This window comes from Cyprinus carpio, chromosome B7, assembly GCF_018340385.1.
Source record: "Cyprinus carpio isolate SPL01 chromosome B7, ASM1834038v1, whole genome shotgun sequence".
NCBI lineage: Eukaryota > Metazoa > Chordata > Actinopteri > Cypriniformes > Cyprinidae > Cyprinus > Cyprinus carpio.
The window spans coordinates 15,086,225-15,142,530 of NC_056603.1; the positions used below are offsets into that span (position 1 = coordinate 15,086,225).

The 56,306-nt window shown below is 37.8% G+C and overlaps 2 protein-coding genes across 2 annotated transcripts; both read left to right on the forward strand.

Annotated features, from left to right (window-relative positions):
• Positions 1–12,662: 12,662 nt before the first annotated feature.
• On the forward strand, positions 12,663–16,762 carry LOC109049218 (high mobility group protein B3-like). Its single transcript, XM_042727468.1, has 5 exons — positions 12,663–12,803; positions 14,609–14,808; positions 14,921–15,060; positions 15,353–15,527; positions 15,620–16,762. The coding sequence occupies exons 2-5, from the start codon at positions 14,659–14,661 to the stop codon at positions 15,794–15,796; spliced, it is 642 nt and encodes a 213-aa protein (XP_042583402.1). The 5' UTR covers positions 12,663–12,803; positions 14,609–14,658; the 3' UTR covers positions 15,797–16,762.
• Positions 16,763–17,940: 1,178 nt separating this feature from the next.
• On the forward strand, positions 17,941–54,755 carry arrb2b (arrestin, beta 2b). Its single transcript, XM_042727466.1, has 15 exons — positions 17,941–18,169; positions 43,213–43,243; positions 43,844–43,904; positions 45,469–45,513; positions 45,649–45,845; positions 46,044–46,103; positions 46,282–46,349; positions 46,844–46,979; positions 47,194–47,278; positions 48,355–48,427; positions 51,369–51,506; positions 51,725–51,808; positions 51,905–51,981; positions 53,175–53,229; positions 53,319–54,755. Exons 1-15 carry the CDS (start codon positions 18,147–18,149, stop codon positions 53,410–53,412), a joined length of 1,227 nt encoding a protein of 408 aa, XP_042583400.1. The 5' UTR covers positions 17,941–18,146; the 3' UTR covers positions 53,413–54,755.
• Positions 54,756–56,306: the final 1,551 nt, after the last annotated feature.

Here is a 56,306-nt window from a genome sequence, read left to right on the forward strand (position 1 = left end):
ATATTTTGATACTGCAGTATGGACACTTGCTTTACAGTATATCTGTGCTTTACTGTAAGTCGATGAAACATACAGACCAAGCAATCAGACCAAAAAGAGAACAACAACAACAGTATACAAGTGCCATGATAAGTCTCAGTTAGTCTAGTACAGATCATGTAGCCAGAGTTTTTTTTTTTTTTTTTTTTTTTTTTAAGAATATGCTAGACAAGAAAAGAAAAGGTAAGTGCTGATTTGAGATTGGTTTTTCTGTCACGGTATGGTGTGCTAGAAGTCAGGCAGGACGACGAAGAATACAATAACACTTTAATTAATCCACAAAAGGTAACATCTAAACAGGGTAGGAACACACGCACAGGGTAACATTCACAACAACCGATAAACTAGAACACAAGAGACCGGAACTTATATATAACCTATAACGAGGGGCAGACAGGTGAGCACAATAAAGGTGATTTACTAATAATGAGAACAGGAACGTAACCAAATATTGACACAGATGAACTAAACAGACCAGGGGTGTATTCCAGAAAGCAGGGTTAACTTACCGTGAACTAAACCCTGAACTCTCGGTTGATTAACCCCAAACCTTGCTTACTCGAGGTATGTGGTTCCAAAAATGCGTCCGGGAGTAAGTTCATTCAACTCAGAGTATGTTCCTGGTTAAGACTCAAAACATTCTCAACAGAGCGACGAATCGACGAGTCACTATGGAAACGGACGCTAAGAAAAAGCGCGCCAAGCTGTTTCTTTCTTCTTCTTTTGTTCATTAGTTGTTTACATGGTTAGTGCATATCGCCACCTAATTGATGACCGTGATTTTTTTTTCCATGTAATCTTTAATCCTTGAGAATGTGAATTATATTTTTTGTTTTATGCTAATTATATATTAAGTCATATCAGATATGTATTTTGATTTAGAATTTAGACATTATAGAAAATCCATGTGTGAGATAATATAACATGTAATAAATAAAATAAATAAATATTTATAAGTTAAACATTACCTTGTCATAATGTTTTATAATTTATACAGATAACTCTTATATATGGCAATAAAAGAAATAATCATATTAGAATAATGTTACATTATTTATTACTTATATTAGTGCTTCATCATTAACATATCAAAAAAATATATATATATATATAATAAGCTATATTACATATTGTAATATTATATAATGCTGTGCGCTATCTGTCACGCCCACTGAAGGCTCGCTGAAGTGAACTAAACCCTGGAACATAACCTGCTCCGGAGCAGGTTAAGTTCAGAGAGTGAGTTGCTATGACTACTAACATACCCTGAAAGTTACCTCCATTTTTGGAACCGAAAGTTGAGGTTATCCACTTACTTACTCTTAAACATACCCGGGTATGTCACTTAACCTGCTTTCTGGAATACCCCCCTGATGACTAGAACAGTGAAAAACAACAAAAAGAGTTCAAAACCATTGCACATACATCCATGGAAAGCTTATTTATGTATAGTTTAAGGTTATTTATGGAAAGCCCATTTATTATGTTTAAATCTTAATAAAAAAAAAAAAAGACCCATATGACTGGTTTTGTGGTCCAGGATCACATATGAGACAATATACAGTAAGTACCCTTTTTCAATGTGTTCTTGTTTTATTCAAGTTAGCTTTTTAGCACTTCCAGTTACAGTTTGCCTTGATGTCAGTGTTTTTTTTAAACAGGCTTTTGATTAAATGTCTAAAATTAGGTTTGTGGTTAACAGAATCTCAATATATTTTCATGTTTCACGAATTCACCTTTACATCTAACCTGATAGCAAATAGTAAGCATATTTTGGCATGCTGTCCTGGGGGAGGGCTCCAAGCCCAGAATATAGCCTGAACCCAGAGAACTCCCCCATCCCTAATATGGGATGAAAATAGATTAGGAGTGAGGAGTTGGGGTGGAGGAGGGATGCCGGAAAACTGTTGTAGGACAGAGGCAGGTAGGCTTCATATGTATATATATATTGTGCTAGTTAGGATGGTTAGTTAAACGAGTTACACCTGTGCCAAATTGATTGATTATCTGATCGTGCTCCTCCCGAACCTTGTTAGCAAAACATCATTTCATGAGTTTACCCTTACATCTAATCTGATAGCAGAGAACTCCCCAAAAGAAGCTCAAAGGTATGGGACAGCAGCCAGGAGAGCAAAAATTTTTTAGTTACCCCCCAAAATATGCGTGCTGTGAAGAGATATGGGTTAAAATTTGTGAAGAAAAGGGGGCAAGGCGACCTGGAGAGCCCATGCAATGCTCGACGGTAGCTGCGACTTGCAGTGTCGGACTGGCAAGCCCTACATGCCGCTAGAGGAGGAGCATGATGGCGGATATCAAATGAGGGACTCTTGCTGCGTCTGAAGGGAGCTATGACCCTGCTGCCACGGAAAGGAGAGTCCCTCTTGCAGCTGAATACGAGGCCCAGTTTGACGCATCAGATGGAAGGCACTCACTGTGACTAATGGGAGCCTGCAGCTCTGCTGCACTGGGAGGGAGAGCCCCGTCTGCCGTCGGGTACGCAGCATAACTCAAATTATAGACAGAGGGCTCACACTGAGACCGGAGGGAGCTGAGGCTCTGCCGCACCGGAAGGGAGAACCCCGTCCAATGCTTAATAGGCAAGGAGATTCGTGGCACTGTTTGAAATGGGAGGGAGTATGCAGCGTAACTCAATCGACAGATGGGGGGTTCACCCTGCGACTGAAGGGAGCCCCGGATCTGCTGCACCGGAAGGGAAAGCCCCATCAGACGCTGGATAAGCAAGGATATGCGACTGATGGAGGGATTCTTGCTGCATCTGAAGGGAGCTGCGGCTCTGCTGCACCAGAAGGAAGAGTCCCCCTTGCGGCTGAATATGAGGCCAAGTATGATGCCTCGGATGGAGGGCTCCCACAGTGTCTGAAGGGGGCCCCGACTCTGCTGCACCGGGAGTGGGAGTCCCGTTTGATGCTGAATAAACAAGGAGACACGACTGATGGAGGGACTCTCATTGCGTCTGAAGGAAGCTGCGGCTCTGCTGCACCGGAAGGGAGAGTCCCCCTTGCGGATGAATATGAGGTGCAGTTTGATGCCTCGGATGGAGGGCTCCGACGCAACAGAAGGGAGCCAGCAGCTCTGCTGTACCGAGAGGGGGATCCCCGTCTACTGCTGAGTGCACAGCGTAACTCAAATGACAGACGAAGGGTTAACCCTGTGACCAAAGGGAGCCGTGGATCTGCTGCACCAGAAGGGGAGCCCCATCCAATGCTGAATAAGCAAGGAGATACGGCTGATGGAGGGACTCTCACTGCGTCTGAAGGAAGCTGGTGCAGAGTCCCCCTTGCGGATGAATATGAGGTGAGGTTTGATGCCTCGGATGGATGGCTCCCACAGCATCCACGACTCTGCTGCACCTGGAGTGAGAGCCCTGTCCGCCACTGAGTACGCAGCGCAACTCGAAATGACAAACAAAGGGCTCACACTGCGACCAAATGGAGACTCGACCTTGCTCCACCGGAGGGGAGAGCCCTGTCCGATACTGAATAAGCCATGAGATTCCCCCTCCCTCCACATCCCAGGCAGCCGGCAGCGAGCTCGTCTGGCCTCGAGTGTCCACAGTGGCAGACTGCTCCACCATGCTCGATGGCACCGCGGATTCACCACAGCGGTGAGGGATCTTCGGCAGCATGTCCCTCCTTCCTCCCAGGTTTCAGCACCAATATAACAATCGTTTGTAAATCAGGAAGAAGGAGGCGAGAACTGGCAAACATTTAAATAAAAACTTTAATAATAAAATAAACACAAAATAGCATGACTGCCCCTCACGGATGACTGCCACGCACAAACAGAACCAAAACACAAAATAAAATCCAGGCCTGGTCCTCTCTCGTCCTTCACTGTCGTAACTCCTCTTTTTATCCTTCTGGAGCTCCTCTGTGGGACTCGAGACCTGTGAGTGGTGCAGGTGTCTCTCATTTCCAATTACTCCACCGGCATCGACCCGTTCCCATGGCTCTCGGCCCTACCCCACTTGTCACAATTAGTTTTAAGTGTTTTGGAACCAAAAACGTGTAACAGGGTGGTTAAATTCATCGACGAAAAGAAGGTCTAGTGTGAATTTAGCTTGAACGTTTTTGAGTTGGAAATAAGAAAAGAGAGTCTGATAAGGTTGAATTGGAGATGGGAGGTTAAAAATGTATATGTTGTGGCCTTTTCTTTCTTGGTATGATTTGCTTTGTTTAATAAAATAAGTGATAGTTTCGCTATCGAGTATGGATAAATCGGAGATGGTCGGATGGAGTTTGGGGTTGAATTTAGAGGTTATTGCAATTCTTGAGCATCTCAGAAAACTGAAGAGATCCAATAAAAACATGGCGTTAAGGGTGCGAGCGGTATTGATGGTATGGGTATGGATGGTACCCTGTGCTGAGATTTTGGACACATTTTGTAAGGATGTCCAGAGTTATAAGTTGTCTGGAATCCAGGCTTGATGGTTGAGAGCAATGAATTCCTCGGATAAGAAGAGAAGTCTGGGAATTATTTATTTCAGGGGAGGGGAAGCCATAGATTAGTTTGTGAAAAAATTTAATGCCACTTAAGTAACCTTTAATAGGTCGGCTTGGAGGTCCATAACGGAATCGAGGTAGGAAATAAATTACATAAAATCGGGGAATGGCAGGTTATAGGTGAAATGCTTTAAAACATCTCCACGCTGTTAGATATGAATGGATAGTTCTGGGTGAGACTGCTTGGAGGATAGAATCAAGTGACGTGTCAAGAAGAGGTTTTAAGGTATGAGTTTGGGAATATGAGTTGCAAATGGTGAGGTACTTGGGTTAGCGCTGTGTCTGCCTCCGGAGTGCTTTGAATTTCTGAAACATAAAACGAGAGAGAGAATCAGCAATTAGATTTTTGGATCCAGTGATGTGATTAGCAATAATAATAAATTGATCACATGCTGAAATCTAGATTAGACGTCTAGCTGAAGGTGCCGCAGTGATTGGTTGAGAAGAGGAGGGAGGCAGTGCAGTGTGAGGAGCAGCCGAGTCTGGGGCGTGGCCTAGGCTTGCTGACGGCCTGCTGCGTCTTGACGCTCCAGGGAGCCGGAAATTGATCTGGAAAAAGACAACATTATTTTGAATGAAGTAGAGAGCTGTGAGGGAGAGGAGCATTGGCCGCAATTGTCAGCCTCACGCTTAAATCGGCCTCTGGGCTAGTGTCTGCTTTGGGAGCTGGAGGCCACTGAAAAGAAAAAGGGGGTTATTAGTAACAGGAGGAAAAGCCTGAGATGTGTGGGCCTGAGTTGCAAGCGGAGATAGCCTCATGCTTCCTTCAGCTGCTGTAGGCCAAGGGAAGGGAGTGGGGTTTGTGACATCTTGAAGAGCCTGTGTAGCCTGCACAGCTAGCGGAGGCAGCCACACGCTAGCATCTGCTACAGGAGCTGGAGACCACTGAATAGGAAGAGGGGTTAGAAGTAGCAGGAGGAAAGTCTGACATGTGAGGGCCTGTGATGCAAGCGGAAGCAGCTTTGCGCTTGTTTCAGCTGCTGTAGCTGTAGGCCATGGGGGCTTGTGACATTCGGTGGGGCGGTAAATGCTGAAAAACCTGAGTAGTCTGCAGTGTTGCTAACCTAGCAATTTTGTTGCTAGATTTAACAACTTGTCAGACTACCCTAGCAACTTTTTTAAAGCACTAGCAACTTTTAAAAAGTGGTAAAATGATGAAGAGACATGCTTTCCTCTTTACCACACAAAAGAAGGTATTGAAACAACTAGCCAACCAAGCGGCACATCAGCTGGTAGAGACTGAGAGGTGCCTAGCAGTAAGCGCATCACATGCGAATTAGGTTGTTGGATGCACTTGTTAAAATAATAATATTGTCCACTTTCTGATCGGAGGATATCAAGCGTGTGGCTGGTAGAGCAGAACGGCGGCTGCAATGAAGCCTGGTGCTCGGCGGCAGTGACTGGCAGAGAAGGAGTTCTGACAAATAATGCTCTATTTCTATGTTGGGGTAAGTGTACACGTTAATAAAGCTTCACACCTTATTAATATCACGCTGGAAGCAAAATCTGATAGGTAGCACTTTTCACTATCGAATTATGCTACCATCTGTTTTAATGGGAGGTATGTAAATTATTCATTTCATTTTAGATCGTCTGAACACAGGAATATTGTGACGGAGGATCCGAAAAATTCCCAGTAGGTCTCGTCGTTTTACAGAAAAAGTTGCATCTGTGATATAATGGCCAAAGGAGCAAATCCAAATGCTGGAAAACTGTTGTAGGACAGAGGCAGGTAGGCTTTTTTAAAAAAAAAAAAAAAAAACTTAAAAATAAAAAAAAAAGAGCTTTTTGCTAACAAGTGGTCAATGAGACTACTTCTCACTGTGTGGGTTAGAGTCTCGTACCGGCAGGGATTGTCGTGGTGGGGGGAGTGAATGTACAGTGCTCTCTCCCACCTTCAATACTACGACTGAGGTGCCCTTGAGCAAGGCACTGAACCCCCGACTGCTACCCGGGCGCCGCAGCAAAAAAAAAAAAAAAGGCTGTGTGTGTGCACTTTGGATGGGATAAATGCAGAGCACTAATTCACCTTGGTTACATGTCACTTTACAGAGGTTGTCGGGGACATTGAATGTCATCACCTTGACCGTAATAATTCAGTCCTTAAGGGCAATTTTTTTAAAGGGGTAATATGATGCTATTTCAAGTTTTCGATCCATAGATATGATCCCTAAAGTTGCAAAGACTAAAGTCTCAAACCCAAAGGATATTCTTAATACAAGTTTAGACTCATCCACGAACACCTAAACGCCTCGTTTAAACACGCCCCCATGTCTACATCACTGTGTGGGAAGATTTTCATAACGCTGCCCAAATGTTCACGCAAAGAAAGAAGGTGTAACTTTGATTCAAGCTGTCGCTGCCGGCGCTATGTTGTAGAGACGCTGTTTCGTTGTGAAAGCGAAAATACTTTGTTTGGCCTTCCAAAAGAAGACACAACTAGAAATCAGTGGTTAAGTTGTATTTACAACACTGTTCCAGAACAGTTCAAACCAAACATTCAGATGTGTGCAGCACATTTTATGGAGGACTGTTTCCTGTTCTGGGAGAGTAGACTACAATGCCGGCTGTTCTGACTCACAGTCTGTAAGTATGTTTACATATGTAAAGGATTTGCCACTGATGATTCAAATGCGAGTTTTGAGCAGTGTACAGTAACCCTTGTTGTTTGTCATTTCTCCGATCACAAATGCAGACATGGTTTTATGCAATGTGTAAAAAGACAGTATAAGTCATTATAATCCGTAATTATGTCCCCACTGGATGCAACAAATGGCTCGTTTGTAATGGGTTTTATTGTTTTCTGACCAGGACACGCATCACAGTATGGCAAGGGGCGTAACATTTCCGTCACATGCTTGAGGCATTCGGCCAATCACAATGAACTGGATATCTGGACAATCAGAGCACACCTTGCTTTTCAGACCGATAAACTTTGTAAAAAACGACGCGTTTCAGAAAGGCAGGGCATAGAGGAGAAAAAAATAGAACTGTCAGAAGCTTAGTAATGGTGACACCGAAGTCACGCAACTTTCACTTTGATGTGGCACCTTCAGCATATAGTGGCACACCAATTCTTACAAAACAGGAAGCATATTTGCTGTTATTCATCTGCAAGTTTTGCTTTGTTTGTAATGCCAAGTATACATTGCATATGATTTTGACCTGTCCCAGATGAAAGATGACCATAGTGAAACAATTTTGGTAATGTCTTTTCTCATGGCTCCTAAACGGTGGTCCTATATGTCATACTGTGAGAGACACTGTAATGGTCCTGCAACCAAAGATAGTATATGATCATTTTCTAACAGTGTCAGAAATATAGAATGACCATCACCCAAAATACATGTGAAATTGGCCATCCAGTGCAGGTAACCGTATAAGCTGAAATCTGTCTGGACCTATTCTGAATACAAAAAAAAAACAAAAAAACAAAAAATATTTCAACCGCTTAGAAACTTTTGTTTTCATTTTACATACCACTTCCCTTCCCCTCCCCTGTAGGAAATACAAAAACTACTTTTTATATTTATTTTTTATATTTATGTTTTTTCATAAGTTTTTGTTGTATATAATTTTTTTTTTATAAAAAATAGAATTAATTTCTATAGCATTCAACAATATTTGCTCAAATGTTTTAGTTTTGTTTTTTAAGATTTTTTGTAGTGTACCATTCATCAGTGTCTTGACAAATGCACACAACCGCTACATTAAACTGATGGCGACAGACAGTGATTAACCTAATTCTTTTGTAAACAAACATTTGCATAGATGGGTGAACACAATCACCTTATTTTGTAAATGTAACAAATTTGTCATAAACAGTTTGCACTTGTCTAAACTTTAAAATGCTTATTTACAAAATGAGCCTTCAAGTAATGAATAAAAATGTCCATGTTTAATACAAACATTAAAAAAGAAAATGTTTAATGAATTTAAAAAAAACATATATAAGAGAGTATTGTTCCGTTTACTGTTATATGTGTGTTATCATATTCATGTTTTGTTCTAATGTCACAAGGCATATTCTCAAGTTTACTGGGTTTTACATGATTCTTTGATTCATTTGTGTAGGTTTAAGAAGTTCTCAAAAACATTTTCACATCTAAAATGACCCACAACCTAATTAGTATATATGGGAAGAAATCCGTTTATTCACAAACTTCTCACAAAACGATTGTTTGACAAACTACTCTGCAATCTATTCTTCTCACCACTGCTTTCTGATGGTTTGAAGAATATGCAGACTGCATATGGTGTGTCTTACCAAATAATTTTAATATCAACATTTGAAGTGGATCAAAACCTTTCATCAAAGTTGTCCTAAAACCTAAAACCAAAATGCGTTCTTGTCTTAGGACAACTTTGCTGAACTTTTTTTGATCCACTTTAAATGTTGACTACTGTATATTACCTTAATTATGAACACCCTGGTTTGTAGTTCAAACAGTTTTAACATCTATTGCATGTTGTTATTGTTCTTGTTATTTTCCTACAATGGCTAATGAACCAGAAGTCTTAGTCTACAATGGCACATTAACAAATGTCAGCGTTCCACTCCGTCTTGGAGCACACACACAAAAAACTGCCTGCCAACATGCAAGTGTGTATTTGAATTTCTTTTCGCGGAATACTGCACTTATAAGAAGTGCAATTGCAACAAGCACATCACATTCTATTTGTCCATGCTTCTTTTTCCACTCCAACATTCCAATAATTCCAATAAAAACAACTGATTTACTATCAAAACTGATTGACTAACGCCTTTTTTCCCCTTGTCGTTGCTCTTTTATTCTTTCATGTTAAATGAAGGCAAATCTGAATGATGCACTATTATTTTAACTTTAATCAACAAGTACACACGTTGTCAGAATTGTTGGTACCCTTGGTAAATATGAACAAAGAAGGTTGTGAAAATAAACCTGCATTATTAATCCTTTAAATTGTTTTTTAAAAAAATCACAAATATCTAATCTTTCATTGAAATAAACAATTGAAAATGGTGGGAAATCTCATTATGAAATAAATGTTTTTTCTCAAATACACGCTGGACACAATTATTGGAACCCCTAGAAATTCACAGATAAGAGTAAAATATCTGTGAAGCTAGAAATGATTAATATTTATATTTTTTGTATTAACATTTTTATTTTGAATTTTTAATTATCCAGCCATGGCTTCCTGTTTCACAGGAATATAAATAGGAGGGAAAACAACGGCCAAATTCCCTTGATCATCCATCACAATGAGAAAAACCCAAAGAATATATTTCTGATGTGCAGCAAAAGATAATTGAGCTTCACAAATTAGAGAGTGACTTTAAGAAAAGAGCTAGAGCAGTGAAGATTCCCATTTCCACCATCAGAGCAATAATTAAGAATTTATTTATTGATTTATTCCAATCAACAGAAAATGTTACAAATCTGCCTGGAAGAGGACATGTGTCCATATCGTCCAAATGCATGGTGAGGAGGAGAGTTTGAGTGACCAAAGACTCTACAAGGACCACAGCTGGAGAACTGCAGAAAATAGCCACTTTGGCAAGTTACTTGAGTTTATTGAACACAATTTATCTTTGGCGGTATGGTTCCTTATGGGGGTTCTTGCTCCCAAATTAATTGAACATACAAGAGCTTAAGCATTAACCCCCCGGAACCATCAGCTTGGAAATACATGACAATTAAGACACTTAATAATGCCTTTAAAAGCGAACAGTGGTAATTGTGTAGATGTGGCAGTGGGACGTCTATTCTGTAGCTTGGTTTTGAGGATGAGTGTCTCTCAGCAGTGAGGTCAATGCCAACCGGGACTTGAAAGCCCTAGTGATCTGAAACAAAGAAGCCGACAACCAGAAGGTGCACTGTAATATGCTCATGCTTATAATGGGTAGGGAGGGGAGGGTTGCTCGATTTCAGTCTCAGAAAACCTAAAAAAATCAAACAGCACCTACACCACATGTTGTTTGGGAGGGTTTCAAGAAAAAAAATCAAGAAAAGAAATTGCTCTCATCCAAAACAAACTTCAGCATATTCTGTTGTCAGACATGACTGGAACTTCAAATGGGACTGGCTTCTATGGTCAGATGTAGCTAAAAAATTAGCTTTTTAGCAGCAAACACTCAAGATGGATTTGGTGCACGCAGGGATAAAAAGTACCCCATGTGTACAATGAAATATACTGCTGTATTTTTAATGTTGTGGGCCTATATTTCTGCTGGAGGTCCTGGACATCTTTTTTAGATACATGGCATCATGGATTCTATCAAATACCATCAGTTAAAAAATCAGAAAGTGACTGACTCTGTTAGAAATCTTATAATGGGCCATGTTTGGATCTTAGAACCGGACAATAATCCAAAAACAAACCTTAAAAACAACACAAAAATGGGCCACTGAGCTCAAAACCAAGCTTCTGCTATGGCCATTCCAGTTCCCTGACCTGAACCCTGTAGAAAACGAGTGTGGTGAACTGAAGAGAAGCACCATCATGGAGCTGGGAATCTAAAGGGTCTAGAGAGATTCTGGATGAAGGAATGGTCTCTGATCTCTTGTCAGGTGTTCTCTAACCTCATCAGGCATTATAGGAGAAAACTCTGAGCTGTTATAATGCCAAATGGAGGTTTCAAAAAGCATTGAATAAAAGGGTACCATTAATTGTGTCCAATGTGTATTAGAGAAAAACATTTGTCATAATGATATTTCCCCACATTTTAAATTCTTATTCTCCAATGAAAGGTTAGATTTATGTGAATTTTTTTAAGTAAAAGATCTAAATGATTAACAATGCAGATTTATTTTTACAACCTTCTTTGATCATATTTACCATGGGTACCAACATTTCTGACCTTGTGTATACATCTGATCATGACATCCGCACTTTATCTTATTCCAGAAAAACTGTTCACCCAATGCACCCAAAGCTGCAGCTCACATTATGAATGTACAAATTAGTAAAATACAAAAATAGTATTTTGTATTTTAAATACATGCATCTGAAATACTACCCATCCCTGCATATGACAGTGTAAAACATTAAGAAAATTACATTACAAAGGCATATGAAACAAGTCAAAAGATTTTTTTTGTGTGTGTGTGTGTGTGTGTGTGTGTCACGATTTGAATGGAACACCACATTTTGCTGGTCAACACTGAAGACATCTATCATAATAATAGTATAATTTAAAACAAAATTGGACTTTTACTATCTGCTACATCCTATAAAATATCAAAGCAAAGAAAGTACATATGGACCTTGCATGGTATATCATACCAGCACAAGCTTCTCCCTTGCAGTAAGCTTTGCCGTTGCAGTCTGTTTTATGTGGTGGTAAATATGATTTCAAGCACCTCACTGGAAACGTCTCACAGCATACAGTTTAATGCATACAAAACATTAAACCATTGTTATCTATACCATCTGTCAGGGGCCTTCAGCTAAGTGTCCCGACATCTGTAAAACGGAACAATGCGTGAATGTGTGAAATAAACAGAGACACAAGAAATATGTGTTAGACCTTCATAGCACCTAATAGTGTTGTACACGATTATATCAGCCTCGATACTGTGTACCAGTTGCAGTGCATTTATGTGTTTTTGCATTTTTTGTCTTTTTTTTCTCTCAATTATGATTAATGATATAATTATGAAGTACTTTACTGTGTGTGTGTTTTTTGTTGTTGTTTTTTTTTTTTTTTTTTTTACATTATTGTGACAAAGTCTTTGCCAGTCTTTTGATCTTGCAGTAGGCCTCCTATAATCCATCTTTGTATTTTGGTGGATATCATTACTATGATAGATGTTAAAGCAAAGAAGAACTAAAAAATACAACATCTAAAGAATGTACAAGAATGGCAACTTGGTGTTTATCCCTTTGCAGGTTTGCCAAGCATCCTCTAAAAATCCATGCTGACAAAGTGTGGTACATTTTGGCGCTAAACTTAACATGAAAAGGTCCAAAACTGAAGCCCTGAAGAATTTTTCTGTGAAAGTTCTCTAAGCATCCTCAAAAGTAAAGAGGCTGGGCATACGAAAACTCACGCCAGGACCAATCTGGAAGAAGCGTCGCTAGATGTGCATGTAGCGCTGCCCAATGGCGAGGAATGGAGGTTGTTTTGAATCGGCGAGACTGCCTAGCCAATCAGGCCGGTCTCGTGTTGAGCTAGCGCGAGGCTGAGCGCGTGGGGTTTAAAGCGGAGAGAGAAGGGAAGACAGTGGCGAGATTTCAATCAACTCAACAACACAGGTATGGAAAACCGTCTTATATTTAACACAACACATTCCATTCATTTTTAGCTAAAATATTTCATTTTACACACATTTACATGTTTTTTTTTATTAAATGTGAAACTAACATTTATTCCCCAAAAACAGAATAAATGTGTTTCTTTTTTAATTCGTTCATGTGTGAAGGTCAAGGAGTTGTGTATATTCTTTGCGTTTTGTCTTTCTTGAGATATATTGCCTATTTCTAATAAATCACAGAAATGTGAACAAAATCAAACTATTTTTATAGAGGTCAAACGCAATTTTCTGATTTGCTGTTATCAGCACCTACCATGTTTCCCTTTCCTTTAACTGCAAGATTAAAAGTTATTAAACTGATTATTTTCCCTGACTGTATTCTTCACGCGCATCGCTGCTGAATATGGCTCGCTATGTCCTGTCTATGAACCACCCAGTCTTCTTCTATACAGACCGATTTCTATTACATCTTCACGAAAATGATTTTTTTGTCTCCAAGATCATTCGCTTATACAATTATTGTTTGCTCTCTATCTTATTATGTGAAATATGGATGTGTAAACGCTTTCGAAACATGTTATCGCATTTTTCCTATTCCAACTTAAACAAGCGCGCTTGCAGTGTATTAAAATGGCTGGCGATTGAGACCATTGACGAGCAGCTATTCCTTCACGTAGCAAGGACGGGATAATTTCAGACAGAAAACATACATTTTACATGCAAAACTGCCCGTTGCTTTCGTTTTCGCTCTGGATTGTCTATCTCTAAGTCTTTAGATTAAAATAAAGAAAGTGCACAATGATTTTTCATCTTTTCCAGCTTGACAGTTGCGCTGGATATACTCGCATAGGCAATGGCTGGCTGTAGTCTTTGTTAAGGCAGCACTGCGCCAAGCGACAGCTAGGGCTCAACTTAGAAAAACAGTTAAACACGCCAAAATATGATCTGAAAGCATTTTACAGTCATTTTAAACTAAAAGTACAACATGTATTTTAGTTGATAAATATGTTTTTCTTTTAATTAGAGCCCTTGGGTCGCTAGAATCGTCTTTTAAACCCGAGGGGGTGTGTATTGCTTTGTTGCACGGTCAACCCATCTGTTTGCTCGCTCTGCAAAGAAGCCATTTTAATGAATGAAGAACAGCAGCGCGAGGCAGAGCTTATACCAGTTACTATATATAACAGCCCCTATATGCTTGCAAACCGGCAGAATGCGTAGTTTTAAACCAAGAACAGTGGTTGAGCTCAAGATTAAATATTAATAAGGTGAAAAAGATTCGCAAAAATAAAGAAGAGTTTCTGTCATGAGGATGCATTCGTGTGAAGGATGTTGAATAATTCCAGCTGATGGCCTTTCTGTTTTTAGTAGGCACTTATATAGGCTACCACCACCGTCTTCACATGTGTGCTGCTGCTTAACCTATAAGACTGTGTATGAAGGTGATTTGTGTCTGTGCAATAGAGTAGTACAAACTTTTGCTAATAATAACAAACAATAAAAGCTGTATTGTTAATTGCAATAGCACATTGTATTTTCCAAAAAAGGCTGTGAACACCAAATCAGTCTCATTAATAATCAGTTCACATCCCCCATGCAAGAAGGACGGGTCTGGAATTCCCTTTGTGTATCATCTTAGTCTAATAAGCCCTGCACCCCACTGATGTAAGAAATGCTGTACTATTTAAAAAAACAAAAATTCAATGGGTCACTTTGTGTTTTAATCTGTTTTTGATACCCACACCTTACCAAAAATGTATTATTAGTTTTTTTCTGTTGTTTTATGCTCTTTATTTCCTATCATTTTAGATAGAAATACAGCACAAGAGAAGACTTTATTGGCCTCTCATCTCACAAAAATGGCAAAAGGAGACCCAAGGAAGCCCAAGGGCAAGATGTCTTCTTATGCCTACTTTGTTCAGACATGCAGAGAGGAGCACAAGAAGAAAAGCCCAGAGATTCCAGTCAGCTTTTCAGAATTCTCCAAAAGATGCTCTGCAAGATGGAAGGTTAGATTTGAAATGAAATATTCTAATATAATTTGACTCAAATGATTGAAATAAAGCAATGCAGAATTACTTTCATATTCTCAGTGGAAAACCCTCTTGATTTGTTGCGTAGGCGATGTCCATTAAAGAGAAATCCAGGTTTGATGACATGGCCAAACAGGATAAGGTGCGTTATGATCAAGAGATGATGCACTACATGCCTGAAGGCAAGAAAGGCAAAAAGAAGGATCCCAACGCACCCAAGAGACCACCGTGAGTAGACCTGACACACATTACCTCAATTACTAAAACTGTCTATATGCAGTTATTATGAAGGATATTTTGTTCATTTGATGCTGGCAGAAAAGGTTTTTATCGCTATCTTGCCTTATATTGTAATAATCTGGCATTTTAATGATTTGTGCACTGTAGAGGTTCTGAATGACAGTTATAATTTTTTTTAAATAGTTTAAAATATTCACAACAGATCACATTATTGCTTCTAAAGCATTATCCAACAAATGTTGATGAATAAATTCATTTGGTCACCTTTTATGATCAACAGCTCTGGATTTTTCCTGTTCTGCTCGGAACATCGTCCACAAATCAAGGCTCAGTATCCAAGCTTGGGTATCGGAGATGTGGCTAAAAAACTCGGCGAGATGTGGAACAGCCTCACAGATGGAACCAAACAGCCCTATCTGATCAAGGCCAACAAGCTGAAGGACAAGTATCAAAAGGCATGTCTTGATCTAGATGCATCAGTAGTCCACCTTGGAACATATCACAATTCCAGTGTTTTACAATATAACGATGTTTGCTCTTTGCGCAGGATGTTGCGGACTACAAGACGAAGGGCAAGGTTGGGGCGGTGTCCATGGGTATGGGAATGATGGGGAATTGTATGGCTCCAAAACCCATGATGAAGAGCAATATGGATGATGAAGAGGATGATGAGGAGGAGGAAGACGAAGAAGAAGATGATGATGAATATGATGACGATGAATAGACTGTCGTTTTTGTGTACTTGATCAGTTATGATTACAATAACTATTTCTCCCCCATTGAAGTCCAGTAGATATGGAATACACTGGTGGTCTCTCATAGCTCCATTGTTGTTTTAATAGAGGTGGAGTGTTTTGTGAGCTGTTGGTAAGAGACTTAGTATCACAGTTTCTTACTTCCAGCTTTGTGTGCGTGTGAGCGCATGTGCACATGTCAAGATCTCACTTCCACCATGGTAGCCCAGTGTCTTCCTAGCCCATCTTTGTATCCTTTTACCAGTTGTATAACAAAAGGCCTTTAAACTTGTAATACCCTTCCTGTATATGTAAATTCCTGACCTATATATATTTTTTGTTGGTTTGTTTAAGAGGCTCCTGAGTGTGTAGCTCTGTATTTGGTTGACATTGAGTAGATATTGTTTATGATTGTAGTATGTTGCATGTGGAAAGGTGTTATAGTTTGGAACTGTGCACCGATATCGGACATTTCATGCTGAATCATTAGCTTCCTCTTCCTTGTCCAGTTTAGGAAAAAAATCAGTGCAGAAGAGCAGTTGCCACCAGCACGTCAGTTAGTCCTGTTGCAGGGGTGTGTGCTATATGTTTACTATACTACATGATATATTGGCACATCCATGATCAATGTAGGAAGGATATTTGTATTATCTTTCCTTTATATTAACTGTTGTGTGATCTAGGAATGCACTATAGAAATGCTGATTTGTGTTGGCATAAATCTGGCATAAAAAGTATAAAGTTAGCTTTGGAAAAAAAAATAGGCCTAAACATAAAATGTCAATACTGGCCAATATCGATATGGTCACTGATATATTGTGCATCCCTAGTTTAATACTTATTTTTTTGTTGAATATAAAGTAAGGAAACAATGCTGATGATAAATCTGTACTTATCTGTATCTATGATTTTCATTTTATATGTTCGAGGTTTGCAATTAAATTGAAACATTTTTATTTGTGGTGAGTGTGTGTATGTGTACCTTGACCATGGACCTTGATGACAATATCTAGCATATTGTATGCACAATATTTATTGAAAAACTTACCTTAGCTGAAGTGTTTAAAAGTTTGAAAGTTATAATGATAGCAGAGGCTCTTGCACCTAGTGATATTGAAATCACAAAAGCATTTGAAGCTTATATAAACTTCTTTCTTCAACATCGGCAATAGTTTCAAATCACATAAATATTCATTACTTAAAAAACATTAACCTCAGCTGTATCATGGTTCACAAATGTACTGTACTACGCTTAGCATAGCACTCAAAAGTCCAGTTTGGGGTAACCAGACCCTGTGTAATGTAGTCCTTGTGGTCCACTATGGTCTTCAAATCATCAATGGTTAGTCTATGGATCCCTGATTTTCAGTTTGATCTCAAACTAAAAGTTCTTCATTGTAGGAACTCTTAAAGGAATCTTCTGGGTAAATTTTCTAAATATATCTATGTAAGCGCTTTATTATACAACAACTCGTAATCAACAACAGTTGTGTTAAGATATATATTTGACAGGAATATTCCTCTGGTGACATTTATATACATGTTGTTTAAATTTGCGTCGCTAGATGGCGCAAGGCTCTATTTTATTATATAAGCTTGCATGAGTTCATGGTTGGGTTACATAATGCCATCATGGGAATTCTTTCGATAATGACATTAGTGACATGCTAAAATTAAATGGGAGTCATATGCAGTCATAAATGAACTCTATATTAGTTTGTCGTGGAGAAAATTAACTGTAGTTTCACAAATGCAGTTTATCAATCCTTCGCAGTCTGTTGCTTTCCTGTTTAATATCATGCGCCTCATCATTTTGACATTTTAAATGATCCACTTACAGAGATAACATTTCAACGTTTTAGGCGAAAATGCAAAAGTCCTCCAAACCCTGTCAATTATATCACAAACACGTTTTCACAGTTTCTCCGTAAAACGCTGAACACGTTCTCGGATACGCCGAAAGATTGTGCGTAAATATGTAAATGTTTTCGTTTTTCCTCATACTGTACTAAGCAGCACATTTCTGATTGGTAAGTCCCTAGGGCAAAGTTGGCGGATTTGGTGATCCACGGGATGACGTCAGAGATTTCTCCACATTTGATTGGCTACTCACGATGCCCATCAAACTCTGAGGCCAAAGCCCAGTTGCTTGCTGTCTGAAGCGGCAGCGAGCGGAGTGGGGAGAGACTCTTCCGTCTCTGGGCTGCGGAAACTACCAAGCGACAGCCAGCGAGAGTGGCAGTGATTGAGGAAAGGAGGACCGCTTTACTCGAAGTCCCGGCTCGGTTAGATATCCAATACACAGCATCTTCCCCTTACTGAAGGAAAAGGCCTGCGGAGATGGGCGACAAGGCGGGGACCAGGTAAGAGGCAATTTTCAGCGCAGGTCCAATACAGGCTCAGACTTCTTATTTTGAAGTCACGATACCATAATCTCACAGCCAACCCTACGATGAGCAATTCCGCCGAACCTCCAAGGCTTGAGCGACGGCGTGGGGAACCTACTAGTTTATCTGAGAGAGGCACACGTTTAATCTGTAGCCTACTAACTGTACAGGATATGCATCGGCACTCGAAGCAAACGATCATCTTAAAAACATGATCACACTGGACATCTTATGTACTTCACCCAGGGTGGGGTGACTGACCAGCACGATACAGCCCTGCTCTGTTCTTATACAGCCTTGCAATTGAAATATCTTCGGAGTGTGCGTAGGAGTGCAGCATTCAGTTGCTTTAACGGCTAGTCTTATCAACTGCGATCTGATGTTATCTTGCAGTTTGCGGACCCAAGTTGTGACTGGTATTTTTTGCATCGCTCGCTGCGGCTAGTCATATTTATTCGCTACAGTAACAAGCTCTTACTACGACAGGTTATTTAAATGCTGCATGATTGAAATGAGCAGACAGTTTATTGTTTTTCCGCCCAGCTGCCAGTAACAGAGAAGTCTGTCTGTCGCACCCAGTGCGAGAAATTCCTGCTCATCACTGCACGCTCACTTCCTCAACTTTCAGAAAAGGCCTCGACGTTTCCTTTTGCAGAAAAGCGGTGGGGTTTGATGTGCCTAAAACCTCATTTTAACACCTCTCTGTGCAGATTAGGCCCTATAGGCGCAGTGTAGATAGATAGTCGAGTCGTGGGCGACCATGTACGTGCGCTGAGTTTGATGAGTAACCCAGCAATTCTCTCAGTTGTGCTTTTAGTTCTGCTTACATGTCACGGCGCACACCATCATGAGAGGAAACCCACGGGTTTTTGCCTCCTGTCTATTTGGAGGCTACGTTTTGGGTTGTAATAGAGGGTTGCAGGTTTGATTTGACGTATGACACAGTACTTGCACAATACATGCAAGAGGCCCTTTTCATATTCACGTCATGTTAGTTTTCTTAACCCCACAAGCCTGACGATTTTTTTTCTGAAATTGAATGTTTTTTAACCTACACACACACACACACACACACACACACACACACACACACACACACACACATATATATAAACCTTTTATATATGAAAAAATGTAAAAAGTTTGCATGATACAAACCATAAAAAACATTCAGTGCATCACGCTTTTATGGCCCATATGAGCTCATGGTAAAGGAGGAGACAAACCTCCGTTTTTAGAGGCCCAAAGAAAGACATTAGAAGACATAGAGGTCATTTTATATCTTATAATAATATGTCTTATTAAGATGATATTTAAATGTTTTATGGTCAAAGCTCTGTAGTTTTAATTGTGGGTGGCAAAGCACATAATGAAATACAATACAATGACGATTGAGAGAACCCTGTTCATCCTGAAATATCACTAACAACTATTTGCATTGTTTTATAAAAATCATTAAAAATTCACAGCAAAAAGCATGTGTACCACGAACTGCAGGTGGACATTTTTAGAAATATACTGAAAGGTGCAACAGGTTTTTCAGCAAAGTCTTGATGTTTACAAATTATGGCATTAAAATATTATACAGAATGCTTTATAGGGTTAAAGGGACAGTTGATGTTCAACCCTTATGTTCTACCAAACCTGTATGACTGACTTTGTTCAGTGAAACAAAAAAGGTGTTGTGCTGAATTAAAATGCCTTAGTCACTATTTACTTTCATTGTATGGAGAAAAGATGCACTTGAACGGATACTGAGGCTGACAGTTCCTAGCATTTTGCCAAACGTCTTCTTTCTGTGTTCCACGGATGAAAGTAGGTCACGGGGAACGACATGAGGGTGAGGAAATGAAAAAAATATCAATTTTTGGGAGAAATATACCTTTTAACCTTCATATTTCTCTAGTCAAGGCTTTGTTATTCCACTGAAATGCAAACTTTTGATTTAAAAAAAAGCGTGAAGGAGAGCAGTGATTGTTGCATGGTTATTGTGTTGTAATAAGATTAAATAGCATGGTTTTTGTGTGTGGGGAACAGTTGTTCATCGGCCCACTAGAGCAAGCCATGCACACCAAACTTAGCTCGTATTGATTGACACACATTCATAGCGCTGCAAAGCTGTGAAAGAGGTGTTTTATGTAGGTGTCATCAGCCCTTCTGTGCATTCAAATTAGCCTTGAGTAAATTACAGATTGCTATCACTCCATACATTTTTTTTATTTATTTATCATACTTGCTATTTATAAACATTTTGCCACCAAAGACCTCAACAATATACCCTCGCCTGTTGCAGTTTTTGCTAGGCAAATTCTGATTCATCCCCTCTTGTGGTTCACTCACTGGAGTGGTTGTGGGGGTGTTGGTGGATCTTGCAGGCATAGGCTACGTTTACACGACAACGATGTGTTCAAAACGGAAAAGTTTTTCTCTTGTGTTTTTAAAAAGTTTCACATATACACGACATTGTATTTAAAACGATTCACGTTTACACATATCCGCGAAAGGCCAAAATGGCCAAAAACGCTGTATTACGTGTGCCAAGCCAGTAGTAGGTGCTGTCCCCTTTGTTAGTAAACAGTACCTGTAGGGAAGGGACGATTATATGTTGTGTATGATGCGTCTCCGCTGTTGGTTATAATATTGGTGAAGTAAAACAACATTTTGCTGAAGAAGTGTTAGCAGCACTCTTTAGCAGCAACAACAGTACCATGTACTCTGCCATTGTTGTGTATGTTTGTTCGCGCTTGCCTTTAAAATCAACACGTACTGTGCATGTCTATATACCTAACACGTACTACGCACGCACATGACGTCACCCTTTTCAAAGATTCCCGTATTGGGTGTTTACACGGAAACAATAATGGTGGCGGTTTTAAAAACTTTGAATCTTGTTTTCAAAAATATGCGTTTTCAGTCCCCAAAATGCCGTTGTGTAAACGAACAGACATAACGCATAAAAAGTTTACTGTTTTTAGCTGAAAACGTTGTCGTGTAAACGGCTCCTTAGTGGTTGTCTTATGAAATGAAAAGGCAAAATCCCCTCTGTGGGTGGGTTGATGCTTTTTTTAATCCAGTATAAATTCATGTTCTAGTTCGGTCTGATGTTTACACATTATCCCAGTTAATTGTTTTATATGCTTGTATTATTAGCATCAAGCTAAAATCAAGTCACATCAAAGTTTATTTTTAAGCATTTTGCATTGCTTCAAAAACTGTTACAGTGTTGTGACAATGTTTTGCATAACTTTAATTTATTACCATGAACTGATGTTAGACCATTAAAATTGTTAATAGTTACCTTCCTTTCGACTCATTAGTCATCAAATCCTCTGTACACACAATAAATATATCAATGTGACAGGCGCGGCGGTACAGCTTTAATGTACTCACTAAAGACAGCTTACGCACGGATCATTTCATGTTTCAAGTCAGTTTATTTTGATTCATGAACAGAAGTGATGTCCAAGTTGTTTACTTTGTAATTAGTTAGTCATTTTCACCAGTTTGATCTTTACAAATGATTTGCGGACTGTTTGCGAACATGAGAGATGTGCATCAGCGCATTGACAAGATAATGAAAAAGTCACTGTAAAGTAGGCATTGCCATCTCTCACATGACTTTTCATTAAGAACACAGTGAGTTTAAGGGAGGCAGACAAGAGTAAATAATAGAACTGTATTAAAAGGAGCAACGTTTAGGAAGATAGAACGTGTAGATGGACAACATGGAAAGAATAATGGAATGGCCAAATAGGAAAATATAAAAAGCTTTAGAGACAGTAAGGTGGAGGGATTTAAGAGTGAAAGCTGGAGGACTGTGCTTACCTAATTTCCAACTTGTGCAGCTGTTTTATACGTAAGTGTATGTTTATGATTGCTCTTCGGTCCAGTACCAATTCACAAGAGATGTGAGTGCAAAGAGTCATGAGTTTTTCAAGGGAACTTGGGAGTGACTCATCAGGTCCCTCCGAGTTTGGTAATCACAGGGAATCACTGTGGTAAGACCAAAACAGGAAAAGTGGTTGGAAACGTTGTTTAAATACTGAGCAAAATGTCATGTAGCTCCATACCAGTGTTTTTGTATTTGCACCATGCTTGCGCAATATCCTGCAGCTTAGTTCAACATTGATTGGGGATTTACTAGAGGGTGGTTAGTATATATTCCCCATACTCCAGCTTGTGACATCTGCATGCTCGAACACGTACTGCCCTCATGCTGTCCTCATTTTGTAGTGGGATTGATTGGTGTGGTCCATTAAATCACATCTGCATCAGTACATGAGCGTGATGAATTGTTTCAAGCGTGTTTTCACCTGTTCTTATGTTGTATTTTTCCCCTTATGCCATCATTTTATGCTTTGCCCTGTTAATCTCACCTTTTTGCTCTCTTTCATCAGTGACTGAAAATGTTACGGGTCCTCTAGTTTCACAAGAAGTCAGTTTTAATGCATAGAAACTGAATATTTTATTTGTGCAATTACAACAATATATAGTTCACAAAAAAAAAGTCAGTAGTTCCAAACCTGTAGGACTTTTTGTCCATCTGTGAAATTAAAAAGAAGATATTTTGAATGCTTTTGCCCATACAATAATCCAAAACGACATTATAGGCCCCACTGACTTTCATTGTTTGGACAAACAACAGTTTTCAGATTTAGATTAATTTTGTGTTCCGCAGAAGAAAGGAGGTCATACAGGTTTGGATCGACATGAGGGCAAGTAAATAATGTTAGATAATTCATTTTTAGGTGAACTATCCCTCGAGCTTCATTGACCTAGATGGAAAGGGTGTTATCAATAATGGCACACAACACAGTGTTGCTGTTGTGTGTGTGTGTGTGTGTGTTGTTTATCTCTCTCACACACATACACACACCTCTAATTCATCAGCTGATGGTTCCATTATCTAATTTTAAGCTGAAAGGGCAATTCACTGGAGACTATTTGGACACCTGTCTGCACTGATGGATTAAGTCTCTGCATTTAACAGGCACCCAGTCCTTCTAACATAGTCTAGTTTGTAGACTGAGTTAACCTCTATCATGGGATTGTGTCCCAGATGAATGATGTTCCGCTCCACTGGTTTCGTTTTCGTAGATGTTGTGGGTTTGTGTGTGCTGAATAAGGCCCCACTTGCAAAAACTAAAGCTTACGCTACATTTTAACATTTTATGATGAAAATAAGTGGGACTTGCATGCCTAAAACTTGCCACCTTGATGCTAGGTTGTTTTGGGTGTTTTCCATGAAGCTTTTAGTCAAAAAGCTGTGAATATTTTGTTATCTAGATACAGTGCACATCCCTCGTTCAATGTAAATAGTATACGCTTATCAAAAGTGTGGAACGCAAAGCCTTTCAAACTCTGTTAGAATGCTAAAACTTAGGTGGTTCACACATGCGCGCTAAAAAGTTTCCAATGTCTATGTTATATCTTTCCAGGCGTTATGAGCGATTAAAAATGTCTTTGTACTTGGCATACGTGTAAAAACCAAAGTACTTAAATCTATAGAATTTTTTTTTATCTTGCCAGTTCTGAACTTACAAAACTTACTTATATATTATACTTTTACTTAAGAAGCTGCATGGTTTATTATGCTGTTTTCCAGGTGGTTTCCAAAGATTAGGGGTTTTAACCATAAACTGTATAAAAACATGGACATAGTGTCCGTGACGTCACCTGTAGGTTTCCAAAAAGTGAAGCCTTAAGTAGGCGGAGCTGGCCATTGCCATCTTGGCATCGCATCACCCTCCGCGTCACTCCCAGATAATCAAAAATGGGCAAAGAGGCGGGAGCTGGATGCTAAAACCACGCCCACCTAGATTGATGGCAGTGGCCATCCATCTGTCACTCAAGTGGCCACGCCCTTAATTAGCAGGAACTTTAAGGCTTAATATAATTTAAATGGATGAGTTATAAAAAAATTCACCCCCCTCACAGTTATCATGTAGGGCAAAATTAGCTATATATACCAAAACCACTTTTTGTACCAGGCTGTACAAGATATTGTGAATCACTTCACACTGTCCTCTATAAGCACCTATTATGGTAAGCTGGAATTCAGAAGAAATTGACCAGTTTGAGTTCCCAATGGGAAGTGGTCTAGAAAAATAACATTTACACACGCAGCACCTCAGCAATGGAAAAATAATAAAATGGAGAAGCATTCTCAGCTGGATTCCTTTTTTCCATTATATTGCTGTTTTAATTAGCAAATTGCTTGTACTTGACCTATATCTTTTTTCCAAATAACTTTTACTTTGCTCTAGATGTGGGCTGTTGAAAGTAAGAGGGAAGAGCTCTTTAAAATAGGCTGTAATTACAGGCACTAGTGCACACTCGCTCTCTGACAACAGCTCTGTGACGTCACGCGGTGTCTGAGCCGTTAGCCTAGTGTCCTGTAAATTGTCCGCGTGTGTAAATGGCTGAAAGGTGATTATAACCAGACATCCTTGCCGCTTCCCTTGGCTCCATCCTAAGACAACAGTGAGATTGATTAAGTCTCTTTCTCTCACAAGTTTACTATCTCCATCCATTACTGTGTCTATTTTTCTCACTGCTGTCTCTTCCTGCTGGATCTTTTCCCATGGTTTGATCTTTTTGCATTTCAGACATTTGCATGATTTCTTACTTTGTTTAAATTTCATGTTTTTACTGCGCACATGCCACCAAATGTGAGTGTCTACTTGTTTGTTATGTGGGAGGATTTGTTTGCTGTATGATTGAGTTTATTGAAATTTGAACCATTTCCTGGTTCTCGTCTTTAGGACAAGTAAATTATTATTATTTTTTTAAATGATAATAATATGATTGCTAATTATTGCTGATGATAATAATGAAATAATAATATGCATTATTGTTAATAATAAAAATAACAACAAAATTGTCACTGTTAATAATAATAATAATAATAATAATAATAATAATAATAATAATAATAATAACATATATTCAATCTGGATTTCTGTCCTAATTCCATTACTTTCATGCAGCATTGAAAGGTTATTGAGCCCTCAAACCATTTTCATTTAATTTTATTTGCCTGAAGGAAGACTTTGGAGAAATGCTGTCATCCTGTTACATTAACTTTGTATTTACAGCTTTACTAATTTGAATATAATGAACTTGGAGAACGGTGTATAAGCAGAAAGAACTAGAATGCAGACTACAAGCAAATGGGATTTGAGATGCTCTTAAAAGGATAGTTTACCCAAAAATAAATATTCTGTCATAATTTACAAACCTTAATTTCACTCTAAACCTGCAGGACTTTCTTCAGCAGGACATGTTTAGTGTTTAGTAGGATATTTCTAAACATATGGTTTTGGTTAAAATTGACTTTCACTATATGGACAAAAAACAATTTAAATACATTTAAAAAAAATATATTTTTATGTTCTGCGGAAGAAAGTCATACAAGTTTGCAATGACATAAGTGTGAGAAAATGGTCACAGTATTTAAATATGATATGTTTATATGTAAATGTTTATGCCGCCTCTGTGCCTTTTTAAAAAACCAGACAACCTCATCCAGTTTAACTCTTATTTATTTATTTTTCATGATTGTCCTGAACAAGTTGAGTCCTGAGTTCATATTTGTGTTTATGTAAATCCTCTGTACAGCCCAACCCAATGCTGTGATGAGCCGTGTCCGCTCTTCTAACAATCAAAAAACCCTTGTTTGTCTAGATCCAGAAACTTCATCCATGCTCCATATTAATTGCTGGCCATGTTTTGACTTAGACTCAAGATCTGTTTGAAACACTCTTTGTGGGGATCTACAAACCACATCTAGTATAACACTTTCCTGTTACAACACATTGTGCAATATTTCACCACTGATTAATTGGCTTCTCAATACTTCATTGCATCATATTTGAGTAAACTTAAAACATAATATAATATAATATAATATAATATAATATAATATAATATTGGTGCATAACTCTTTTCTGAAATGCTGGAAAGTATTTAAATGAACAATACTTCATAACTGCTCCACCACAGCGACTGGAAGAAGAAAGAGAAGAAAAGCACGTAAACATTCGAAATGGGTCTTTATTATGGCGGCAGCAGGTATGCAATACAATTTTAAAATGTGTTGCTGATTTTGTTTCTTGATTTTGTTTGTATGTGTGATATGACTGAGTTGAACAGTAGTAGTAGAAGTACTCCTCACACAGGCAGGGCAGTTGCTTTAATTCATGGGCCTGGGATGAAATTGTGGGGTCAGAAGGCTTGGGACAACATTTCCTGCCAACAGCGTGGCTTGCACTGGCTACTGGAATATATTTCCATAAACAAGGGCGTGAAATGTTTTTCATACCATATTTGTCTGCAAGTTTTGCTGTTTTTCTTGTCCTCTCTTGAGCTAGAAAAACATGCAAGCACGCACACAGAGTCAGCAGGCAACAGGAACACATGCAGAGCCCCGTTGTTCAGGAAGGCAGCGAATGCATGACTTGCCTTTCTCATCTATGCACTCACATTGCTTGCATGTGTCTTTATGTGCATGCATCTTTCTAAACACTTTTGCAGTCTCATGATGAACTCTTGATCATTTTGATTTTCTTCTCCTGGCGTATTCATGTCTGTACACGATGACAAGACTTGTGCCAGGGCGCTCACATTAAGGTTGTTATTGGTTATAAGTAGTGGTCGACAAATATATCTCCAAGGCCGATTTATGGTATGTTGTTTGGGGTTTTTCAAATGGCCGAATCAGCCGATAAGTTTTTCTGTTTGGCCGATGTGTCCGTGGCGGGACTTTTATTTTGACGATGTGCCAGACTTTTATTTTGTGCTCACATTTTTCCTCTTGTTCGCCATCGTTGTTAGCAGTTCTGTCCACAAACAGAAGGTCTGTCTAATAATCAGATAGAACTGTTAAACAAAGGAATTAAAATGTATACAAAAAGTGTTATAACGATTGCTTTTATACTGTTAGTTATAGAAAGGAAACATTATAATACTTTCCTGTTGCCGTCAGCATTCAGCAAATATGCATTTATATAATTTAAACAAATCTTTGAATGACTAATGAACATCTAATTTCAAAAACCTTGCAAACATTGTCAGATCCAGCTGTGAGATCTTATGAAGTGTGCATTTGTATCCTGCGAGATCACGTGTTCTCTGTGTGACGGTCAGTCCGTGTGAATTGAATACGGACAGGAGGAGAGTCCAGCTTCACTGAGACACGCAATCGACAAACTTTAAACTCATGATTTCAAATTATGCTGCGCTTCATGATTTTGCCCAATGTCATATTCATGTCATTTTCTCTGTGTGCTGTATGTAAAATGAGTTTTATGTTTTTTCCCAATTTATTATTCATGTCATTTTTACTGTGTCAATGCACACAAACTTCCCAGAATACTGAGTGCTCTTGGTTACAGGGCTTACTTCCTTTTTAATTATATTTTTATGAAATATTTGTATATTTGTGAACAATACATTGTCATTTAAAGTATGTTTATTTGACACATTTATTTTAATCCATTTTCAAATTATTTCAAATTTCTTAAATATTAAATAAAATTATGTCAGCTTTATATCGGCCACCGGCCACCGGCCACCCCGGTTTCCAAAATATCAGCATCGGCTGTCAAAAAACCAATATCGGTCGACCACTAGTGTTTCTGAGACGGAGACTTCAGGATGATACTGAAAGAACTTTATTATGTGGAGTATGCTTTATTGTATTCTCATAACTCGTGACATTTTTGTTTTCCACTGACGTTTATAAATCATTGGACTGGCCAGACAGAACTGAGGAAGCTGAGACCCGCCGGACATCAGCTTGCTGATTCAGTGTCACCTGTTCACAGTGAAGTGCACTAACTAATGCTATCTACTTCCTGTTTTCTAATGTTAGAGGCTGTTTTCAGACTAAAATGTCCAGTATATTTGTGGAAACTGTTAACAGATATGCAGGTTGCAAGTGACACGAGCAAATAAAATCAGGCACATTCAAGTGGTCTAAAAAGTAATTGAAAAGCATTATTGATTTTGTGTTTCATATCATTATGTAGTAACAAATATATATTACTTGCATTACCCCTTAAATGACCTGTGCTGTTTGGCACAAATATGAAAAGGAAAATAATTCCTTTTCATAGTTCTGTAATTCTGTAGCCATTGATACTTTGTAGATTATTTTTTTTTATTGATAGAGGAACTTTTTTTTATATATATACTTTTCATATATTTGGAAAAGTCACTGTATCACATCAAGAAATATGTCTGGATATTTTTCTGAGTTCATCCACACTTGGCATGTGTGACAAGCTCATTTTGGACCTTGCAGAAAGGTTTTCTGGCTAATAGCTGGATTGTAATTTTATGCAAAGCCAAAGAAATGTCACAAAGTCCCTGAGTCATATAGAAGTAGTCCAGGAATATATATATAAAAAAAATAACTTTGAAGATCATGATCCATTTATAATGTTATCCTTGCATTGTCCTCTCCCAGCCCTAGGTGGATATTATACGAGCAAAAAAAAAAAACCAACGATTTGATGCTAGTGATGTGAGGAAGATTTTATCAGCAGAATGTGCAAGATAAAGGAATTTCCTGTTTCTCGTTCTTTTTTTTTCTTACACCGAGTTGCTGCTTGAAAATTTGACACTCTCCGCAAATGTCTTTCTTTCAGCGAGGCCTCAGTCTGTCTATATGCTGTATGTCTCTATTCTGATGCTTTTGCAGGACTTGCTGCGTGTATATATATGTCTACGTGCAGCCCATAGCTCAAAACCTTTCTCACACCTTCACAATAAGAACAGGAAACGCACAGGCCGAATAAAGGAAGTGTGACCACCACATGATTAGGCAAGGGTTCTGACTCCACTCTTCTCCTCCTTCCTCTCTCACTCATGCGCTGTGTCTATCTTCCTTTTGCCTTCAACTCTATTTCAGACTTCATTTCTGTCAACACGTTTCTTTCCTTATGGTGTTTTTGCAATTCTCTTCCCTTCATATTTCAGATTACTTCTCACTTTTTTGCTGTGCTGTTAGATATTCAGTTCTGCCATTCATTGCTATCATATACTTTATGTAAATGTAAAAAGTCCCAAACTTTGACTTTTTTTTTTTATTAAACCTATTGTAGAAAGTTTAAAAAGTTTGACCTCAAATTATTTCCACTTTTATTTATCCCCATTATTTTATTTATTTACTTGCTTATTTTTTTCTGATGTGACTAGATGTCATATATTATTTAATTTGATACACAGGTTTATTTTCTCTCATTTCCTAGCTAATTAAACTGTTTATGATGATTGTAGTCATATAGAGTTAGTGTGGAAGAGGGTCGGGTTTCCTCGAGAGGAAAACGGGATCAGGATGTATATAATGATTCTGCTGAAGCTCAGCAACCTTTCTTCCTCAAAGTGATATGGGAATAGAATGGAGGGTGTTTATTAGCTGACATGTTACATTATCAGCTTTTTTACTCCTATATACTTCCCATGCCTCTCTGTAAGAGAGAGGCCCTCCGTTCAGGGATCCCCAATGTTGATCTTTCCAGGTTCACCCAATCTTGTTAAGCTAATTTTGACCTCGCAGATATGAAACATATTCATTTAGTGTTAAAGGGATACTCCACCCCAAAATGAAAATTTTGTCATTAATCACTTACCTCCATGTCATTCCAAACCCGTAAAAACACAATTTAAGATATTTTGAATGAAAACCGGGAGGCCTGTAACTGTCCCATAGACTGCCAAGTAAGTTACACTGTCAAGGTTCAGAAAAGTATGAAAAACATCGTCAGAATGGTCCATCTGCGATCAGTGGTTCAACCGTAACGTTATGAAACGATGACAATACTTTTTGTAAGTCGAGTATGCTGCGTATGCTCTTCTGTATCAGCCGCGCCACAAGGATGCACTGTTTTCTTTCAAATCAAAGCTAAATACACATAGAAACAGTGCATCCTTGTGGTGCGGATGATACAGAAGAGCATACGCAGCATATGGTGATATGGAGAGACACAGAGGAGACTGTTGACAAAGGAATTGTTGAATAAAGTGGTTAGTTTTCTTCGCTTACAAAAAGTATTGTCGTCGCTTCATTACGTTACGGTTGAATCAATGATGGCAGATGGAGTATTCTGACGATGTCATTCATACTTTTCTGGACCTTGACACGTTTATTTATTTGGCAGTCTATGAGACAGTCACATGCCTCCCGGTTTTCATCCAAAATATCTTAGATTGTGTTCCGAAGACGAACGAACTTTTACGGGTTTGGAACGACATGGGGGTTAGTGATTAATGACAAAATTTACATTTTAGGGTGGAGTATCCCTTTTAGGATAGTTGACCAGATGAAAATTTCCAGAATTGTGTTTGTTGGGTACGACTGTAAACCACATTGTGTGAAAGTGTGCTGACAGGGTGTGTTATCTTTCACAAAGGTCGTGGTGTGAGGCGTGAGAGAGAGCCATCTTAGCATTGTGTGCCACATTGTTGCTTGCTAATTGCTGAAGCACCACCATTTTGTTCTTGTCTGAAGAGTCGACTCGGAAAAATCAGAGAGGATAAAAGCTAGTGTCAAGTTAAATCTTGTCAGTCTGTTTCTATTGTTTGTTCTCAGTTTTTTCAACTGTGCTCTGCATTTTTGTGGTGCCTATAAAAATATCCTGAGAGAAAACGATCCTTTTTTAATTTTTTTGTTTTTTTTGATGCACCAGTATGATTTCCCCACTCACTCATTTTCAATCACTTCCTGGGCTTCTTTAATCTTTTGAGAAGCCACAGTTCATCAAACTTGAAACGGATGGTGTGACTTAGGCAATAGAAACAAAGGAAATAGAGTTGCTCAATTGCTGAAGTGTGGTGAATAAGTTATAAAATTGGTCTTGGGTTTTATTCAGTATCACTCTTTGCATTTTAACTCAAGTAAGAAACTGGACTCCACTAAATTAAATTAAATGAAATGAAGTGAGGTCATGGCATGACAACAACAATGTAACATAATCCTGAATTCTTTAAATAAAAATGTTCAAAAGGACAGCGTTTATTTGCCATGTTATAAATGTCTTTGCTGTCGCTTCTGATCATGCATACTTGCAGAATAAAAGCAAAAACCATACTAACCTCAAACTTAAATAGTAAAGCAAATCAAATAGTAGGCAGCCAGTGGCCAGTTTTCGGTGTATGCTATGCAGTCTGAAGTATGTACTCCAGTAGTGTTACTCAGACTTTCAGACGCAGCGGTCAAATTTGAAAAGACCTTCACTTAGTGTCAGTACATTTGAGGACAGTAAAAAAAAAAAAAAAAAAAAAAAAAACACTAGATCTGAAACAAATTATAATCAAGTACAGTACAATTATGCACATTAATGTCATTAATTATGAAATTAATGTCAAGCATTTGGCTTTTTATAGTCTTTCCTAAACACTGTATTTTCACTTCTCACAGTAATTCTGACAAATGCAGTTTTTTCGCCACCTCCTTTTATTTTGGGGGTAAATGGATCCTCGACTACATATCCTCTTTACCTCACTACATTCAGATTCCTAGTATTTCAGAGGAAACATGCAGGCACTTTTGCAGTATTATTTTATATTACATGGAATTAAGAGGTTACTTGCTACATGGCTTTAAAGGCAATGTTTGCATATTTTTAGTGTTTTATCAGTAGTTACACACTGACTCTTGCTGCGCTAACAAATTATTTTTAGTCCGTTAACCAAACAGATCTTCTGGCACAATCCAGTGATGTATTTACTCGAGTTTATGTTCACTGATGTATTTCTTTAAATCTAGGTGCCTGGGAATGATAATCATTAGAAAGATTAAAGAAACATATTTTGCCCATCAATTTTCTAGTGTTATCATTTACATAGTTTCCTGCGGCTTCATTTTTTGAGGGGTTCCTGGTTGATAAGAATTATGTTTCAACTGGATGCTTGCTGATTTGCATTTATAATAAGAAGATAAATTATGCCATTTAGACTGTTTGGAAAAGAAGGTAGTTCGTTTATACTTGTACTCGTTTATATTCTGTGAATTGCATGATTGAAAGATGCAGCATACAACCAAGAGATGTAGTTCTGTAGGCTGTTATATGTGTGTTTGCACATAGCAGTCTGTTTCACAGTTGAAAGGCAGTATATAATGAGCCATTTATAGTTTAATGGCAGCCTGTAACCAATCATTTATTTATTAATAAGCTAAGGCTATTCTCTATCACTGGCCTTGTATTTGCACCAATGCCGATCGTTGATTCCATCAGTAAGCACTAAAGCTGCCGTCTCTTTCTTTCTCACCCTGTGTCTTCATTCCATTCTTCTTCTTTTTTTTTTTTTTTTTTTCACCTCCAGATGCTCCACGCGAGCACAAATACTACCGCACACGCAGTCGGTGACGCATGAGCCTTTTCTGATCCTGAAAGCTGAAGTAGAGCTTCTTCAGTCAGCATTTGGCAGTGTGCTGTGCTGTCAGCTTCTCTGGCACACTGATTTCTCACTTTAGCGCTTGTATGGCTTGATGGAGCTTCCATAATAACTTTGAGTAGCACCCGGGAGACTAAATGTTCAGAGAGCGTGTTTAAAAACACCCATAAGCTGATTTAGTCTAGCCATAAAGTTGATTATGAAAGCACATAAATAGACCAAAAACAGGAACAGAGAAAACGATATAGCACTTGCTACTTTTGTCTCATTGCATTTGCAATGTGTAGATTTGAACCATTATGCCTTATAAATAAGCTGAGCACAATTTATACCGTGTTCATGACCCCATACTTTGAAAGTGTTGTTTTTGAGATCCGGACATTCCTGTCAAATTAGACTATGTGGTCATGATCCCATATTAAAATACCAGTCTGATCTAAATGTCCTGGCGTACCTCATATGGGTTAGTCGCATATGTTTGTGTTAGTGTTTATTGGTGAGTGCGTCTCTAGCCGGTCGCTGCTCATTGGAAAAACGCACAATCCTTGACAATGACGCAAACTGTAATCTGCTGAAACAATAGGCAGAATTCAGCGGGTGATTTGGTATTAGGTCTTGGGTTTAGCCTCTGGCCGTGCAGAAAATTGACAGCCAGAAATGTGGGGAAACGCACACGTATCTCAGATCTTGCCTTTGCGTAACAAAATGCTGTAAACTTATCCATAATCTTGTTCTTAAACTGCAACCAGCCCTGCAGTGTTTATAGCCTGTGTTATCCTGATTACACTGGACACTTCATTATTTACTAGTTTACAATTACAGTATTAGTCACCAAAGCAGACGCTGTTATGTAAGGTGAAGTGTCATAATTTTTTATTACATTTTTAGTTGAAATATTTTTCCTATTACATTTTTAGTTCATCATTACATTTTTAGTTAGGTATTGGATTTTAGTTTTGAGGTGTAGTTTATTATAGAGGTGTTGGTTTGATGTTTATCTGCTTTCCCCCAGGCCATCCAAGATGTAGGTGACTTTTTTTCTTCAGTAGAACACAAATGGAGATTTTTAACTGAAACTGTTGCAGTCTTGTCAGTCCTATAATGGAAGTGGATGGGAATCACGGCTTTGAGAGTCATAAAACATACACAAACTAAACCCTGTGGCTTGTGATGATACATTGTTGTGTAAAGGCACAAAACGATCGGTCTGTGCAAGAAACTGAACAATATTTATGTAGGTTTTTTTTTTACCTCTGATTTACACCTCAATGTCTGGACTGTCCTGTGCGCGTTTGCTTCTACTTCTTCAGCCTGCGCGTGAGGCGTCTTCTTCTTCTTCTTGCTTTATGGCAGATCGCAGACTCATAAAATCATTACCGCCACCTATCTCTCAAATTAACCATTGACACTCTATCTACAATCTCAATTGGGAGTGTCATTTTTTACAAAGCTCATCGGTCTGAAAAGCGAGGTGTGCTCTGATTGGCCAGCTATCCAGTGCATTGTGATTGGTTGAATGCCAAAAGCGTGTGACGGAAATGTTACGCCCCTTGCCATACTGTGATGCTTGTCCTGGTCAGAACACTAGCGTGACAAAACAAAAACAATAAAACCCATTACCGATGAGCAATTTGGTGCATCCAGTGGGGACATACTGTAATTACGGCTTATAATGACTTATACTTTGTTTTTACGCGTTGTGTTGTATTGCGCTACGTAAACAAAACAATGTCTGCATTTGTGATCGGAGAAACGACAAACAACAAGCTCTACACTACACCAGCGGTTTTCAATTCCAGTCCTCGCGTCTGCCAGCTCTGCATATTTTGCATGTCTCTCTTTGTTAACACACCTGATTCAGATAATCAGCTCGTTAGAAGTGAGCTCCATGCATGAACTGTGTTCCATTGACATGGTCCCTACACAGTGTTCATTGCTCCTTACTCCCCGAGCAGGAGAAATCTGTTGAAGTTTACCTCACTTGGGAACATTCATTCACAGATTTAGGATCAGGAAACAGTCCTCCATAAAATGTGCTGCACACACTCGAATATTTGGGTTGAACTGTTCTGGAACAGTGTTGTAAATACAACTTAACCACTGATTTCTAGTTGTGTGTTCTTTTGGAAGGCCAAACAAAGTATTTTCACTTTCACAACGAAACCGCGTCTCCACGGCATGGCGGTGGAAGCAACTGCGAGAATCAAAGGTTACGCCTTCTTTCTTTGCATGAACATTTGGGCGGCATTATGCAAATCTTCCCACATTGTGATGTAGACATGTGGGGGCGTGTTTAAATGAGGTGTTTTAGGAGGGCATGGTCGACTCTTAACTTTTAGAAAGAATATCTGTTTGGGTTTGAGACTTTAGTCTTTGCAACTTTACAGATATTCTTTAAGCACCAAGCGCTTGTGACACTCCAAAGAAAAAGGAAAACTTGAAATAACATCATATGACCCCTTTAATAATAGTCATGCTAATAAGCAACTAGTTAATAGTGAGAATTGGTCCCTAATATACTAAAGTGTTACGTTAAATACTTTGGTACGGAGCCCTGTACATGACATGCAAGAAAAAATAAATAAATTGTGCACACGATTTATTAATTCGTGCCCTCAATGTACTTAAACGATTTACCAAATCAAAGGAACGAATTAGTAAATTGTGCGCACAATTTATAAATCAAGGGAACGCAATAGTAATCATGTGCATATTTTAGTACATTGAGGGAACGAATTAGTAAATCGTGCGCACGATTTAGCCTACTTTTTTTTCCTACATGCCATGTGCGGGGCTCTGTACTTTGGAACTAATACTAAATAAATAAATAAACTGAATCGCACCATGCAGGTAGCATATTGCTACAGGTTAATATACATGGCCACTTGTTTGTGTGTGTGTGTGTGTGTGTGTGTGTGTTTGTGTGTTTTAAGCTTTTAAAAATAATGTCTGCCGTTTACAGTGCTCTCTCCCTCTCGGCATGTCTCTCTCCCTCTTTCTGCCTTGATAAATGTGCCTTTATTTAGCCCCTCTTTACCCTTCCCAAATTAAATTGAGACCCTGATTGATTTTCCCATCTCTCTTTCTGCTCACAGTCCTTGGCACTAATGAAGGTGCCTGGTCGAGTTTGTCTCCTCTGTGTGTGTGTGTGTGTGTGTGTGTGTGTCCTTATGCTGTAACAGGCTCCATTGTAAGTTCTGTACGGACTTGGGTCCATTTTTGGAATGATGTCATCAGTATGATACCATCAGCATCAGTCTTGGCTGAGGGTGAATTGGAAAGATTTGAGGTGAGAAATGAAAAAGTAACAAAACCGAGTAAGCAAATATCTTCACTTGTTTTTCAATGGATTTTTTTGTTGTTTGTGTATTATGGATTTTATGAAAGCTTTTTTTTTTTCATCCAAAAATGGTTTTGTAAATATAAATAATCAAGAATCTTCAAACAACTCCCTTTATTGTAGCATTAGGTCAGTTCCAAGGGTACGTCTTTAGCATTTTACATTTGAATTAGGGTACTGAATCTATTCACTGGCTCTGTGTGAGAGTATAAGTATATCTGTGTACAATCACTAATATTTGCATTCCTGCAGAGCAGAGATACGTAGTCTTGTGTATATTTGTGTATGTTTCCTTGCTGTGTTTGTAAATGGCTGCCAGTAACTAGGATACGACAGGCAGAATCATCCTTCAGGATTTCAGAAAAATAAAGTTTAAACTTGTTTGCGATGTGATGCGTGTGTGTTTTGACACCATATATCTGCTTGAAGGTAAATATTCAGTCTGACACTTGGCATATGGCAACCATGAAGCGTTGAGATAAATGTTTTCCTTTCAGAAATGTATTACGGCAATTGAACTTGCTGCCAAAATGCATACAAGCAGTTGTTACTACTGTAAAACCACATTACGTTTTCTGAAATAGATTTCACTTTTTTTTATCAGTATTTATGTCCGGGTTTTTTTGGGAGGGGGGGCTTTTTGACAGTCTTTTGAAATAAGTCTCTTATGCTCACTAAAGCTGTATTTATTTGATCAAAATACTGTAACAATAAAACATTAATATGGCAAAAAATATCATTGGTAATTTTTTTTTCTATTTTATTATGTTTTTATAAGCAAAAAAACTTTATTCCTGTGATGGCAAAGCAAAATTTTCAGCATGGTCCTTCAGAAATAATTCTAATATGCTGATTTGGTGGTTCAGAAACATTTCTACTTTATTATTGATCTTGCTGAAAAGAGTTGAATCTTTTAATTTTTTTGTGGATATTTTTTGGGCTTCTTCTGATATTTTGATGAATAGAAAAAGATTATTTATGTGTGTGTGCGTTTGTGTGCGTGTGATTGTCTGTTTTATATAATCTTTTTTTATAAACAAAATTGTTAAACTTTTTTTTGTGTATGTGTGCAAGCACATAATAAGCCACTATTCACTACAGATTCACACTGCCTGATGTTCTTTCTCTTCAATTTGCGGTCACCGTCTTTTTTTTTCTTTCTTTCTTCAACAAATGCATGCTCTGTACTTTGTGTGTGGCGTCTTGAACTTTATGCCTCATTCTGTTGTCATGGCAACACAAGGAAGCTCATCGGGCTGCTATGGTAATGGAATACAGCATATTTAGGTAAGTGTGCAGCTTAACTGGGATAAAGTGGATAAAAAGCCAGATCGTGGTGTCCGTATGTGCTCCTTTTATTTAACCCTTTGTGCTGCAGGCCTCGTTTTCCTGTCATATTAGTGCGATTGCTTGTGTGTGTGTGTGTCTGCTTCTGATGTGGTTTGTGAGCGTATCTGATCGTCTATATAAAGTCTGTGGTTTTTAGCAGGTGCATGCATATGCAAGCTCGCAAACAGGCACACAGACAGAGGTGTGAATGTGTGTGATGCATGTGGCTTTGGCAGCTGCCCCAGACCTGTTTATAGGTTATGAAGTATTAATAAGATCTATTCATTAGAGAGCACTGGGCAGGCTGCGTCTGTAGTGCTGCTTTAAACTTTATCATCTAAGAGAAAGTAAAGGAGACTCCTCATACACTTGATGAGGCTGATAGAGAAAAAAAATTAAATTAGTCATACTGAGGAATGTGAGAAAGGAGAGGAGATGAAGAATGAAGGAGCTGAAGACTGAGCAAGAACATTATGGAAATTGAAAGGGTTGGGTAAGAATATAATAAGTAGAGAGTAGGAGTGGATGATATACAGGTAGACACGATTTTGGACTGTCGTCTTTATTCACGTCCGTTGCTGTGCACTGTGGTCTTGAAAATGTATTGTTTGCACAAATTTTTTAAGCATTACGCTTTAAAAACAAGTGGTTTTAAGCCGTTTAAATGCAAACAATAATGCTATATCCACGCGCTGTCAGGCTGTGCACATGAATTCACTGCTTATAGAGTGTGCGAGTACTTTTGTTTCTTTATTAGCCTTGAACAGTTAAATACACATACTTGTGTGTCAAAATACCCTTCTTCGCAAGTATCCCTATAAAAACAGTTATTTAGATCTTGAGTAAAATCAAATAGCTGAGTAAGAAACAGTAGCCTATATTTGATACGGGCAGCTCTTAAAGTGACAGCAGTCTAAAATTCCTGCTGTCTGTCATTCACGTTAATAAACAACAAAAGACAGATCTCTCACTGCTCGTCGTCTTGAGGCTTTTTTAGACTTGTAATAGTTTTTTTTTTTTTTTTTTTTTTTTTTTGTGATATTGACACTGGTGACAAGAATTATGACAATTTTACAGTATAAAATATTTTTGTAGCATTTTCAGTATTCATCAAAACTTTATGATTATGTTGAATATTAAAACTCACAAATGGATCCAAACACTGTAGTTCTCACAGAGATGCCTTTCATTAACCGCAGAGCACAAAATGAGCTCAACTGATTCCCCTCGCTGTTGCCCTGAAAACAACTTGACTTTTTCATCTTTTCATTGTTCATTTTAATTGTGATTCTCTCTAAAGGACTACTTGATTGAAGGGCAAGCTGTAGAAGTAGCCTAAATCACAATTTATTCTTTTATTCATTCATTTGAGAGGCTTATTTCTTTTATTAAACAGCAAGGCGCTAATTTTCAGTTGTTACCTTTAATTCATCAGAACAAGCAATTTTTCTGCCAAGTAATAAGTACTACTGTTTGGGTTTATTAATATGATGACTTTTTTTAAAGTCTCTTACTGTATTCTCATCAATGCTGCATTTATTTGATCAAAAATATCGTAAAGACATTAATATTCAATTTTAATATATTTTAATAAGTATTTTATTCCTTTACAGCAGCCATTACTTCAGTCCAACGTGCTTCAGAAATCATTCTAATAATGTTGATTAGGTGCTCAAGAAACGTTTTTCATTATTATCATTAATCATGAAAATGGCTCCTTTGTGGAAACTTCTTTGTTGAATTTCGAAGTTCAGAAGAACAGCATTTATTTGAAATAGTCTTTTGAAACATTATAAATAGCCTGTGTTCTGTCTCTTTTTATCAATTTAATGCATCTTTGCAGAATAAAAGTATTAATCTCCTGACCCCAAACCTTTGAACGGCATGCAGTTCATCAGCCTAACTGTAGACTGTCAACAGATGTCAAACGACTCGCAAACACATAAATTATAACCAGAAATGCAACTTGGGAGCCCTATTGTTTTAATCTGTTATGAAATACAGATGCACTCTCTGTAGTTGAGAAGCTCATTATGTGTTACTGGCATACAGGCTAATAGACTCACACTTCTGTGGCACTGTCAGTGAGCTGAATGAGAATGTACCCATGTGAGCATTCGTGGGTGTATTTGTGTCTTTGTGTCGTTTTGATAAATGTGGCATCCCAGCAGCAAACATTTCTTTGTACTTGTCATTTCAGAATTTCACAAGTTTGTGTGCGTGTTTGGCACCTATACAGGCCCATTGTCTGATGTCCTTTGAGTCTGATTTGAGCTGGCATTCATGACTGAAGAGGATGGGGTCAACAGTCTCCATCCATCTCTTTCTCTCTCTCTCTCTCTCTCACACACACACACACACACACACACACACACACACACACACACACACACACACACACCCAGCCTATCAGTGTCAGGCCATGGTGGGAGCTCTGCAAGTCTTTTTCATAATATTCCTCTTCACAAGCATTTGTGGCACTTGTGAATGTTAGAGTGGGTTGAACATTTGGTGTGTGTGTGTGGTTTTATACCGGTGAGAGGTAATGACCACATGCCACTTCCAGTTCAAAGCGCTAGTGCTTGCAAGTGATTTGATGCTATTGCTGTCAGTTAAAAGCAGCTCTCTGAACTCTGATTGTGAGAAGAAGAGAGCAGTTAGTAAGAAAAAACAGAAGTCAATCTAGAAAAAGTTATATGTCAGCATCCTATATATGTCATCTCACCAAAATATACATTGCATTGTAAGTTTTTACTTTTAGATAGAAAATAGTTTTTATCTATCTTATCTATCTATCGCTCTATCGTATCGTTCGTATCTCTTTTGTTCTATCAACTATCAGTCTTCCATTGTATCCATCTATCTGCTGATCATTCTACCGTTCGTTCTACCGATAGTAAAAATATGAATGGCATTATAATGTTATACTTAAACTAAAATTAAAATAATGGGAAAAACCCTTAAGATAACATGTAGAAAGAAAAAAAACGCATCTTAAGCATGCAGAATAACATAAGTGGACTTTGAACGATTACGTAATTGTGGCATCCATAATTGTAATCCCGATTAGAAATTTGATTAATTGTGCAGCCCTACTATCTTTCGATCTATAATTTTGTCGGTTGTTCTATCTATCGATCTATAGTTTTGTCGGTTGTTCTATCTATCGATCTATAGTTTTGTCGGTTGTTCTATCTTTGTTCGATCTATCGATCTAGTTTTGTCGGTTGTTCTATCTATCTATCTCTTGCACTGTTTGCTTATGTCCAGATCCCGCATACTATTTTTACTTTTTTTTTTTTTTTTTTTAACTAATTTTTATTTTGCTATATTTTCACATAGGCATTCATTTCTGGGTACAGTTTCATTCATCTCTTGGTATTGTAATCACCCGAGCCATAAATGGTTTATTTTTGAGCCAGTCAGCTTTTAATGGCACCATGATAGGCTATATTTTTAATACATGTTGCTAGTAAAAACTGTATGTATTTAGGACACATCTATCTTTAAATGGCCATCAGTGGAGAAAAATGCTTTTGTGCCCATAATGACGTAGTTACAGCATCTCCCGTCAGCAGCCAGCGGGACCACGCTAGGCAGTCAAACTCTGACGACCCCTTGAAGAAAAGGCTGTTTAAAGCGGTTTGGAGTGGGATGCATAGATGACATAATGAAGTGAGGGATGGTGATTCAGAGAGAGAGCGTGACTCTAAAAAAGAAGGGAAGGGAATAAAGAGGGAGAAAGCACATGCTGTTATTTCTCCGTCATTCGAAACAGATGGAGCTCTGGGACACCACTCCTCTCAGAGCAGGGTGAGACTGTTTCCTCTCATATGCTCTCCATACTTCTGACGTCATCGCAGACACCCCCACGATCAGATCTCAGGCTTACTCCTCGTTGAGCTTGTCAGGTGTGAAGTGGACACATTAAGTAACCGGTGTATTGTTGTGAGAGGTCAGTTGGTATGTGGGGTGTGTTTTGTGTCCGTCTTCCTGTGCTGAAGGTTCAGCCGCTGCTGACGGTGCCGCTCTTTACTGATGTGTCGTGGTGTGGTCATTAGCACCCGCTGAGAGCGAGGTTTCACTCTTCCTTTAAACCCATTTATTCTGCTTTTTTCTTCTCAGTATTAAAAAAACCCCACATAATTACACTAAAGTGTAACTTTTTTTTTTTGGAAAGTAATGGGTTAGTTAAGTTTGCAGTATTTTTGCATTAAACGTGACGGTTGGAGAAAATCTTTCACCTGGATAAACAAGAGATGCACTGACAAAGTTTTGCGTAGTTTCGTTATTTACAAAGTAACAATGACTAGTCTATAACCCAGTCTTTCCTTTATTTTTCTCAAGGTTGTGATATTTCCGTAAATTTCCACATTTTTTTTCTTTTTCAACCTGAAGCATGACTGTGAATTGAATAAAATCAAAGCAAAATTGTTACATTTTCAAATACATTTTCAAATACATTTTTATCACATGCATAGGTAGGTTTCAACAGCATAGCACAAGCTTATGATGTAATATATTTGTAGTAAGACAGTCGTTTAATAAATCTGTTGTCAACAATAGAGATTATTGTTATTATTATTTTATGATTAAATATTTTTTATCTAACAGTACAATAGTACTATTGCGATAGTAACACATCTTTATTGATGTGTTAATTTTTTATAATTTCCATATAGTCACATTCAATAAAAACTCCGAAATGATATAAAATTGATCCATCTAAAGCTGAATCCATTTTGTAGTTTTAACCCCCTAGAGTTTATTCTTTGTAATTGCATGGGAAGGAATAACCAGTCATTATTAACTTTTTTCACAAAAATGCGTTCCACAAAAGAAAGTGATATAGGTTTTGGAACGACATGAGTAAATGACAAACTATTCACTTAACCCTATATTGCTTTTACTTGCCTTCTCTTCATACTCTTTCTGTTTTCCCTTTATGTTTTAGTCACTCTTTCATGTTCTGTCATTGTGTATTTCATATTTTCCCACATTCAGATGAGTCACTGACACCTACAGTCTCTTTTGTGAGCTCTCTAACTCTCTTGTTCATTCTCTTTTGCTCTCCCTTTTTCTGCGCAGCTGCGTTTATCCCATTTAATGTTTTATGTTCTTCCTTTGTCCGTCTCCGCCTCAGTCTCTTTCCCTTCCTTTTGTCCAGCTGCTTTCTGTTTGCAGCCTCCTTGGTTGGTCAGTTTTTCATCATTTCTTTCTTTCTTTCCTTTTGTCATGTTTCTGCCCTTTCTGTCCCTCCTCTCATCTTCTGTCTCTTGCTCCCAGGGAAAAATGAGGCTTATTCTAATGAGATTTTGTATGTTGGCCCATGTAACCACAGGTAATATCTGAGTAATTACATTGGCTAACCACAGGTGGTCACTGGTTTCCATATTTCCCAAGACTTATAATGGCCTAAAGACTGTGGGGTCCTAATGTAACTTTGTGAAAAAAGTGTTTTTTTTATTTATTTATTTATTTATTTATTTTTTTTATCCAGGGCTTGTAACTATAATTATAATACATTTTTAATTTTAAATTTCAAATTAGTTAAATCAGTTCTTTCTTTAAAACTATATTTGGATATTTTTTTATTATTTTCAGTGTTGTTTTCTGTTATTTCCTGACTGAAAGCACTGTTTTTGTTTTTAATTGCATTTCTTGCATTTGGCACTTGCCAGGTGTTATATTTGTCCCCTTAATGGATTAAAAAAGGTGATATTTCCTATTCTGTTGAATTCTACACATAGCATAATAGTATAACCTGACTTTCATTTTGAATACAAGCCTTTCTGATTTCCTGGATTTGGCATTGCATTGCCCTGGTCTTTCTGAAATACCACAATGCAACTTCATTTCATATCGCAATGTGCAGTTAATCTTTTCTTTTAGTCTTTCATGCTGCTCAAGACATTGCTTTAATGACGTTCTCTCTTTTCCCTGATTACAGAGTCTTCAAGAAGTCCAGCCCCAACTGCAAGGTAAGATTCCCCAGAGTATGTTATGAGGTGGAAGGTGGGCTCTCCAGAGCTCTCAGTGGACCTCTTCCTTCCCTTTCCTGTCTCTCTCTTGCTTCTCCTCCCTCATTTTCTATCCGTCTCTCTTGGTGTTTCTCTTCCTGTTCGTTCTTTAAGCTCCTTTTAATTGCCTTGAGTGTGTCTTTAAACACTCTCTTGATTTATTTGGTTGTTTGTTTGCTTGCTTCCATCTTTTCGTTCTTCCTTTGATTGTTTCTTTATCAGCAGCACAGTGTTGGTTATCACAGCATTATTTCCTCTAGAATCTCTCTGTGGGCTTGCATTTGTGCTATTTCCACCCAGCTGCTGCCTTCTACCTTATCTCGACCCTCTCATCTCATCTCTCTTTCGTGCTCTATAATGGAAAGCGTTTTGAATGTGGAGGATGTGTGTTTCGAGATCACGCCGGCTAGAAGGGTTGTCTTCAGGAAAGGAGTAGATTATCTAGGGGTCAGCGTGGCATGCCTTAGGCTGTTTAAGTTCCTTGATAGAGGCACTGCATGCTTTTTGTCTTTTGTGTAGCACGTTCAAACTTGTGCTTGTCTCTGATTTTTCTCTTTCTAGCTCACAGTATACTTGGGGAAGAGAGACTTTGTGGATCATCTAGATCACGTGGACCCTGTAGGTAAGTCAGATGGGAGTTCCCGCTCAAAACATCTTGGGAGTTTTTGGTTGAATTAGATGCCTTAGTAACATCAGTTAGCTATTGCTGAAGAGTTGTGTCTTTTGTGGAGGCAGTTGATGAACATAATGCTTTGTGCTTATACCTGCTTAACAATTTTATGTTATTAAAAAACTATGATGTTACTATGTGTTTTTTGGTTCCTCTTTATAATCCACCCTTTCAAGGGAACGTCTCTCATTCCATGTTGCATGGCAGCCGGTCACGGGAGACATCAGTCGGGGAGATATAGACGTGTCCCTCATTACATTTGTGTGGGGGGATTAGCTCTGTCAGGAGTATTACATATTGTAATGGTAATCTTGTACAAGATAATTGTTATAATGCTGTGTTCTAAAAATCTTTTGGAGTGCATTTCTAAATCTGCATTACTGTTCGGAAGTTTGAGGTTGGTAAGATTGTTTGGAAAAGTACTCACCAAGTATGCATTTGTTTAATAATAATAAAAACAAAAAAACAGTAATACTGTGAAGTATTATTACAATTTAAAATACCTGTTTTCTATACTAATATATTTTAAAATGTAATTTATTCAGCAGCCATTACCTCTTCAGTCTTCAGTGTCACATGCTCCTTTTTTTATTATTATTTTTTATTTTATCCTTATTTTATTATTATTCTAATATGCTGATTTCATGCTCAAGAAATATTTATTATTATTAGCAGTTGAAAACAGTTATACTGCTTTTAATATTTTACAATTATTATTATTTTTTTTTTTTGATTATTTGGTTAATATAATGTTGGAAACAGTTTTTTTTTTGTGTATATTTGTTTTTTTTTTTTTATGATGATTTTTTGATTAAAATTTTATCTATGTATTTTGCATTGATAGTGCTAAATATTTTTAGTTTTTACTTTGTGTTCTCTGTCTCAAAAGTTCAGTTTTACTGTCTTTGTAAAAAGATGTCAATTGATTTAAAATAAATCCAATGAATTACTTGATCTACTGATTAATGTAAATCACAGATAATGTACTTGTATGAGTATATATGCTAAGAATAAATGTAAGCCTTCAAATGAAGTTGTTTCAAAGACATTATTGTGGTAGGTGAGTAAATAAACCTGACAAAAATTGGCTGTGGAGGTCGATACATTGTTTTATTGGCCGATCATTAAGCACAAGCCTGTCGCTGGCCTACAGTCCATAGAAATCCATTTTGAAATTACACTACACTAAATTGCACTACAACTGTTTTCTTATGGACACATGCATATGGATGTGTTTTGGCCATTGCTTCACATCATATTGATTTGAATATATATATTATATATTTAGTTCAAATACGGTGCAGAATGTGGACTCACAATGCATATAAATAAATAAAATGTTTAGTGAAGGAAAATTCCTTATTACTACATTTTACATTTTTAAGTAATATTATTTATTAAAAATAGTTACTACATTAAAGTGTTAATATGACAACCTCAGTATTATTTATACTGGTTCTTTTAGTCAAACTTTCGCTGCTCTTATTCACTCACTCTGTATTTTGTCTGGCTTTAGATGGGGTGCTCTTGATTGATCCGGAATACCTCAAAGACAGAAAAGGTAACACACATTAATTTACTGTATCTCCAGTGTTGCCTGTTATGTTTGTTTCTTTTTAAACAATTAATCATTTTAACCAAAACAGTATATTATATATTCTTCTCCTCTGCCCTGTACTCTGTGTCCTTTTACCAGTGTTCGTGACCCTGACGTGTGCCTTCCGTTATGGCCGTGAAGATCTGGACGTGCTGGGTCTGTCTTTCCGAAAGGATCTCTTCATTTCCAGCTTCCAAGCATATCCCCCTCTACCCGAGGAGCGCAAACCGCTCAGTCGCCTACAGGAGAGACTGCTCAAGAAGCTGGGCCAGAACGCGTACCCCTTCAACTTCACGGTGACTCTTTACTTTTCCTTTTCCTTTCACTTACAGTTCACTTTCACTTCACTTACTTACATTTAAGTGCATGTAATGTTCAGCTGTACATATGCGTCTTTACAGACCCAATCAAATTTACTAAAAACATATATTTTATATTCAGTGACCAGGTTGTGACCAAGTTAGTTTGCTAAAGTAATTTTATTTGTTGGACAGATTCCCCAGAACCTTCCCTGCTCAGTGACTCTACAGCCCGGCCCAGAGGACACAGGAAAGGTAATGGCGCTAGGCATGTCCAAAGCTACATCTTCTCAAGATCAACTTAAACTAGTCGACCTTTTAATTGACCAACACATCTCTAAGCTACATGCGCGTACTTGAGTTGCACTCACATTGTTTAAAAGATCTTTTCTTTTCTCTCAGTGGTCATTTATCCCTGCGTTTTGACTTATAGGCATGTGGTGTTGACTTCGAGGTCAGGGCATTCTGTGCTAAAACTGTGGATGAGAAGACTCACAAACGGTAAAGTGACGCTCCTTGTGAGTTTCTTTTCTTTTTCACTTTATTCTCATTGAGTGGCCTGTTTACTTATCAGGTACAATATATCGGCAATATTAACCGGTGCATTGATGTTTGAGTCCATTTCCCAAATAATGTTCAAGGTGTATAGACTACCATTCAAAAGTTTAGAGTCTGGAAGATTTTTTGTTTTTTTTTAAGAAAGTAATACTTTTTTCAGCATGGATGCATTAAATTTATTAAAAAGTTTCAGTAAAGTTTTTTTTTTTTTTTTTTTTTTTTTTGTCATCACAGGATTCATTTACATTTTAAAATGTATTCAAATAGAAAGCAGTTATATTACAATGTAATAACTTTTCACAGTAAGTTTCATAGACTTATGGATTTCTTTCTAAAACATTAATCAGGCCGCAAACTTTACTTCAATGGACAGATATTATGTTTTTTTGCGATGTTAGTACAACAGAAGTTGTGTCTAACTGTCCTCTGCTTAACAGGAACTCTGTGCGGTTGGTCATTCGTAAGGTGCAGTACGCTCCAGAGAAGCCTGGTCCACAGCCAATGGTGGAGACCACACGCAGCTTCCTTATGTCTGATCGCTCTCTTCACCTCGAGGCCTCGCTAGATAAAGAGGTGTGAACATGCATCTAGCCACAGGCAAACTTCCTCTATTGCGCTCTGCTTATAATTTATTGAAGTGTCAAGTTTTGATGTCTTTTTACTCAGCTGCTACTGAAATGGCTTTCTTTCAGTTTCATTTTTCAATGTAGTTTATTGTAGTGTGTAGTGCAGAATAAGTGTGTATAAATGTAAGCAAATTAAAAGTATTGGATTTCCTTTTTTTCAGCTGTACTACCACGGTGAACCTATCAGTGTCAACGTCCATGTCACCAACAACTCCACCAAAACAGTTAAACGAGTTAAAATCTCTGGTAAGATGAACATTACATTTTTTTTTCCCAAACATGGATTTACAGTAAATGCTGCAGTGCTTTACAAACTACACTGAATGTTTTTCACTGAGTGCTTTGTTTTTGTTATGCTTTAGAATTGCTAACATCAGCTAGCTTAAATCCTTTCCTCTTTCCTGTTGCTTTTGTCCTGCATCTTTATCTTGTGCACTCACAGATGTTTACTGCAGATAAATGTTGTTTACTTCACTTTTTCATAATTCATCTGTGAAAGAATTGTGTAATATCTTGGTAGCTCACAGGTTTGTTTGCACTGAAATACTGCTTTTGCTGTGCTGTGGTTCTAGTCTGTCTCTCAAAAGTCAACGTGAAATGTTGTTCACAACCTAATTTACTTCTGGAATGTGACATTTCTGAGTGAACTGAGTGGATATTTAATTTCTATTAATATTTACTTTTACTGAAAATGAAAATAATATATCAGGTACACTTCTGTTCAAACGTTTGAGGTCCGTAAGATTTTTATTAAGACTTGCATGCTTTCATTTGATGATAAATACAGTAATATTATTAAATATTATTATATTTGAAAATAACGGCTTTCTATTTTAATGTTTTAGAATGCAATGTATTCCTGTGATGGTGCTGGATTTTTTAGCAGCCATTATTCCAGTATTTAGTGTCATATTTTTCTTAATATTAGAAAGTTCAAAAGAACAGCATTTATTTCAAATAAAAATCTTTTGTAAATTTGATGTCTTTACTGTCACTTTTGGTGAATTGAATGCACATTTTAATCAGCAAAGTATTCATTTTTAAGTGACCTCAAACTTTTGAACTGTAGTGTATTTATTTTTGATGCCATGTTGACTTGACAGGAGCAGAGCTTACTAAACTGTACACAAGTTTGTGATTGTAATGTGTTTTTTTTAGATCTTCTTTTTTCCAAGTTTGCCCTTTAGGTTTTCTCATGTGCTGATGTGTAGTTTAGTGTGAATGTCAGCTGTCCCTCCTGTGATTCAGTTGTGTGTTTGGTTTGTGTAAGCTCCCTCCTGACCCTGGTAACCCCGCTGTGTATCCCTGCTCTCTCCTCACAGTGCGACAGTATGCCGATATCTGTTTGTTCAGCACCGCACAGTACAAATGTCCTGTGGCTCAGGTAGAAGCCGAGTGAGTAGCCCTCTGTCCCAAATTCTCCCATCTCTCTCTACTCTGTCCTTATCTTCACCTCCCTCATATTCAGTCCTCCATCATCTCTTCTGTTTTACCCTCTCCCCCTCTCCTGTTCTGTTTAAAGTGCCCCTATTATGGATTTTTGAATATTACCTTTCATGCAGTGTGTAACACAGCTCTAAGTGAATGAAAACATCCTGCAAAGTTTTAAACCTGAAAGTGCACCGTGTATAAAGTTTTTGTCTCTCAAAAGAAATAGTCGACTCTGAATCATTGAAACGAGTCGTTTTTAAAACGAATCCCAAGCCGTTTCGTGTTGATGTCAACAAGCATATTTTCCCGCCCACTTGTTGGTCTTTTCCCGTTGGTTTGAATGAAAATGCAAATTCACTCTTTGCCACTGGGTGCTCTGTGGGAGTGGTAAAAATAGCGGTTTCCTCTGTAACGCTGTACACAAAGCAGCACTGAGCTCACAAACGCTGCTTTATCAGGCATTACAGGCATGAACACATGAAAATGAGACCAATCGGACCAATCACCGCAGATTAGCATCACGCAAAGGAGGGGTTTGGGAAAATGAATCGTTTGGGAGTCAAATAAGGTAAAAATAAATGCATATTACGCATGTCAACCTGTTGTTGGGGACTCCAGAAACCAAAATATGAACCTTTCATAACCCATAATAGGGGCACTTTAAAGGGTCCTGCTTCTCATTTGACCTCGGTCATCTCTTCTTGCTCAGCCTTTGTTGCTGTAAAGTAGGAGTGTGTTTAACACACATCTCACAAAGGTATATGTATGGTCAGAATAGATTTACCATTTAAAGGGACAGTCCACCCAAAAATGAAAATTACCATCATTTTCTCACCCTCTTGTCATTACAAACCTCCGTGGCTTTCTTCTGTGGAACACAAAACAAGATATTTTGAAGAATGACTATGGTTCCCATTTTCTTTGTTTGTATGGCCAAAACATCTAACAGTCAAGGGGAACAAAAAATGGTTACCAATAATATATTTTGTGTTCAAAAGATGACAGAAAGCCATACAGGTTTGGAACCCCATTAGAATGAGTAAATGATTACAGATTTTTCCATTTTGGGTGACCTATCCCTGATAAAGCCATGCCCGTGAAACCAACCGTCCCATGGAAACTTTGTTAAAAAGCTTTGCTCCTTCTCAACCATTGTTAATAGCTTAAAGTTGGAGCAGTCTGTGACCTTCCCAACCTTTCCGTAGTGTTCATTCCGGCTTATAATAGTTGCATCCCTTGACGTGACACCAAATACCTCGATCCCTTCGTCCCTCTGCTGACAGCCCCATGATGGTCCAGCTTCGCCTCATAGTCAGTCGTTTTTAGTGCTGATAGGACGACGAAGACTGTTCTCTCTCAGTGCTACAGGTTACAGATGTGGTTCTTTACTCCCATGACACCTACAGCAAGTCTGTGGGCCGACATTCATCACGGTGAGTCTCATATCTAGCCGTTCGTTCTGGCTCCCGTCCCTGTTGGACCCCTTCTTCCATCATCTTCATGAGACAAGGCCTTCACCCCCAAAAATAAGGACTGTAGCTGTCCTTTCTGCTTTTTGTCTTGTCTGGAGCTGTTTTTTGAGGTCAGCTGCTAGTTTAGCTTCCAGCTTGAATGACCCAGGGGGTTTCCCTTTATTCAGCTTTTGTAACTTCTTCTCTGAAGAGCAAATCATGTATGGGTAGAATACCAACAATCCATATATACTGTATATCTCTTTTCCTATTTTTCTGTTGTCTTTTTTTCCACCATATATTCTCCTGATCTCTAATCATAAGGCATTGTTTATGTCCCCATAAACTACATATTACAGTGTGTCTTTCCTGAACTCATCCAAAGTGCTGATTGATGCAACGCATGAAAGGTGCTTTATGGGATTGTTATGGGCTGGCACACACAGACATGCTCCTATTATCTGATAGGGATCACTGAATTAGGTGTCCTTAAATGTCACATGTCTGACAGCTCTAGGCTCTGTAAACAGCAGGCTTTGATGAGATTCTTTTATTTAGTCTCTCAGAAGACTTTGAGGAGCTTGTCAGTCATTTTGCATGTTCACTTGGCAGCCCTTATATAGGAAGCAGAAAGCGGAGTATTATGCAATTTATTATGTCATTGTGAATGTTGGTTTATTAGTTCTAGATCAGCTACCATCAATTACAGTAGGGATGTTTTTTTTCAATGTTTTGATGCCACAGAACCACAAATGTAATTATCTCATTGTGAGCAGCAAGCTGTAGAGGCCCATTAAGACTGTAATGTTTTTTCCACAGACCCCATAGCACCCCCTAGGGGTTACCTGCAATAATTAACTAATATGTACTGTAGATGGAATGTATATGGAAATCAGAGTTTCAGTTTGCCTTGTGTTTTTTTTTTTTTTGATGTCTCATTTGTATTGTTGTAGTATAGGGCTGCAGAATGATTAATCCTGACTCACCGCTTTCAAAATAAAAGGTTATGTTTACATACTATGTGTGTACTGTGTGTGTGTGTGTATATATATATATGTGTGTGTGTGTTTGTGTGTATATATACACATACACACACACATATTAAGGAAAAATATGTTAGATTTATATATAAAGTATTTATATTAAACATAAATTCTATACAAGTATAAATAAATATACATAAAAATATTTTTCAAAATATATACTTGTGTGTGTATTTATATATACATAATAAATGAACACAGTCCACACACATATAGTATGTAAACATAACCTTTTATTTTTAATTACCTCCCTTTCACCCCCTTATTACCCACAATTTTCACCATATACAATTTTTAAGCAATTTCTAGTACTGAAGATTAATCATATTATATTAACACTATGGTCAGTGCTTATTTTTCTGATATGCATAGAGCACAAGACTCACTCTGTTTTTTTTTGGCAATGTGCAGTGACCAGGTGTCACCCAGCTCCACGTTCTGTAAGGTGTACACCCTCACCCCCACACTGAGCAGTAACCGAGAGAAGAGGGGTCTGGCTCTGGATGGACAGCTAAAACATGAAGACACCAACTTGGCCTCCAGCACCATGTAAGTGGCCTTCAGCTGACAGTGCATCACATGCCTCTTCTTGCGTGCTGCCAGAAAAAAACCCAAAGCATTTTAAGCTTTAGTACATTTTGTTTTTAGTGCTTATAAAACTAACCCAACCCATATGTCCATAAACCCTCCAGCAGAACCTCTCAAACAGCTGCGTTGCTTTTTTTAATTGCTCTGTATGTTCAGCATGTGTTTCCCTGTGCTTACAGAGTGAAGGATGTGTCCAATAAGGAGGTCCTGGGAATCTTGGTGTCCTACAGAGTTAAAGTGAAGCTTGTGGTGTCTCGTGGAGGGTGAGTATGTCATTTGACACAGAAATCCTTTAGACTTTTTATATTTGTACAGAATATCCTAACACTGAATCCAAACACTTCTTTGTGTTTTGTTAGTGATGTGTCGGTGGAGCTGCCTTTTGTCTTGATGCACCCTAAGCCCTCCGAACAGCCCAACTCTAGACCGCAGTCAGGTAACAGCTCGCGTTTATGTCTTTATGTTTGCAGGCATGTTATCTATATATATATATATATATGAAATGTCTGATATTTCTTAAAGAGATAGTTCACCCACAAATTTTATTTCATTCCAAACCTGTAAGACCTTCATTCATTTTTGGAACACACATTAAGATATTTTTGATGAAATCCGAGAGCTTTCTGACCCTGCACAGACAGCAACTGACACAGTCAAGGATCAGAACAGTAGTAAGGACATTGTTAAAATAGTCCATGTGACATCAGTGGCTTGACCGTAATGTTATGAAGCCATGAGAATACTTTTTTGTGCTCAAAGAAAACAAAAATGATGACTTTATTCGAGAGTTTCTTCTCTTCCGTGCACATGCATGCGTTGTGATACTCTTAATGAACGCATGTCGAAGACTGACATGGAAGAGAAGCCGTTATTTTTGTTTTCTATGTGCACAAAAAGTATTCGCATAGCTTCATAAAATTAAACCACTGATGTTGAAGCACTGATGTCACATGGACTATTTTAACAATGTCCTTACTATGTTTCTGAGTCTTGAACGTGGAAGTTCCATTGCAGTCTATGCAGGGTCAGAAATCTCTCGGATTTCATCAAAAATATCTTAATTTGTGTTCCGAAGATAACTGAAGTTTGGAAAGACACAAGGGTGAGTAATTAATGTCAGAAATTTTATTTTTGGGTGTACTATCCCTTGAATTATAGCTTTTTTCTACTTATTATTTTTTCTACTAATAATTATTATTATACACTTAACAAATATAGAAATATATACTTTATTTTTTTTTTGTCTTATAACTAATATTTTATTTCTGCTTTTTCAAACAACTACAACAACATAATAATAATATTATCTTAATAAAGGGTTATATATTATGTAATTGATTTTATTATATTTTAAAGTTGCTTTGAGTAAAAATGGCAGAATTACATTGTCAACATGATATATCAGTGTATATAAAAATATGCATGTTCCATGAACTAGCTGTGAACGTGACACTTGTAGCATAGTTCAGTTTTGACTTCGAAGATAATATCATAATCTTAATATTACATTTTTATGCGCATTTTTTTCAGCATGAATAATGAGTTTTGACAGTGTAGGTGTAGTTTTGATTTAACTTTGGAACTAGTTTTTTTCATTGCCTAAATTTTTCTAATCCCTGTCCACCACAGCTGTGCCAGAGACAGATGTCCCTGTGGATGCCAACCTCATAGAGTTTGAAACAAAGTGAGTCGGCCGTGTGTTTCGTTCACAGTATGAGACTCATGCTTTCGCGTGTTTGCGTAACATAACTCTCGTTTTGTTTTTGTCTTCAGTAATTTCTCACAGGATGATGATTTTGTGTTTGAGGACTTTGCAAGGCTCAGGCTGAAGGGAATGAAAGATGAAGAGGATGATCACTTCTGCTAACGGCCCCTTCACACACACACACGACACGGTGTGGAGGTTGTAACCGGGCGACAGGGGTGGGGTGTCAACCTGCCAGTACTCTCATACCTCTGCTCCACTGGGCCCATCTGATAGAGTGGAGCACTTACTGATAATTTCAGAGCCTCCTTTCTTTCTTTCCTTCACTCTTTCTTTGTCTTTTTGCTCCCTTTCACACCATTTTAGCATCTGTGAGGTGGTCTTTTAACTGACCTCCTGTTTCTCTGGTCATATGAACCACTTCACCTCGATGCTTAGTTGTTGGATAAAAAGATTGAGGGAGAAGGAAACGGAGGGAGAAACTGATGGGTCTTCTAAACATCAATGTATTGTTGCTGGGCAAAAGGGTCCATTGATTCAGGGGTGAATATATTTTTTCATTCTTTCTTTACCTTTTTCATTTCGTTTCCTTTATTTCTTGTCATCATATTCCCACTTATATATCAAGTGGGCATTAATAGCTATGTAATTATGGTATATGTTCTGTTATTTCATTGTACAGTACAGTACATACACTGTTCACAAACACCATAGGGAACTTGAGTTTGGTGTTAATTTTATTCCACTTTCCTAGACCCGTAATCCGATCCATCCATACTTGCTTAGCAGATTTTATGTTATAGTTATGTAAAATGTATACATATCATACGAAAATATGTAGTAACACTTTTCTGTGCACTTGTTGTGCACGCAATACTCGAATAATTAAGGACGTGGCATTTTTTTAGTGGAAAAGTAGTTGGCAATACGCGTCGGGACACAAGCATCTGGTTTCTTATTGTAAATTTTAGCATTTATTCCACATGTTGAGTTGTAGATTATGTAAACACTGCTACAAGTCTTCAGTGCAAAATTAGCTCGTAGATTAAACAAGAGGACAGGGACAAGCTCTGTATGTGCCACACACACACAACGTAATTCCTCATTATTTGTGCCTGCCAAACTTTATTTGCCAAAATGTGATGATTTATAATGTTGCTTGTAAGTTAAGCTCAGTTTGATTGAAAATCTCATGCTCATTCCATGTTTTAGTTCACAGAAACTGTTGATGTAACCATTGGGCTGCCAGAAATCTTTTGATGATGGTTATTTTAAAATCACATTTATAGCATGATTTCCAGGAAATTTGACTTTTTAATCTTGTTCTCCCAGGATCAGCCCTTTCCTATGACATTCTGCATAGTTTACTACTGAACAATGGCAAATTTACTTGTGTTACAATGTGTACAAGGAAGTAACATTTTGCAGTGAACAAAGTGGAGCTCCCATTGAAGGACAAAAAGCTATCTTGAAAATAAAGGATTGCTTTGTTTAAAGCACCCATACAACCATGCCAATGTGCATACTTGCTTAGATTTCAACTTTCATGTGCCCTTGAGTTGAAGATGAGGTCATGTCTGTCTTGTTTTGAACTTTTCTAATGTATAATTGCTGTATAATTGTTTTATGTAAAGTTTGGAGTCATCAGTGCAGAACCCAGCTGTGCAGGTAACTGTTCTGCTACCCACTATCCTATACATTCTAGTACTTCATAACACAGGAATGTAACAGATCAAGGTCAGTCATGATGTATTTCCTAATCTAATATTATAATACAGAACTGTGACAGGATATCTGTTATTTTAAATTCAAAATTAATTTTTCTGAAAATGAACCTGATCAATCGAACCAGCAAAATAGTCTTACAATTTATACTGTCACGAATATCACTGGCCAGTAAACGTCAGAGGAGGATGTTGAGTTGGTGATTTTGAATTTTGGACTACTTTCCTCCCAGACCAACAGCTGATTGATTAAGTTTGGCAGCGTCTACAATCCAGGAAGTGATTCGTATAATGTGCTGCATTATTTCATGCAGACTGACACACAAGTGTCTATTTTTACTCATTTGTAACAGTTAAGCCACCACATTTTTACAGGTGACACCTCTCTATTCACTGACATATATGTCTAAACCAATAATGCTGTAATGCTCTGATTTCTATTAATTATATTCTTTATGATTTTGCAAAGAAAATTGTGAATAGTTTATAAAAAATATATGTGTATATTTTATATATATGAAGCACATTATGTGAAGTTGTGATGGCAAAAAAAAAAAAAACCCAATATCAATAGGTTGACCTAGTTTTAAATCAGCTGCAATTACATGATTTGACAATGATCACTGAGATCTAATCATTTCAAGACAGTAGTTTAATATATTAAATGATCTATTGGTTGCTACATGCACATGAATTCACCTTTCTCTTAAGAAAATAATGCCTTAACTCACATTGGTGTGTCATTTCCAATAGATTAGTTTATTTTCTGTCCAATATTGAGTCCTTTGCTAGAAAACTGCATGCATTCTTGAGATGACTGAAAGGTTTGAGAATGCTGCACTGTTGTAATGACACGTTCTCATGCCATCATCTTAATGTAAATCTTTTGTTATCTCGATGGAGCATGTTTTGTTTGCAGATTCCGTTGGGTCTAAGGTAACCAGATGCTCATGTTGATAAAAAAAAAAAAATCCCATTTAAGAGTCTTAATAAATTATTTTTAAGCTACTTCTCACAACTAAAATTGATACTGAATAAATAAAAGATACACTAACAGTCAAAAGTTGGGAGACATCTACTCATTTCTTTATTCTTACTATTTTGTACAAAATAATAGTAAAATCTTTAAAACTATAAAATAACACATTTAGTTTTTTGTTGAAGAAACCAACCAAAACTACCAATCTCAAGCATTTTAAAGTTTAGGTTTGTAAAGACTGTATACTTAGGTATAATTAGTATTTGTCAATCCTAAGTAATGAACGTAAGATCACAAGGTTTTTAAGATAATGAAAAACAACTCAAGTGTGTCCAAACCTGAGGCTGGCAGTG

What these genes read in the sequence shown, in the direction of transcription:
- arrb2b (XM_042727466.1), top strand. Translation starts at nt 18,147, where the DNA reads ATGGGCGACAAGGCGGGGACCAG. An exon ending in GCCCAGAGGACACAGGAAAG is followed by an intron (nt 46,104 to 46,281) that starts GTAATGGCGCTA and finishes TTTGACTTATAG; the next exon opens with GCATGTGGTGTTGACTTCGA. An exon ending in CTTGTGGTGTCTCGTGGAGG is followed by an intron (nt 51,809 to 51,904) that starts GTGAGTATGTCA and finishes GTGTTTTGTTAG; the next exon opens with TGATGTGTCGGTGGAGCTGC.
- LOC109049218 (XM_042727468.1), top strand. Translation starts at nt 14,659, where the DNA reads ATGGCAAAAGGAGACCCAAGGAAGCCCAAGGGCAAGATGTCTTCTTAT. An exon ending in AACGCACCCAAGAGACCACC is followed by an intron (nt 15,061 to 15,352) that starts GTGAGTAGACCT and finishes TATGATCAACAG; the next exon opens with CTCTGGATTTTTCCTGTTCT. An exon ending in TGAAGGACAAGTATCAAAAG is followed by an intron (nt 15,528 to 15,619) that starts GCATGTCTTGAT and finishes CTCTTTGCGCAG; the next exon opens with GATGTTGCGGACTACAAGAC.